The 52,294-nt window shown below is 45.4% G+C and overlaps 4 protein-coding genes across 10 annotated transcripts in view; 2 read left to right on the top strand and 2 right to left on the bottom strand.

The window, feature by feature from the left end:
- Window positions 1-15,770: 15,770 nt before the first annotated feature.
- LOC115189577 (DNA-directed RNA polymerase III subunit RPC4-like) lies at window positions 15,771-27,485 on the top strand. 6 transcript variants are annotated; one of them, XM_029748197.1, is made up of 8 exons: window positions 15,771-16,208; window positions 18,913-18,959; window positions 19,056-19,213; window positions 19,330-19,451; window positions 21,046-21,145; window positions 24,619-25,022; window positions 25,455-25,604; window positions 26,896-27,485. In XM_029748197.1, exons 1-8 carry the CDS (start codon window positions 16,170-16,172, stop codon window positions 27,016-27,018), a joined length of 1,143 nt encoding a protein of 380 aa, XP_029604057.1. In that variant the 5' UTR covers window positions 15,771-16,169; the 3' UTR covers window positions 27,019-27,485. The 6 variants fall into 6 exon arrangements, with proteins under 6 accessions (XP_029604057.1, XP_029604054.1, XP_029604055.1 ...); XM_029748194.1 differs by lacking the exon at window positions 15,771-16,208 and adding an exon at window positions 16,215-16,649; XM_029748195.1 differs by lacking the exon at window positions 15,771-16,208 and adding an exon at window positions 16,215-16,622 and having other exon boundaries at window positions 26,896-27,484.
- Window positions 18,882-38,580, bottom strand: LOC115189583 (transcription factor A, mitochondrial). 2 transcript variants are annotated; one of them, XM_029748205.1, is made up of 8 exons: window positions 38,339-38,580; window positions 33,085-33,212; window positions 32,923-32,993; window positions 32,240-32,389; window positions 31,960-32,055; window positions 31,022-31,078; window positions 28,841-29,095; window positions 18,882-19,189 (listed from the first exon to the last, which is right to left on the bottom strand). In XM_029748205.1, exons 1-7 carry the CDS (start codon window positions 38,416-38,418, stop codon window positions 28,874-28,876), a joined length of 804 nt encoding a protein of 267 aa, XP_029604065.1. In that variant the 5' UTR covers window positions 38,419-38,580; the 3' UTR covers window positions 18,882-19,189; window positions 28,841-28,873. The 2 variants fall into 2 exon arrangements, with proteins under 2 accessions (XP_029604065.1, XP_029604064.1); XM_029748204.1 differs by lacking the exon at window positions 18,882-19,189 and having other exon boundaries at window positions 28,259-29,095.
- A 2,240-nt stretch (window positions 38,581-40,820) lies between these two features.
- Window positions 40,821-45,610, bottom strand: LOC115189592 (ubiquitin-conjugating enzyme E2 D4). Its single transcript, XM_029748216.1, has 7 exons — window positions 45,411-45,610; window positions 44,753-44,816; window positions 44,078-44,109; window positions 43,856-43,933; window positions 43,646-43,751; window positions 42,513-42,606; window positions 40,821-41,511 (listed from the first exon to the last, which is right to left on the bottom strand). Exons 1-7 carry the CDS (start codon window positions 45,432-45,434, stop codon window positions 41,466-41,468), a joined length of 444 nt encoding a protein of 147 aa, XP_029604076.1. The 5' UTR covers window positions 45,435-45,610; the 3' UTR covers window positions 40,821-41,465.
- Window positions 45,611-50,452: 4,842 nt separating this feature from the next.
- LOC115189589 (putative glutathione-specific gamma-glutamylcyclotransferase 2) overlaps window positions 50,453-52,294 on the top strand; it is a 5,523-nt gene continuing 3,681 nt past the window's right edge. The window contains exons 1-2 of the mRNA XM_029748213.1: window positions 50,453-50,988; window positions 51,193-51,228. Coding sequence (XP_029604073.1) covers window positions 50,854-50,988; window positions 51,193-51,228 — 171 coding nt within the window. The 5' untranslated portion in view covers window positions 50,453-50,853. The remainder of the gene's footprint in view (window positions 50,989-51,192; window positions 51,229-52,294) is intronic.

Here is a 52,294-nt window from a genome sequence, read left to right as displayed (position 1 = left end):
AAAGTGCTCTACAGAAACCCAGCCTAAAACCCCAAACAGCAAGCAATGCAGGTGTAGAAGCACGGTGGCTAGGAAAAACTCCCTAGAAAGGCAGGAGCCTAGGAAGAAACGGGATCCTATTCTGGCTGTGCAGGTAGAGATAAGAGAGAACATGGCCATTAAGGCTAGATTGTTCTTCAAGATGATCATAGATGACCAGCAGGGTCAAATCAGTGGTTGTAGAGGGGGCAACAGGTCAGCACCTCAGGAGTAAATGATAATAATCCCAGTGGTTGTAGAGGGAGCAACAGGTCAGCACCTCAGGAGTAAATTATAATAATCCCAGTGGTTGTAGAGGGAGCAACCTACCAACATGAGGTAGGTAGTTGGTTGGGCTATTTAAAGATGGGCTGTGTACAGCTGCAGCGATCGATAAGCTGCTCTGACAGCTGACGCTTAAAGATATGTCTCCAACTTTAGTGATTTTTGCAATTCGTTACAGTCATTGGCAGCAGAGAACTGGAAGGAAAGGCGACCAAAGAAGGTGTTGGCTTTGGGGATGACCAGTGAAATATACCTGCTGGAGCGCGTGCTACGAGTGGGTGTTGCTATGGTGACCAGTGAGCTGAGATAAGGCGGGGCTTTACCTAGCAAAGACTTATAGATGACCTGGAGCCAGTGGGTTTGGCGACGAATATGTAGCGAGGACCAGCCAACGAGAGCATACAGGTCGCAGTGGTGGGTGGTATATGGGGCTTTGGTGACAAAACAGATGGCACTGTGATAGACTGCATCCAATTTGCTGAGTAGAGTGTTGGAGGCTATTTTGTAAATAGCATCGCCGAAGTCGAGGATCGGTAGGATAGTCAGTTTTTCGAGGGTATGTTTGGCAGCATGAGTGAAAGAGGCTTCGTTGCGAAATAGAAAGCCGATTCTAGATTTAACTTTGGATTGGAGATGCTTAATGTGAGTCTGGAAGGAGAGTTTACAGTCTAGCCAGACACCTAGGTATTTATAGTTGTCCACATATACTAAGTCAGAACTGTCCAGAGTAGTGATGCTAGTCGGGCGGGCGGGTGTGGGCAGCGATCGGTTGAAGAGCATGCATTTCGTTTTACTAGCATTTAAGAGCAGTTTGAGGCAATGGAAGGAGTGTTGTATGGCACGGAAGCTTGTTTGAAGGTTTGATAGCACAGTGTCCAAAGAAGGACCAGAGGTATACAGGATGGGGTCGTCTGCGTAGAGGTGGATCAAAGAATCACCCGCAGCAAGAGCGACATCATTGATATATACAGAGAAAAGAGTCAGCCCGAGAATTGAAACCTTTGGCACCCCCATAGAGACTGGCAGAGGTCCGGACAACAGGCCCTCCGATTTGATACACTGAACTCTATCTGCGAAGTAGTTAGTGAACCAGGCGAGGCAGTCATTAGAGAAACCAAGGCCTTTGAGTCTGTCGATAAGAATACGGTGAAGACGGCTGCACAGTACTGTCTTTTATCGATGGCGGTTATGATATCGTTTAGGACCTTGAGCGTGGCTGAGGTGCACCCGCGACCAGCTCGGAAACCAGATTGCACAGCGGAGAAGGTACAGTGGGGATTCGAAATGGCCCTGTCCGGGGGTATCATCGGATGGGGCCACAGTGTCTCCTGACCCCTACTGTCTCAGCATCCAGTATTTATGCTGCAGTAGTTCATGTGTCGGGGGCTATGGTCAGTCTGTTATATCTGGAGTATTTCTCCTGTCTTATCCGGTGTCCTGTGTGAATTTAAGTATGCTCTCTCTAATTCTCTCTTTCTCCCTTTCTTTCTTTCTTTCTCTCTCTCGGAGGACCTGACCCCTAGGACCATGCCTCAGGACTACCTGGCATGATGACTCCTTGTTGTCCCCAGTCCACCTGGCAGTGCTGCTGCTCCAGTTTCAACTGTTCTGCCTGCGGCTATGGAACCCTGACCTGTTCACTGTGATTACTATTATTTGACCATGCTGGTCATTTATGAACATTTGAACATCTTGGCCATGTTCTGTTATAATCTCCACCTGGCATAGCCAGAAGCGGACTGGCCACCCCTCATAGTCTGGTTCCTCTCTAGGTTTCAGCCTTTCTATGGAGTTTTTCCTAGCCACCGTGCTTCTACACCTGCATTGCTTGCTGTTTGGGGTTTTAGGCTGGGTTTCTGTACAGCACTTCGATATATCAGCTGATGTAAGATGGGCTATATAAATACATTTGATTTGAAATGGTCGGTGATCTGTTTGTTCACTTGGCTTTCGAAGACTTTAGAAAGGCAGGGCAGGATGGATATAGGTCTGTAACAGTTTGGGTCTAGTGTGTCTCCCCCTTTGTAGAGGGGGATGACCGCGGCCGCTTTACAATCTTTAGGGATTTCAGACGATACGAAAGAGAGGTTGAACAGGCTAGTAATAGGGGTTGCAACAATGGCGGTGGATAATTTTAGGAAGAGAGGGTCCAGATTGTCTAGCCCAGCTGATTTGTAGGGATCCAGATTTTGCAGCTTTCAGAACATCAGCTGTCTGGATTTGGGTGGGTTGGGGTAGCCAGGTGGAAAGCATGGCCAGCTGTAGAGAAATGCTTATTGAAATTCTCGATTATCGGGGTGACAGTATTTCCTAGTCTCAGTGCAGTGGGCAGTTGGGAGGAGGTACTCTTGTTCTCCATGGACTTTACAGTGTCCCAAAAAAATTCTGTTTGAAAAAGCTAGCCTTTGCTTTCCTAACTATTGGTTCCTGACTTCCCTGAAAAGTTGCATATCGCGGGGACTATTCGATGCTAATGCAGTCCGCCACAGGGTGTTTTTGTGCTGGTCAAGGGCAGTCAAGTCTGGGGTGAACCAAGGGCTATATCTGTTCTTAGTTCAAAAAAAAATAAAGGGGCTTATTTAAGATGGTGAGGAAGGCACTTTTAAAGAACAACCAGGCATCCTCTACTGACGGGATGAGGTCAATATCCTTCCAGGATACCCGGGCCAGGTCGATTAGAAAGGCCTGCTCGCAGAAGTGTTTTAGGGAGCGTTTGACAGTGATGAGGGGTGGTCGTTTGACTGCGGACCCATAACAGACGCAGGCAATGAGGCAAGAATTGGTCGTCTAGTGCGTTGGGAACAGAGAATAATTGCATGGGCGACCGAGAAAAACAAATTGGTACAATTAAATCCTTAAGAGTTTATTGACTCATATGTACTAAGTAACATAATAAAATCCCGATCAAAATGTGTCAGATTTTATTTTACCAGGCAGGTCAGTTTTACATTTTTTTTTACATTTTACATTTTAGTCATTTAGCAGACGCTCTTATCCAGAGCGACTTACAGTAGTGAATGCATACATTTCATACAATTTCATACATATCATACATTTTTTTCTGTGCTGGCCCCCCGTGGGAATCGAACCCACAACCCTGGTGTTGCAAACACCATGCTCTACCAATGACGGCCTAGGAACAGTGGGTTAACTGCCTTGTTGAGGGGCAGAACGACAGATTTTTACCTTGTCAGCTCGGGGATTTGATCTTGCAAACTTTCGGTTACTAGTCCAACGCTCTAACCACTAGGCTACCTGTCGCCCTGGCAGATAATTTTTTGCATTAGATGCATCTCAATCCACCACATCCTCCAGTGCCACACTTCCACATCTGCCGTGGAAGGTGGCAGAGCTAAAGCAGTGTTTGTCAGACCATGAGACATCCCGAAAACTGGTCTTCTCTCAAAAACATCGGTAGTGTCCGAACGGTTTGACCACTCTATGGAAAGATAAGATTCTCCGGGAATAGGGCTGGGCGATATGGCCAAAATCTCATATCCCGATAACGATACATATCACTATATAGCACATTTTCTGTAAATTCAATGAATAAATAGTTTATATATAATGACCATATGTAAAGGCCTATTTCTTATTACATTTTGAATTATACTCAACAAGTAAAAGGTTTAGAACGGTTGTGCAAATTTTCAATTAAGCATGTTACAAAATATCAAATATTAATGTATAAAATCTAAAAAGGTAAACAGAAAACACTTAAATAAATATAGGTCTAAAATATATTTATTTTGGGGGGCTTGCCTGTTTTGCATGTTATTTTGGCATTAATACGTGTCACATATCAATTTGTATTTGGTACCTTGGGTCGAAACCCCCGTTTCTCGACCGTGTACATTGGGGCCATGTCTTTGCAGATGTAAGTTGTAATGGCAGCTGTTATCTCCTTCCTCCATCTTCGTGATTCTTTGCCGTATGTTGTGCCGCGGGCAAAAGCCTCTTGCAACGTCTGAGTCGGGCATTTGTTTTGAGCACTCGACTGTACTTTTTTGGGTCTCATCCATAGACTGTCCGTACTGTTTCACATGATTCTCGGGTAGGTGGTAAAAGAGGTTAGTGGTGTTTGAGCCTGTTGTCGGGACCAGCCTGCGGCATATTTTGCAGAGGACAGTTTTCTGGTCCATGTCAGACTTTTCATACCCAAACCACTTCCATGCGACCGAAGTAGCCCCTCTTTTAGGTACGAGCTCCGTGTCTCCGTGATCTGTGTCACGTTCACTCTCCTACATGTTTGTTTGTACTGCAAATATGTGGAAGAGAGGCAAAGCGTTATCCAATTGACTAAATATATTGCCGTAAAGAGTGTGATTTGTGACACAACGAAATAAACAATAGAGCATAATATGAAACAACGTTTTTCTATCATCACACGATATATATCGTTATATCGCCCAGCCCAACTCCAGAACATGATGGTGGTCAATATTTTGCGCTACGACTTCCACAAGTGTCACAGGACATGTCTGAAGTCGGCAGCGCTGATGTGCCAACTTCTGTTTGTGTCCTAAACGTTTGGGCTACAAACTAATGTGATCCCACTGTGGAAAGGGGATATTCTCACACTATGGTGTTCTCCATTTTGTTCCACAATCCCCCACAAGTGTCACGGGACTCGTCTGAAGGTAACCCATAGAAGCGAATGGAAGTATGAAGGTAGTTATGTCCCAACAAAAATAAGGGGTTAAATATGAGTCAAAAAAACTAAAACATTTCCTGAGCTTTCTTATATATTTTGGGCAATTTGTAAATGTGCTATTCAATGCATTTCTATGGGCTATAGTAGTAAAGGCCAAATTAAATATTTTATCAAATATTACTTTCTAAATTTTGGGTGATGAAAATAAAAATGGACCAGTAAAATCTGATTTAAAAAACATATATTACTACACCTTTAAAACAACTGTGAAGAGACACATACACACCCACTCTACACAGATGTACATTGAAATGTAGTAATATTGTTGTATTGTGGCATTATACAATTTGTATTGTATATACAGTGCATTCGGAAAGTATTCAGACCTCTTGACTTTTTCCACATTTTGTTACGTTACAGCCTTATTCTAAAATGGATTAAGTAAATAAAAATCCTTGTCATACCCTGATCTTTTTCACCTCATTGTGATTGTCTCCACTCCCCCTCCAGGTGTCACCCATCTTCTCCATTATTCCCAGTGTATTTAGTCCTGTTTCTCTGTTGACAGTTCATCTTGTCTTGTCAAGCTTACCAGTGTGTTTTTCTGAGCTCCTGTTTTTTCAGAGTCTGTTTTTCTAGTCCTCCCGGTTCTGACCTCTTACCTGCCCTGACACTAAGCCCGTCTGCCTGACCATTCTGCCTGCCCTGACCTCGAGCCTGCCTGCCGCCCTGTACCATTTTGATACTCTGACCTGGCTTATGAACTTTTGCCTGTCCTCGACCTGCCCCTTGTTGTTCAATAAATATCAGAGACTCGAACCATCTAGCTCCTGTGTCTGCATCTGGGTCTCGCCCTGTCGTTATAGCACGAACTGGCCAGACTCAGACCGGCTCTGTCAAGCTGTCTCCCTGCAGGGAGCCACCATTCAAAAACACGAGGAGCTACTCCAGAACCTTATGGAAGGGCTCCATTCACTGGCGGAACGACACGACCAGGGGTTCTAGATGTTACTGGAGCAATCTCACAGGCAGCATACCACAACGGAGACCTCCCAGTCGCTCAGTAACTCCCCTACCAGTGGTGGGTTGGTACAGCCTACCCTGGCTCCCCGAAAACCCCGCTTACCACCTCCTGAGTGATATTCTGGGGATCCTGGAACCTGCCGGGCGTTTCTTTCTCAGTGCTCCCTCATTTTTGAGCTGCAGCCATCTTTGTTACCTTCAGATGGGTCGAAGATAGCGTATCTGATTACGCTAATGTCTGTAAGGGCGCTCTCCTGGGCGACGGCAGTTTGGGAGCAACAATCTGCTATTTGTCATCTGGAAGATTTCATGGCAGAGGTGAGGAAGGTGTTCGATTCTCCGGTATCCGGGAGAGAGGCAGGCCCGAAAACTACTTGAATTACGTAGTGTGACAGACTACGAAGTAGATTTTCACATGTTGGCCGCCGAGAGTGCCTGGAATCCGGAGTCTCTATTCGATACCTTCCTTCACGGACTGTCGGAGGAGATAAAAGACGAGCTCGCAGCTCATGAGTTGCTTTTGGACCTCGATCACCTCATTGCCCTAACCATTAAGATATATGGGCGTCTACTGGAACGCAGGAGTGAGAGGAGGTCGGGTCTCGATCACACTTGTTCCTCTGCTGCTGCCTGCTCACCTCCGAAGAAGTCCGAAAGTCCCCGACGTCTGCATTATCGAGAGGAGCCGAAGCCACCCGAGTTCCCTCAGGAATCATCGGCGACGGGTGACTCGTTTACTCTGGAGCCGATGCAACTGGGCAGAGCTAGATTATCGCCTAAGGAACGTTCACAAAGGCTGAGCTCCAACTGTTGTCTGTATTGTGGTGCTGCGGGGCATTACATAGCCACCTGCCCAGTCAAAAGACCAGGCTCATCAATAGGAACGAGTACGCTGATGGGCCAGACTGGGAGTTTTCTAACTCCCATGGCTCGTACTCCCTTTTTTGTTATCCTGCTGTGGGGTGACCGGTCTAAGTCTCTCCGGGTCGACTCTGGGGCAGATGGGTTTTATGGACGCTACCCTGGTATCTGAGCTAGATATCCCCACACAACTCATTTCCGTTCCCATGGATGCCAGAGCACTGGACGGCCACTCCATTGGCAGGGTCACGCACAGCCCAGTTCCCATTAACCTGCGGGTATCAGGCAATCACAGTGAGTCAATACAGCTTCTCCTCATCGAATCTCCCCACATCCCGGTTGTTTTGGGATTCTCATGGCTCCAGAAGCACAACCCCGTTATTGGACCGCGGGTTCAATCCTGGGTTGGAGTCGTTTTGCCTTAAGACGGCACAGCCTCCCCCGGGACGTCCTCCTCCAGGTGTAAGTACAGCCTCGGATTTCTCTGCCGCTCCTGTAAAGTACCATGACCTGAAAGTTTTCAGCAGGCCCGTGCTACCTCTCTTCCTCCGCATCGTCCTTACGACTGCGCTATTGACAACCTCCCAGGCACCACACTGCCTCGAGGCCGGCTCTATTCCCGGTCTGGTCCTGAGACCAAGGAGAAGTAGATTGAGGACTTTCTGGCTGCCGCGAGCATTCACTCTTCTGCCTCCCCTGTGGGTGCAGGGTTCTTTTTGTGGATAAGGACAAGGCTCTGCTTCCATGTATCGACTACCGGGGCCTCAATGACGTCACGGTTGAGAATCGTTACCCCCGCCACTCCTCTCCTCTGCTTTCGAACCTATCCAGGGGGCTACCATCTTTTCCAAGCTGGACCTTCAGAATGCTTACCACCTTGGTCGGATGTGCCAGGGAGACGAGTGGAAAACAGTCTTCAACACTGCCAGTGGACATTATGAGTACCTGGTCATGCTGTTTGGGCTCACCAACGCTCCCGCTGTTTTCCAGACCCTAGTCAACGATGTGTTTCTCCGACAACGCTTCTGGTGGCCCACTATTTACATTTACATTTTAGTCATTTAGCAGACGCTCTTATCCAGAGCGACTTACACTATGGTTCCTGACATCTTGGCCTTCATCGCCGCATGCACGGTGTGTGTTCAAAATAAGACAAGCTCCGTCTTGCCTCCTTCAGCCACTCCCTGTTCCTCATCGCCCCTAATCCCATATTTCCCTGGATTTTGTCACTGGGCTCCCTCCGTCAGATGGCAACATTACGGTGGTGGACAGGTTCTATAAAGCCACCCATTTCATCCCTCTCCCCAAGTTACCATCAGACAAGGAGGCGGCCCAGCTCATGGTACAGCACATCTTCCGAATCCATGGACTCCCGGTGACATGGTCTCTGATCGTGGTCCTCAGTTCTCATCCCGATTATGGAAGGCGTTCTGCACTCCACACTTATTGGGTCATCGGCCAGCCTGTCCTCTGGGTTTCATCCCCAGTCCAACGGCCAGTCGGAGGGAGCCAATCATTTCATGGAAACGACACTTCGGTGTCTCGTCTTTACCAACACCACCACCTGGAGCCAGCAACTGGTTTGGGTGGAGTATTCTAGGAACACTCTTCCCTGCTCGGCCGCAGGGCTCTCCTCTTTCGAGTGCTACATGGGGTATCAGCCCCTGCTCTTCCCAGAGCAAGAAGTAGAAGTCAACATACCATCAGCCCAGATGTTCGTCCGCCACTGTCGGCGTACCTGGAAAAGAGCTCGGTCGGCTCTTCTCAAGACCACCTCCAGGTATCGTCGACAAGCGGACCACCACCGGACTCCGGATCCACGCTATAATCTTGGGCAGAGGGTATGGCTGTCTACATGGGATCTACCCCTCCGGGTGGAGTCCCGCAAACTTTCCCCCCATTTTATTGGTCCTTTCCACATCTCTAGAGTCCTTACTCCCACTGCAGTTCGTCTACAGTTACTCCGTACACACACTACTTTTTACGTGTCCAGGATTAAGCCCTTGTCTCACAGCTCTTTGTCTTCTGTTTCCAGGCCCACGCCTCCACCCGCGTCATCGATGGCCACCCAGCATACACTGTGAGACGTCTCCTGAGTGTTCGACCATGGGGCAAGGGTTTCCAGTACATGGTTGACTGGGAGGGTTATGACCCATCTTCCCCATTATTCCCATTATTCCCAGTGTATTTATTCTTGTGTTCTCAGTTTGTCTGTTGCCAGTTCATCTTGTCTTGTCAAGCTTACCAGTGTGTTTTTCCGAGATCCTGTTTTTTCCTAGTCTCTGTTTTTCAAATCCTCCCCTGGTTCTGACCTCTTGCCTGCCCTGACACTATGCCTGCCTGACCATTCAGCCTGCCCTGACCCCGAGCCTGCCTGCCGCCCTGTACCGTTTGGAACTCTGACCTGGTTTATGAACTTTTGAATGTCCTCGACCTGCCCCTTGTTGTTCAATAAATTTCAATGACATCGAACCATCTGCCTCCTGTGTCTGCATCTGGGTCTCGCCCTGTGTCGTTATAATTCTCATCAATCTACACACAATACCCCATAATGACAAAGCAAAAACAGGTACATTTTTGGGGAAAATTTATAAAAAATACAAAACAGAGTATTCAGACCTTTTGCTATGAGACTTGAAATTGAGCTCAGGTGCATTCTGTTTCCATTGGTCATCCTTGAGATTTTTCTACAACTTTATTGGAGTACACATGTTGTAAATTCAATTGATTGGACATGATTTGGTAAGGTACACACCTATCTTTATAAAGGTCCCACAGTTGACAGTGCATGTTAGAGCAAAAACCAAACCATGAGGTCGAAGGAATTGTCTGTAGAGCTCTGAGACAGGATTGTGTCAAGGCACAGATCTGGGGAAGGGTACCAACAAATGTCTGCAGCATTGAAGGTTGCCAAAAACACAGTGGCCTCCATCATTCTTAAATGGAAGAAGTTTGGAACCACCAAGACTCTTCCTAGAGCTGGCCACCCAGGCAAACTGTGCAATCGGGGGAGAAGGGCATTGGTCAGGGAGGTGAGCAAGAACCCGATGGTCACTCTGACAGAGCTCCACAGTTCCTCTGTGGAGATGGGAGAACCTTCCAGAAGGACAACCATCTCTGCAGCACTCTACCAAATTAGGCATTTGTGGTAGAGTGGCCAGACGGAAGCCTCAGTAAAAGGCACAGGAGAGCACGCTTGAAGTTTCCCAAAAGGCACCTAAAGGGCTCTCAGACCATGAGAAACAAGATGCTCTGGTCTGATGAAACCAAGATTGAACTCTTTGGCCTGAATGCCAAGCATCACGTCTGGAGGAAACCTGCCACCATCCCTACAGTGAAGCATAGTGGTTAAAGCATCATGCTGTGGGGATGTTTTTCAGTGGCAGGGACTGGGAGACTAGTCGGGATCAAGGGAAAGATGAACAGAGCAAAGTACAGCGATCCTTGATAAAAACCTGTTCCAGAGTGCTCAGGACCTTAGACTGGGGCGAAGGTTCACCTTCCAACAGGACAACGACCCTAAGCACACAGCCAAGACAATGCAGGAGTGGCTTTGGGACAAGTCTCTGAATGTCCTTGAGTGGCCCAGCCAAAGCCTGGACTTGAGCCCGATCTAACATCTCTGGAGAGACCTGAAAATAGCTGTGCAGCCACGCTCCCCATCCAACCTGACAGAGCTTGAGTGGATCTGCAGAGAAGAATGGGAGAAACTCCCCTAATACAGGTGTGCCACGCTTGTAGCATCATACCCAAGAAGACTCGAGGCTGTAATTGCAGCCAAAGGTGCTTCAACAAAGTACTGAGTAAAGGGTCTGAATAGTGCCCACAGTGACCATACGTACATATCCCAACCAGAAGCCATGGATTACAGGCAACATCCACATCGAGCTAAAGGCTAGACATGGCGCTTTCAAGGAGCAGGACACTAATCCGGACGCTAAAAAGAAATCCTGCTATGCCCTCAGACGAATCATCAAATAATCAAAATGTCAATACAGGATTAATAGTGAATCCCACTACACCGGCTCGGACGCTCGTCGGATGTGGCAGGGCTTGAAAACTATTACGGAATACAAAGGGAAACCCAGATGCTAGCTGCCCAGTGACGTGAGCCTACCAGACGAGCTAAATGCCTTTATGCTCGCTTTGGGGCAAGCAACACTGATGCGTGCACAAGAGCACCAGCTGTTCTGGATGACTGTGTGATAACGCTCTCGCTAGCCAATGTGAGCAAGACTTTTACACAGGTCAACATTCACAAAGCCGGGGGGCCAGATGGATTACCAGGACGTGTACTCAAGGCATGTGCGGACCAGTTGGCAAGTGTCTTCACTGACATTTTCAACCTCTCCCTGACCGAGTCTATAATACCTACATGTTTCAAGCAGACCACTATAGTCCCTGTGCCCAAGGAAGCGAAGGTAACCTGCCTAAATGACTACCGCCCCGTAGCACTCACGTCGGTAGCCATGAAGTGCTTTGACAGGCTGGTAATGGCTCCCATCAACAGCATCCTCCCGGATTCCCTAGACCCACTCCAATTCACATACCGCCCCAACAGATCCACAGATGATGCAATCTCAACCGCACTCCACACTGCCCTTTCCCACCTGGACAAAAGGACCACCTATGTGAGAATGCTGTTCATTGACTACAGCTCAGCGTTCAACACCATGGCGCCCACGAAGCTCATCACTAAGCTAAGGACCCTGGGACTAAACACCTTTCTCTGCAACTGGAGTAAGCATTTCACAGTAACGTCTACACTTGTATTCGGCGCATGTGAGAAATAAAGTTTGATTTGGAATACGTATGTAAATGTGGTATTTCAGTTTTTTTAAAATCAATTTGCAAAAATGTCTAAAAACCTGGTCCTAAATTCTGACTTTTGTCTCAGATCTGGGACAGGTCTGATATAATACCCCAAAAATGATGCAACATTAAAAGGTCATGTTTTTCAGTGGCAGGGACTGGGAGACTAGATTGCATGGAGGTAAAGATGAACGGAGCAAAGTACAGAGAGATCCTTGATAAAAACCTGCTCCACAGCGCACAGGACCTCAGACTAGGGCGAAGGTTCACCTTCCAACAGGACAACAACCCTAAGAACACAGCCAAGACATTGGAGGAGTGGCTTCGGGACAAGTCTCTTGATGTACTTGACAAGTATCTTAATGTCCAGAGCCCGGACTTGGACCCGATCGAACATCTCTGGAGAGACCTTAAAGTAGCTCTGCAGCAACGCTCCCCACCAAACTGACAGAGCTTGAGAGGATCTGCAGAGAAGAATGGGAGAAACTCCCCAAATACAGGTGTGCCAAGCTTGTAGAGTCATACCCAAGAAGACCAAAGGTGGTTCAACAAAGTACTGAGTAAAGAGTCTGAATACTTATGTAAATGTGATATTTCAGTATTTTATTTTTAACCAATTTGCTAAAATGTCTAAACCTGACAACACAACACTACATAAAGAGAGACCGAAGACGATAACATAGCATGGCAACACAAAATGACAACAACATGGTAGCAACACAACATGGCAGGAGCACAAGACATAGTACAAACATTATTGGGCACAGACAACAGCACAAAGGGCAAGAAGGTAGAGACCATGATTGAGTCATTGAACGAAGAGATGGAGATAAAACTGTCCGGTTTGAGTGTTTTTTGCAGCTCGTTCCAGTTGCTAGATGTTGCAAACTGAAAAGAGGAGCGACCCAGGGATGTGTTCGCTTTGGGGACCTTTAACAGAATGTGACTGGCAGAACGGGTGTTGTATGGGGAGGATGAGGGTTGCAGTAGGTGTCTCAGATAAGGGGGAGTGAACGGGTGTTGTATGTGGAGGATGAGGGCTGCAGTAGGTGTCTCAGATAGGGGGGAGTGAACGGGTGTTGTATGTGGAGGATGAGGGCTGCAGTAGATATCTCAGATAGGGGGGAGTGAACGGGTGTTGTATGTGGAGGATGAGGGCTGCAGTAGGTGTCTCAGATAGGGGGGAGTGAACGGGTGTTGTATGTGGAGGATGAGGGCTGCAGTAGATATCTCAGATAAGGGGGAGTGAACGGGTGTTGTATGTGGAGGATGAGGGCTGCAGTAGATATCTCAGATAGGGGGGAGTGAACGTGTGTTGTATGTGGAGGATGAGGGCTGCAGTAGGTGTCTCAGATAAGGGGGCTGAGGCCTAAAATGACTTTGTAAATAAGCATCACATCTGTTGGTGCATTGTTGGTTCCATAGTGCCGCCATCAGGACAAATTGGATCCATTCCAGTTGGATGAGTAAATATGTACTTTATACCGTGCTTGCCAAATATCAGAACTCAACATCAAACAGATCATACAAAATGCCCATTTTGGACCTTTTCTTAATTACTTTAAAATTCTACTTCACCAAAACCGCTGGACCGATCAAAACCCAATTTGGTTTGTAGCAGCTATCCACGGACATATTTAAACACAGTATTTTCCAAGACTACATCAAACAACATGGCGCTACAAGCCAATGAACTTGCGTGACATTTTTTCCTGATAAACAGCACCACCATGTGCCGAACTGAACCATACTTTACAAGTTAGCTGGACTGACACCCCTGCTGAACCATACTTTACAAGTTAGCTGGATTGACACCCCTGCTGAACCATACTTTACAAGTTAGCTGGACTGACATCCCTGCTGAACCATACTTTACAACTTAGCTGGACTGACATCCCTGCTGAACCATACTTTACAACTTAGCTGGACTGACATCCCTGCTGAACCATACTTTACAACTTAGCTGGACTGACATCCCTGCTGAACCATACTTTACAACTTAGCTGGACTGACACCCCTGCTGAACCATACTTTACAACTTAGCTGGACTGACATCCCTGCTGAACCATACTTTACAACTTAGCTGGACTGACATCCCTGCTGAACCATACCTTACAACTTAGTTGGACTGACATCCCTGCTGAACCATACTTTACAACTTAGCTGGACTGACATCCCTGCTGAACCATACTTTACAACTTAGCTGGACTGACATCCCTGCTGAACCATACTTTACAACTTAGCTGGACTGACACCCCTGCTGAACCATACTTTACAACTTAGCTGGACTGACACCCCTGCTGAACCATACCTTACAACTTAGCTGGACTGACACCCCTGCTGAACCATACTTTACAACTTAGCTGGACTGACATCCCTGCTGAACCATACTTTACAACTTAGCTGGACTGACATCCCTGCTGAACCATACTTTACAACTTAGCTGGACTGACATCCCTGCTGAACCATACCTTACAACTTAGCTGGACTGACACCCTTGCTGAACCATACTTTACAACTTAGCTGGACTGACATCCCTGCTGAACCATACTTTACAACTTAGCTGGACTGACATCCCTGCTGAACCATACTTTACAACTTAGCTGGACTGACATCCCTGCTGAACCATACTTTACAACTTAGCTGGACTGACATCCCTGCTGAACCATACCTTACAACTTAGCTGGACTGACATCCCTGCTGAACCATACTTTACAACTTAGCTGGACTGACATCCCTGCTGAACCATACTTTACAACTTAGCTGGACTGACACCCCTGCTGAACCATACTTTACAACTTAGCTGGACTGACACCCCTGCTGAACCATACTTTACAACTTAGCTGGACTGACACCCCTGCTGAACCATACCTTACAACTTAGCTGGACTGACACCCCTGCTGAACCATACTTTACAACTTAGCTGGACTGACATCCCTGCTGAACCATACTTTACAACTTAGCTGGACTGACATCCCTGCTGAACCATACTTTACAACTTAGCTGGACTGACATCCCTGCTGAACCATACTTTACAACTTAGCTGGACTGACATCCCTGCTGAACCATACTTTACAACTTAGCTGGACTGACACCCCTGCTGAACCATACTTTACAACTTAGCTGGACTGACACCCCTGCCTGTTGTAGCTCCACCGTGTGGCCAATCTAAATGTGCTTACATATGTTGAGTTTTGACAGTGAACCAATTTTTGTCACAATACGAATATCCTTGTCTGCTTTGTATGCATTTATGTGTGAGACCACGCCCACATGAATGTTAATTGGGAAATAGCGGCCATGTTTTTGTTACTAGTATGGAAATGATTGTGTTGATTAACCTTGGTCCATACATGCCACATGTCAAGTTTTGTGCAGATCCGTCAATCGGTGCGAGAGGAGTAGAGTTTCAAGTGATTTTCACAAAATTCTAAATGGCGGAAAATCCATCATGGCGGACTTTATGGGTTCTTGAGGGAAATTTGTTCCTTGTGAGGAGAGGGACCTATGGACCAAATTTCATGACTCCAAGTCACACGGGGTGCGGGGGCTGACCTTTCAAAGTTAGCATATTCAATAGATTGTTATAGCGCCACCATGTGGCCAATTGGCATAGTGTTGCATGAGAGGGTGTGGCCTTTACCACGTCGCACAGTCCTGGGCCTTATCATCTCACGGGAATTATTATTCTCACCAAAACGGCAGAAAAGGAAACATACCAATAATGAATTGGAACAAATTCAATAGGGGTTCTCTTCTACAATTGGCAATACTATTTTATCAGGTTACAATAGATATGCACATCTACCATTCCAGTGTTTAATTGCTATATTGTAATTCCTTCGCCACCATGGCTTATTTATTGCCTTAACTTACCTCATTTGCACTCACTGTATATAGACTTTTTCTTTTCTTCTACTGTATTATTGACTGTATGTTTTGTTTATTCCATGTGTAACTCTGTGTTGTTATTTGTGTCGCACTGCTTTGCTTTATCTTGACCAGGTTGCAGTTGTAAATGAGAACTTTTTCTCAACTGGCCTACCTGGTTAAATAAAGGTTAAATAAATAAACAAACAAACAAACAAAAAACAATACAGATATACTTCAGACCGAATAAACACTGCCACCTTGTGTTCAGATAACGGAATCATGTGAAGACATAACAAAGCAGAATAAACGGTGCTGATGTGATTAACTCGGGGAACCGTCTATTGTGAAGTGTCCTATATTAGTAGGAACTGGGCTGCAGAGACCGGATGTAGGTTGTGTTTACTGTGATCAGGTAGTAAGTTACTTTGTATCAAGGATGTAGCCGAATGCTTTTTACCAAGGCCTTGGACGCAACACCTACAATATGCTTTCCAGGACAGACTGTTGGATTTGGATCGTATATAGGCTGCTGTTCAGTCGCTGTTTTTGGTCAGATGTGGCCAGACATTACGGACAAGATGGATGCGGTGGCTTCTGGGGGCTTACAGTACAATAACAGAGGGGTGTGTGAACACCGATATCCATGTTTACGGAGGGGAAACCTGCATTCTCTGACTTCACAGTAAGAAGGCCTATTATTCATCCACTTATCACAGGCCTGTGTATTAGGCTATTGGACAGCGTGATGAAGAAGAAATAGGAATTCGGTTCAAATATTGTTTATTCCAAATCGGAGTTATACTGCCATTTCATTTGTAGGCTACCCCATCGAATAAAGGGTGTAGGTTTAGTATAGCCTTCAACAGTCTACATCCCCTTAATACTGTATTGTCACAAAGCCGTCCGTTCCAGCCAGTGATGCAGAATGACTGATCCAAACAGCAACACGGACTTTATGGCTGGCTACTCCGGTATCACCAGACTAAATGTAGCTGGCAGTGGGTTACCTCGTCGGACTGTGCTGAACTCTCCCCCTCCTCCAGGCAGACTGACGTCCCTGCGGTCCCGGGACCTGACTCTGGGCGGGTTCAAAAAGGTGATACCCAATGGGAACGCTCATACGGTATATCACAGACTACGCACTCAACCCATAGAGATAGATAGAGGACTCATCTTTGTATCTGTGCCGCCAGGGCCCTGCTCCAGGTATAAGCTAAATAAGCAGCCACTTAGGGCCCCAGGCTGCTAAGGGGCCCCAGGCTGCTAAGACGCCCCCCTACTCAATTAGCCACGTCAGAAAAAAAAATGGATTGATAGTCTAGCCAGCCAATTTATCTAAACTAATCGTAGCCACATTTTTTATTTAATTTTATCTTTATTTAACTAGGCAAGTTAGTGAAGAACAAATTCTTATTTTCAATGACAGCCTTGTTCAGGGGCAGAACGACAGATTTTTACCTTGTCAGCTCAGGGATTCAATCTTACAACCTTTCGGTTACTAGTCCAATGCTCTAACCACTAGGCTACCTGCTGCCCCAGGTATACCGACCAGGCAACGCAGGGCACATGCAAAATTGCAGGAAATTAGCTGTAAAACGGCAACAACAAAAAATTGCTCTGCCCCATGGCAAAACGAGTAGAATTGCATGAAATGTTATACAATTGAAAAAATGTCTCTCTGCCCCATGCCAAACTGTGTAGAACTGTAGAAAACTTACTTTAAAACTGCAACATTATCTTCACCCCATGGCAAAAGGTGTAGAATGCCAGGAAATGTACTTTAAAACATAAATATATTATCTCCACCATAAAGTGGGGGGCCACTAAAATGTAAATGTATTTAACCTTTATTTAACTAGGCAAGTCAGTTAAGAACAAATTCTTATTTACAATGACAGCCTACCAAAAGGCCTCCTGCGGGGACGGGGCTGTGATTGAAAATAAAAATAAATAAATATAGGACAAAAAACACACATCGCGACAAGAGAGACAACACAACACTACATAAACAGAGACCTAAGACAACATAGCAAGGCAGCAACACACAACACAGCATGGTAGCAACACAACATGGTAGCTGCACAAAAAAATTGTACAAACATTGGTCACAGACAACAGTACAAAGGGCAAGAAGGTAGATGTTCTTCTTCACGATTGGCTGAACCCTCCTGATGACCCAGTTGGACATGACCCCAATAGGATCAGCCAATGAAGTTGAAGTCCCACCCAGTTGACTCCATTAAAATGGCGAAAGCCCTGTGGTGCTGCCCGTGCTAATCCCATAGATAGAACAATGAGCCATATATTTCACCTGATGTATAAATGTGAAGCATCCGCTTGGCGTTTCCACTTACTACCAAATATGGTAGTGAGAGGAAGCCCAGTGGCCGGCGGTGGGAAAAGATGGAACGAGATGGATGTTGGCTGACATTCTGCTAATTTTCTCATCGATGAAACATTTGATCTCAATACAATTTTCTGTTCGAAAACAAGAATGAATATGTTTACGAACAGAGTGGACTACGTTTTGTAGACTTTACCCTTTTCCAACATATAAAAAAATATACGTTGTTTAGGAGTGCAGACGATTTGAGTTATTGCACGACATATCCCATCGAGCCATGCGAGAAGAGGCTGCATGACGTCAGTTCCCAGACCAGTCAGCGTCCAGCTACGCCAATGACGTCGGTGGATCCGGGTCAAGTAGCAACGATATCATCCTTCTCCACCGTTATCTGACATATAACTCAAACCAGTCGTGACTGTTCAAAAACAATACATCATTTAAGTTTCTTTCCAGCGAATTTCTTAGTTACATAATTATATAAACTAGCAAATGAGTTTTGAAGTTGAAGGTGCAGTATTTATGAAGTTTGACAGTGACGAAAACTAACACGGCTAGTTTAGCCAGGGAAAACAAGCTAGAGACCGGATATAGCTGGGCGGACATGCGCACTAGGCTAATTCAGAACAGATTGTAGTTTTTATACCCTGATATCAGGAGCTGTCGGGAAAAAGTTGGTTTAAACAATTCAGAGACAAAGGAATATCAGATGGGAAATATTTAAGGAGAGCGAATCGATATGCTATGCCAAAATCAGCTGTAAATGTCCATCGTAAAAGCTTAAAACTCTGTCTGCGTGAATCTGAATCCAGAAAATGAATGGTGAAGTCTCTTCCGGTCACGGTAGACTCATCGTCCTCGCCACTCTATTTTAAGTACTACTAAATAACCAGTCTACAGTGTAAACGGAAACACAGTGGGTGATGAACAAAAGGCAAATATACAGCTGTCCAGTGTCCTGTCACAAGCATTAAACAAAACAGTCATGATATTCAAATGTGACAAAAATAGTAGAAATTAATCATTTATATTTTTATTACAGAAAACCTTCGTACCCAATGTCCATTCTCTGAGGAAAAGTAAAGATGAGTGAGTGTGGACTGTATTGCTTGAAGACACATTCCATTAGACTACCAAGGATCCAGTTTAGAAGAATACATGTTAATGTTGATCACCTTCCCCCAGGTTAAAGGAAGAGGCCCATGTTGCACCAACGAAGGACAGAAGAGTGAGGGAGGACAGGCACAGGGAGAGAAGAGCGGAGAGAAGAGAGCGCCCCCCTCAAACCATTCAGTCCCACTCCATCTTTGAACAGGGTCCTGCAGACACAGTAAAGAAACCAGGTGAATTGTACCTTCTCTGCCAGAAGATCTCTTGACTGTGTGTTATAGAAATAGGTTATTATTATGATCATTAGAAACAGTTGATTCCAGTGTGTCCTGTCCTCTGTTCTGTGCAGTGGGGTGGAGAGGGACCGACCTTAGAGACGGCAGCTCCTCTCCTGTAACTAAGTGTTTTAAGAAGGAGAGACGTACTTCAGAGGAAAACAATGATATGTTACACAAGCTTCAACGGGATGATGTGAGTAAAACACAGCCTTAATGACTAGTCAACCTATAGTAACACAGCCTTAATGACCAGTCAACCTATAGTAACACAGCCTTAATGACTAGTCAACCTATAGTAACACACACAGCCTTATTGACCAGTCAACCTATAGTAACACAGCCTTAATGACTAGTTAACCTAAAGTAACACAGCCTTAATGACTAGTCAACCTATAGTAACACAGTCTTAATGACTAGTCAACCTATAGTAACACAGCCTTAATGACTAGTCAACCTATAGTAACACAGCCTTAATGACTAGTCAACCTAAAGTAACACAGCCTTAATGACCAGTCAACCTAAAGTAACACAGCCTTAATGACTAGTCAACCTAAAGTAACACACACAGCCTTAATGACTAGTCAACCTATAGTAACACAGCCTTAATGACTAGTCAACCTATAGTAACACAGCCTTAATGACTAGTCAACCTATAGTAACACAGCCTTAATGACTAGTCAACCTATAGTAACACAGCCTTAATGACTAGTCAACCTATAGTAACACAGCCTTAATGACTAGTCAACCTATAGTAACACAGCCTTAATGACTAGTCAACCTATAGTAACACAGCCTTAATGACTAGTCAACCTATAGTAACACAGCCTTAATGACTAGTCAACCTATAGTAACACAGCCTTAATGACTAGTCAACCTATAGTAACACAGCCTTAATGACTAGTCAACCTATAGTAACACAGCCTTAATGACTAGTCAACCTATAGTAACACAGCCTTAATGACTAGTCAACCTATAGTAACACAGCCTTAATGACTAGTCCCGTTCTGTTCTGACCAGCAAAATAAAAGTTCTGAACTGGTTCGAACCAAAGAAAAGTACCGGTTTATATCGTTCCTTTTTAAACCAACTTCACCAATCCTGCAGTGCAGTAGAGCAGCTTGTTATGGAGCTGGAAAGCTATAGCTCAGTGAGGTGTTTACATGTGTGATAGAAAGACTAGTCGGGCGTGAGATGCAACTGAAATTTGGAATCAGGGCCACAGAATTATACCTACAGAGGAGCGGCTTCTGGAGGAACTTTGAACGTCTTTGATCTTCAGAGTTGGTTTAACATTGGACCAGAGAAGCTAGCTAGTTAACAAGCTTGTGTGTGCAGAGCGGTACCAGAATGCAAATCACATCTTACCTTTCTGTAGTTAATAAACCCAATGTGATAACTACAGTATCCCTAACTAGCATTGAAAAAGTGAATCCATTCTTCTCTAATTAAAAATCTCTCCCCGCATCTTCTGAATCATGCTTGTAACGTCAGTAGGTTACAGCAATGCTTTGGAGGGCGAGGGGCAGGTAGCCTACACGCACACATAATGGCAACGATTTTTAGCTGGCAGGCAGACGCTGGAAGAAGTTTCTGATTGACAGAGGGATAACGTTATTAACTGGTTCCCATGTGTTTAACGTAACAGTTCTGTTCCGGAACAGTATAGATCACTTTCATTCCCGGTTCTGGTTCTGTTCGTAGAAACATTTCATTATTTCCACGAACCAGTTCCAACCCCTGGTTGAAATACATATTTATTTAAACCGCACACTTTTTCCCCCATGTAGTTTTTAGATGATCCTGGTTTGAAAAATGATGCCAAGAACAAGCCGATTCAACTGCCACTGTATCAATCCAGAAACTTCCTGATAGAGGCAACAACTCCATGTAAGTATATACAGTGCCTTCAGAAAGTATTCATACCCCTCGACTTATTCCACATTGTGTTACAGCCTGTATTCATATCATTTTTAGATTTCAAAATGTATCAAATTAAATAGAAATATCAAATTTACATAAGTATTCACACCCTTGAGTCAATACATGTTAGACACTCACCCACTGCCAAAGGTGATTCTAAGAGCTTTGCACACCTGGATTGTACAATATTTTCACATTGTGGAGTAACTACATGTTGTTGATCCATCCTCAGGTCGACTATCAGCCATTAAACTCTAACTGTTTTAAAGTTACCATTGGCCTCATGGTGAAATCCAAGTGGTTTCCTTCATCCCCAGCAACTAAGTTAGAAAGGACGCCTGTATCTGTGTAGTGACTGGGTGTATTGATACACCATCCAAAGTGTAATTAATAACTTCACCATGCTCAGATATTCAATGTCTGTTTTTTTTAACATTTTTACCCATCTACCAATAGGTGCCCTTTGAGGCATTGGAAAACCTCATTGGTCAATGTGGTTGAAATTCTCTGCTCGACTGAGGGACCTTCCAGATTAATTGTATGTGTGGGGTACAGAGATGAGGTAGTCATTCAAAAATCATGTTAAACAATATTCGACTATTACACTGAGTCCAATCAACTTTATTTAAAAAGCCCTATTTGCATCAGCTGATATCTCAAAGTGCTCTACAGAAACCCAGCCTAAAACCCCAAACAGCAAGCAATGCAGGTGTAGAAGCACGGTGGCAAGGAAAAACTCCCTAGAAAGGCAGGAGCCTAGGAAGAAACGGGATCCTATTCTGGCTGTGCAGGTAGAGATAAGAGAGAACATGGCCATTAAGGCTAGATTGTTCTTCAAGATGATCATAGATGACCAGCAGGGTCAAATCAGTGGTTGTAGAGGGTGCAACAGGTCAGCACCTCAGGAGTAAATGATAATAATCCCAGTGGTTGTAGAGGGTGCAACAGGGCAGCACCTCAGGAGTAAATTATAATAATCCCAGTGGTTGTAGAGGGGGCAACAGGTCAGCACCTCAGGAGTAAATGATAATAATCCCAGTGGTTGTAGAGGGAGCAACAGGTCAGCACCTCAGGAGTAAATGATAATAATCCCAGTGGTTGTAGAGGGAGCAACAGGTCAGCACCTCAGGAGTAAATGATAATAATCCGTCACTCCTCAACAGGTCAGGCTTGGTCCTGTTTGTGGATGTGCCAGAAAGAGGGCCAATTATCTATAAATTCTACCTTTTGGGAGGAAACAGGAAACAGTTTAACAAGTGATTGAGTTGTGTGACTGCTGTAGAGCTCATCACTCCCCCTAACTGGGAGGGGGCCAGAGACTCTCTGCTGTAGAGCTCATCACTCCCCCTAACTGGGAGGGGGCCAGAGACTCTGCTGTAGAGCTCATCACTCCCCCTAACTGGGAGGGGGCCAGAGACTCTCTGCTGTAGAGCTCATCACTCCCCCTAACTGGGAGGGGGCCAGAGACTCTCTGCTGTAGAGCTCATCACTCCCCCTAACTGGGAGGGGGCCAGAGACTCTCTGCTGTACAGCTCATCACTCCCCCTAACTGGGAGGGGGCCAGAGACTCTCTGCTGTAGAGCTCATCACTCCCCCTAACTGGGAGGGGACCAGAGACTCTCTGCTGTAGAGCTCATCACTCCCCCTAACTGGGAGGGGGCCAGAGACTCTCTGCTGTAGAGCTCATCACTCCCCCTAACTGGGAGGGGGCCAGAGACTCTCTGCTGTAGAGCTCATCACTCCCCCTAACTGGGAGGGGGCCAGAGACGATTACTCGATGCCGACACATCTTTCTAGCTGATTTACACGCTGAAGCTATGTTGCGCTTGGTGACCTCTGGCTGTTTCATCCTAACATCGTTGGTGCCGACGTGGATAACTATATCTCTATACTCTCTACAGTCGCCAGTTGTAACTTTAGCCAGCACCGTCTTTAGATTAGCCTTAACGTCGGTAGCCCTGCCCCCTGGTAAACAGTGAATGATCGCTGGATAATTCGTTTTAAGTCTAATACTGCGGGTAATGGAGTCGCCAATGGGGTAATGGAGTCGCCAATGGGGTAATGGAGTCACCAATGGGGTAATGGAGTCGCCAACGACTAGGTCAATTTGTCAGAGCTAACGGTGGGGAGACTCCGGCGGCTCAGACCCCGTAACGGTGGAGGAGACACCTGGGAAGGCTCAGACCCCGTAACGGGGGAGGAGACACCTGGGAAGGCTCAGACCCCGTAACGGTGGAGGAGACACCTGGGAAGGCTCAGACCCCGTAACGGTGGAGGAGACACCTGGGAAGGCTCAGACCCCGTAACGGTGGAGGAGACACCTGGGAAGGCTCAGACCCCGTAACGGGGGAGGAGACACCTGGGAAGGCTCAGACCCCGTAACGGGGGAGGAGACACCTGGGAAGGCTCAGACCCCGTAACGGGGGAGGAGACACCTGGGAAGGCTCAGACCCCGTAACGGGGGAGGAGACACCTGGGAAGGCTCAGGCCCCGTAACGGGGGAGGAGACACCTGGGAAGGCTGAGGCCCCGTAACGGGGGAGGAGACACCTGGGAAGGCTCAGGCTCTGACTGACTCGTTGCTTAGTGGGGAAAACTGGTTGAAATGTTTCTAACAGGCTGAATGAGCGACCGGTTGAGCATGTGGACAGCATTTCTTTCCAGAGTCCATGTTGTTGCCTGGCTGTGCAGGGGGATTAACATTAACTACCTGTATTTCCTGGTGGTACAGACACCATCCTCCTTTCCTACCCTTTAATTTCCCTCGGCCTAACTATCGCATCTGAAGCAGGGTTCACAACCCAGCGATGCTCCTGTATATTCCCGAGGACAGCGACTGCAGTGAGAAGGCATCATTTTACTCAGCTTTTCCGTCTGGAAGAGGTCCTGCAGATCCACGCCAGATTAAACGTTTCCAACCCGGACGCTTTTGGAAGAAAGTAGAGGGAGGACAAAACTAGGACGTTGGTAAACTTGATAAAGCCAGAGTTTGATTAAACTGTTGACAGTAAAAGAGAGAAAATAACAACAAACAGCACATCAGCAGAGACAACGGGGAAGTCCTTTGTTCAGCACGTTTTTACTCCTGAATTTATTTAGGCTTGAAAACTTATTCACTCAAGACATTTCAGCTTTTCATTTTTAATTTGTTAATTTCTACAAACATAATTCCATTTTTGACATTATGGGGTATTGAGTGTAGGCTAGTGACACAATCTCAATGTAATCCATTTTAAATTCAGTCTGTAACAACAAAATGAGGAATAAGTGAAAGGGGTGTTTCCTGAAGGCCCTGGATGTAGACAGTTAGACATGCACATACATGGAGGATATATGGAGGTGCACAGACTCAATACATAAACACATGATACATGCGTTTCAGTCTTGTCAATCCAAACGGGTTCCCAGGTAGCTGATGGTCCTGTGTTTGTTGCCCTACAGCATTCAGAGCTCCTGCTACTACTAACCCACACCTGGCCCTTCAGCATGGAGCAGGACATCAGTATAGACCAGGCCAGGGTGTCCTGAGCCCAGACCAGATCCCTCAGTATAGACCAGGCCAGGGGATCTGGAGCCCAGACCAGATCCCTCAGTATAGACCAGGCCAGGGTGTCCTGAGCCCAGACCAGCCCTCTGTAGCAGAGCTGTTCCACCAGCTGACGGTTTCAGAGACAGAAGAGTTTCTGTTCATCCAGCTACCTGATACTATCCCTGGCCAGCCAACCACAGCCTCCGTCCCTGGCCAGCCAACCACAGCCGCCGGCCAGCCAATCACAGCCCCAGAAAAAAATGCTAAAAAAGACTCCAAGTCCGACGGCAAGCGCTCCTCTCACAATAAAGCCCCAGTGAGTAACGACCACATTACATCCTTATTTTCTACCGTCCACTTCATTCTAACAGACAAGCATTTCACGCTAAGGTCTATATTTGTTGTATTCCACAGGACCCTGCTAGAGACAGCGTTCCCATCCAGTCAGAGTTCTCCTAACCCCTGACCCCTGACCCTAAAGGCCATGTTCTTCCTCAGGACCCTGCTAGAGACAGCGTTCCCATCCAGAGTTCTCCTAACCCCTGACCCTACTAACCCCTGACCCTAAAGGCCATGTTCTTCCTCAGGACCCTGCTAGAGACAGCGTTCCCATCCAGTCAGAGTTCTCCTAACCCCTGACCCCTGACCCTAAAGGCCATGTTCTTCCTCAGGACCCTGCTAGAGACAGCGTTCCCATCCAGTCAGAGTTCTCCTGACCCCTGACCCTAAAGGCCATGTTCTTCCTCAGGACCCTGCTGGTCAAGATGCTCCTGTCCTGTCAGAGTTCACAGAGGGGTTTCTGGGTAAACTACAGATCAGGAAGTCTGGCAAGGTGCAGCTGGTGCTGGGAGACATCACCATGGACGTCTCAGAGGGAGCTGCCTTCTCTTTCCTACAGGTCCGTTAATATAATAGACATCACTCTGAACGGCCTTCCCCTTTAGAACAGGTCCGTTAATATAATAGACATATTACAGGGTTAGATGGTGTTGAGACATCACTAGGAACGGCCTTCCCCTTTAGAACAGGTCCGTTAATATAATAGACATATTACAGGGTTAGATGGTGTTGAGACATCACCATGGACGTCCCAGAGGGAACGGCCTTCCCCTTTAGAACAGGTTCCTAACAGTCTAGTTCTCCTGTTTAGTCCTAAAGAACCACATAGTCCTGATTCACTGTGATCCAGGATGTGTTTAGTCCTAAAGAACCATGTAATCCAGGATGTGTTTACCGTAATTTCCGGACTATTAAGCGCACCTGAATATAAGCCGCACCCACTGAATTAAAAATATATATATATTTTGAACATAAATAAGCCACACATAAGCCGAAGGTGTCTACCGGTACATTGAAACAAATGAACTTTACACAGGCTTTAACGAAACACGGCTTGTAACAAAAATAAATAGGCTTTAACGAAACACGGCTTGTAAAAAAAATAAATAGGCTTTAACGAAACACGGCTTGTAACAAAAATAAATAGGCTTTAACGAAACACGGCTTGTAACAAAAAATAAAAAAATTAGCAGTAAGCTTTAGTTGTCTTTTTGCACTGAGTCAATTCCTCACGCTGCTGTTTCCAACGTCTTATCATCGACTCATTAAGACCAAGCTCCCGTGCAGCAGCTCTATTTCCTTTTCCAACAGCCAGATCAAATCGCCTTCAACTTGAAAGCTGCATCATATGCATTTCTCCGTGTCTTTGCCATGATGAGGGTGACAAAATGACTACCGTAATCAGAATGATGGGAAGTTTGAGAGCGCTCAATTTAATCTAAACAGTAAACAAAGTTGTTTGACCTTAACCCGTTCGGCAATTTCATTGGTCTAATGAAAGCTTCATGCCGCCAAAAAACTGAGCACGTCACAGAATGTGTTTTTTTGGATAAAAGAAATTTGAAAGCGGGAAAAATCCATATATTAGCCGCGTGATTGTTTAAGCCTTCGAGGTTCAAAGCCTGGGAAAAAAGTAGCGGCCTATAGTCCGGAATTTACGGTAGTCCTAAAGAACCACGTAGTCCAGATTCACTGTGATCCAGGATGTGTTTAGTCCTAAAGAACCTCATAGTCCTGAATCACTGTGATCCAGGATGTGTTTAGTCCAGATTCACTGTGATCCAGGATGTGCAGACAATGTCTTAGGGTCAGACAATAAGGGGCTAAATCATCTGTTATTTCTCCCACAGCAACTGGTGTCTGTGCGTCTGTCTGAGGGCCCGACTGGAGACATGAGTATCCTGGGGAACGTGAAGCACAAGCTGGTCTGTTCTCCAGACTTCCAGGCCCTAACCCTTAACCCTAACCCTTAACCCCTAAACCCAAACCCTAACCCCTAACCCAAACCCTAAACCCTAACCCAAGCTGGTCTGCTCTCCAGACTTCCTAACCCTAACCCTACCCCCTAACCCCAAACCCTAACCCAAGCTGGTCTGCTCTCCAGACTTCCAGGCCCTAACCCTAACCCTTAACCCTAACCCAAGCTGGTCTGCTCTCCAAACTTCCAGGCTCTGCTACAGGAGCCATCACCGGACCACTCTCCAGACTTCCTAACTCTAACCCCTAACCCTTAACCCCTAACTCCAAACCCAAGCTGGTCTGCTCTCCAGACTTCCAGGCCCTAAAGCTAACCCTTAACGCTAACCCCTAACCCAAGCTGGTCTGCTCTCCAAACTTCCAGGCTCTGCTACAGGAGCCATCACCGGACCACTCTCCAGACTTCCTAACGCTAACCCTAACCCCTAACCCTAACCCAAGCTGGTCTGCTCTCCAGACTTCCTAACTCTAACCCTTAAACCCTAACCCCTAACCCCAACCCCTAACCCTTAAAATCAATTTTTATGCGATTTTTCTCGTAAAAAAGCGATAATATTCCGACCGGGAAACCCTGTTTTTGTTCAAAGACGAAAAAATAAAAACATGGTGTCGCCTCGTGCACGCGCCTCAGTCTCATCGTTCTCAGATCGACCACTATCCAAATGCGCTACTGTTTTTCAGCCTGGGCCTGCAAAGGCATCATTCAGCGTTTTGCCGACTTCTGAGAGCCTATGGGAGCCGTAGGAAGTGTCACGTTACAGCAGAGATTCTCAGTTTTCAATAAAGAGAGTGTAGAAGGCCAAGAAATGGTCAGAGAGGGCACTTCCTGTAAGGAATCTTCTCAGGTTTTGGCCTGCCATATGAGTTCTGTTATACTCACAGACACCATTCAAACAGTTTTAGAAACTTTAGGGTGTTTTCTATCCAAATCAAACAATTATATGCATATTCTAGTTTCTGGGCAGGAGTAATAATCAGATTAAATCAGGTACATTTTTTATCCGGCTGTGAAAATACTGCCCCCTAACCCCAACCCCTAACCCCAACCCTTAACCCCTAACCCTTAACCCCAAACCCTAACCCTTAACCCCTAACCCTTAACCCCTAACCCTTAACCCCTAACCCTTAACCCCTAACCCTTAACCCCTAACCCCAACCCAGGCTCTGCTACGGGAGCCATCACCGGACCACTCAGCACATCTCTGACTTATATACAGTTCACCTTGTTCAGCATTAATGTGTAGATATTGTAGTTTTATTATACGATGGGAGCATTAATGTGTAGATATTGTACATAGTTTACTTTCATCATACAGCGTTTATGTACCTTGTCGATTTCCTCCCAATTTGTTTTCACTGTATAAACATTGTGTATAATATGAAGTGTTCTTTTTTTTTATTTTAAATGTACGTAAATGTTTATTTAATAAAAGATTAGATACAAAACATGAGACAACTTTTTACGCAGGTAAAAACTAATAGTCTACAAACAAAGTAACTGGTATGTCAACACTCAGCCGGCAATTATCTTAACAAAGACTATATCTAGTATAGACTAGCCTGTACAGTACGTAATGTATAGAGACAGTATATACAGAACGTGGCCCTGGGGGCAGGAACTGAACTTCAACATAATTCATCTTTTCCTACTAGAAAAAGCACTGCTTTATGATAGTTCACAGTGAATTCTCATGAGAATGTCTCATGATCTTTCACAGACGGATGAAGGTTCTTTCACAGTTTGAGGCGTTTAGGAGCATTGATATGACTATGGACAACTGATAAACAAAATAAATTTTATTTGTGACGGTAACTTGCCTTTATAACAGCACCCTTCCTCTCCAGAACAACTCAGGCCTTTTTCCCGCTCCTCGCTGTCGTAGCGCCTACAGATTTAGTCTTCACCACTTTCACTTTGGATTTCTGTTTGCCTCCTTTAGTAGCCGTTTTGTCCTTGTGGGTCTCTTTCCGTCTGATCAGGTCCTCCCGTCCGATATCCATCATGTGTTCCTCCCAGGACTTCATCTCATTCTTATAGCGTACCTTATCATCCTCCGCCAGCTGCACGTAGACCTGCAGAGCACAGAGAGTCAGTCAGTCACGTAGACCTGCAGAGCACAGAGAGTCAGTCAGTCACGTAGACCTGCAGAGCACAGAGAGTCAGTCAGTCACGTAGACCTGCAGAGCACAGAGAGTCAGTCAGTCACGTAGACCTGCAGAGCACAGAGAGTCAGTCAGTCACGTAGACCTGCAGAGCACAGAGAGTCAGTCAGTCACGTAGACCTGCAGAGCACAGAGAGTCAGTCAGTCACGTAGACCTGCAGAGCACAGAGAGTCAGTCAGTCACGTAGACCTGCAGAGCACAGAGAGTCAGTTAGTCACGTAGACCTGAAACATCAGAGTCAGTTAGTCACGTAGACCTGAAACATCAGAGTCAGTTAGTCACGTAGACCTGAAACAGAGTCAGTTAGTCACGTAGACCTGAAACATCAGAGTCAGTTAGTCACGTAGACCTGAAACATCAGAGTCAGTTAGTCACGTAGACCTGAAACATCAGAGTCAGTTAGTCACGTAGACCTGAAACATCAGAGTCAGTTAGTCACGTAGACCTGAAACATCAGAGTCAGTTAGTCATGTAGACCTGAAACATCAGGGATTAATTTTTTTTGGTCCTCAATCTACACACAATACTCCATAATGAAATTGAAAACAGGTTTACATTTTTGCTAATTTACTACAAATAAAAAACTGAAATACAATATTTGCATATATGAGACTCTAAATTGAGCTCAGGTGCATCCTGTTTCAGGTGAAATGTTTCTACGACTTGATTGGAGTCCACCTGTGGTCAATTCAATTGATTGGACATGATTTGGAAAGGCACACTGTCTATATAAAGGTCCCACAGTTCAAATCAAATCAAATTTATTTATATAGCCCTTCGTATATCAGCTGAAATCTCAAAGTGCTGTACAGAAACCCAGCCTAAAACCCCAAACAGCAAGCAATGCATGTGAAATAAGCACGGTGGCTAGGAAAAACTCCCTAGGAAAAACTCCCTAGGAAGGCCAAAAACCTAGGAAGAAACCTAGAGAGGAACCAGGCTATGAGGGGTGGCCAGTCCTCTTCTGGCTGTGCCGGGTGGATATTATAACAGAACATGGTCAAGATGTTAAAATGTTCATAAATGACCAGCATGGTCAAATAATAATAATCATAGTAGTTGTCGAGGGTGCAACAAGCACGTCCGGTGAACAGGTCAGGGTTCCGTAGCCGCAGCCAGAACAGTTGAAACTGGAGCAGCAGCATGGCCAGGTGGACTGGGGACAGTTGGTCCCACAGTTGACACTGCATGTCAGAGCAAAAACCAAGCCATGAGGTCGAAAGAATTGTCCGTAGAGCTCAGAGACAGGATTGTGTTGAGGGACAGATCTGGGGAAGGGTACCAAAAAACTTCTGCAGCATTGAAGGTCTCCAAGAACACAGTGGCCTCCATCATTCTTAAATGGAAGACGTTTGGAATGACCAAGACTCTTCCTAGAGATGGCTGCCCGGCCAAACTGAGCAATCGGGGAAGAAGGGACTTGGTCAGACGATGGTCTCTCTGACAGAGCTCCTCTCTGGAGATGGGAGAACCTTCCAGAAGGACAACCATCTCAGCAGCACTCCACCAATCAGGCTTTTATGGTAGAGTGGCCAGACGGAAGCCACTCCTCAGTAAAAGGCACATAAAAGCCCGCTTGGAGTTTGCCAAAAGGCACCTAAAGGACTCTCAGACCATGAGAAACAAGGTTCTCCAGTTTGATGAAACCATGATTGAACTATTTGGCCTAAATGCCAAGCGTCACATCTGGAGGAAACCTGGCACCATCCCTACGGTGAAGCATGGTGGTGGCAGTAGTCAGGATCGAGGCAAAGATGAACGGAGGAAAGTAACAGAGAGATCCTTGATGAAAACGTTACGAAAGCACTATATATCAAACACTTCATTCCACCTACTTGTTGCTGTGAGGTTGACAGTTTGGTCCAGTCCTCCCGCAGCATCTTCATCTTGCCCTGAGGGGAAAAAAGGTGACAGTGTTATAGCAGCATTATAACAGGTAACAGTGTTATAGCAGCATTATAACAGGTAGTGTTATAGCAGCATTATAACAGGTAACAGTGTTACAGCAGCATTATAACAGGTAACAGTGTTATAGCAGCATTATAACAGGTAACAGTGTTATCCAGCACCTTCGGAAAGTATTCCGACCCTTTCACTTTTTAAACATGTTGTCCTCAGTACTAACCTGCGTGGTCGTCCCTCTGGACTCCTCAGTACTAACCTGCGTGGTCGTCCCCCTGGACTCCTCAGTACTAACCTGCGTGGTCGTCCCCCTGGACTCCTCAGTACTAACCTGCGTGGACGTCCCCCTGGACTCCTCAGTACTAACCTGCGTGGACGTCCCCCTGGACTCCTCAGTACTAACCTGCGTGGACGTCCCTCTGGACTCCTCAGCACTAACCTGCGTGGTCGTCCCTTTGGACTCCTCAGTACTAACCTGCGTGGTCGTCCCCCTGGACTCCTCAGTACTAACCCGCGTGGTCGTCCCTCTGGACTCCTCAGTACTAACCCGCGTGGTCGTCCCTCTGGACTCCTCAGTACTAACCCGCGTGGTCGTCCCTTTGGACTCCTCAGTACTAACCCGCGTGGTCGTCCCTTTGGACTCCTCAGTACTAACCCGCGTGGTCGTCCCCCTGGACGACTCAGCACTAACCCGCGTGGTCGTCCCCCTGGACTCCTCAGTACTAACCCGCGTGGTCGTCCCTTTGGACTCCTCAGTACTAACCCGCGTGGTCGTCCCTTTGGACTCCTCAGTACTAACCCGCGTGGTCGTCCCCCTGGACTCCTCAGTACTAAACTGCGTGGTCGTCCCCCTGGACTCCTCAGCACTAACCTGCGTGGTCGTCCCTTTGGACTCCTCAAAGTTTTCTGCCATGAAGATGTTAAAGGACGACCGGGGACGTTTGGGTTTGCCCAGACTGTTCAACTCCTAAAAGTGGAAGATGGTGGTCAAGTCAGATGAGTTACCAGGAACATTTCAGTGGCACAACATCAGAACACACCACTACTAACACAAGGCCTTAGTAGTATGCCATTACATTCACTAGGAGGGGCCTGTCATGCCAAATAGTGTCCACAGCACATCACTATGCAGATCAATGAGCTACACTCACCCTCTTCCTCCTGATGGCTTTCCTCTTGGCCAGCCTCCGTCTCCTCTCCTGTTTCAGAGCAGCAGCCTGTGCAGGTGTGAGCTGGGACTGGTACCTCTGCATGTCCACCTTAAACTGTTCCCTGGCAACCACTGACGCCTGTTGAAAAGGCTGTGGGGGAAAGTCAACGTGTATTTAGCTAATTAACCACACAAGTCTGTCCACAGTACAACAACATTGATATGTCTTTTCAGGTGGGCTATAAGTCAAAACAGCCTATTTTCAGTTATTTAAATACACCGCCAAGTAGATCCATGCTGGTAGGAAGTAGACGCATGACAGTCTGTGTAGTCTTCTCTGATGGAAGGTGCAAACATGGACCACAGAAGGGTCAAATGTATTCTCTGTCACCCAAGGAGACAGAAGATATCTGGGGGCCTTGCCATCCAAGGTGTCAGGGTCTGGGGGGGGCTTGCTGTCCAAGGTGTCAGGGTCTGGGAGGGGGGGGCCTTGCTGTCCAAGGTGTCAGGGTCTGGGGGGGCCTTGCTGTCCAAGGTGTCAGGGTCTGGGGGGGGGGGGCCTTGCTGTCCAAGGTGTCAGGGTCTGGGAGGGGGGGGCCTTGCTGTCCAAGGTGTCAGGGTCTGGGGGGGGGGCCTTGCTGTCCAAGGTGTCAGGGTCTGGGGGGGGGGGCCTTGCTGTCCTACCTGTTTCTGGTCTGCTGTCAGAGTTCCCCACTGGTGTGCAATCTTCCTTATCACATCGACAGCTTTGACGTCTGAAACTCACATCAACATGAACTCAGTGATGTGTGAAGATAAAGGAATGAGTGAAACTGTAGAGATACAATACATTCTAACACCAGTCACCTGGATACTCCCTGACAACGAGAGGTTGCTGCTGTTTCACAAATCTCATGTATCCGTTCAGGGGCCTCTTAGGGGGAGCGCCGGCACTGGTGGTGAAACTCTTTACAGCTGGGGTCACATTGACGAGCCTACAACACAGCACAGTACATTATCCCTACGACACACACCACAATACATTATCCCTAGACACACAACACAATACATTATCCCTACGACACACACCACAATACATTATCCCCACGACACACACCACAATACATTATCCCCACAACAAACCACAATACATTATCCCTACTACACACCACAATACATTATCCCTACAACACACCACAATACATTATCCCTACTACACACCACAATACATTATCCCTACTACACACCACAATACATTAGCCCTACTGCACACCACAATACATTATCCCTACAACACACCACAATACATGATCCCCGCTACACGCCACAATACATTATCCCCGCTGCACGCCACAATACATTATCCCCGCTGCACGCCACAATACATTATCCCCGCTGCACGCCACAATACATTATCCCCGCTGCACGCAACAATACATTATCCCCGCTGCAAGCCACAATACATTATCCCCGCTGCACGCCACAATACATTATCCCTACTACACACCACAATACATTATCCCTACAACACACCACAATGCATTATCCCTACAGCACACCACAATACATTATCCCCGCAACAATACATTATCCCTACAACACACCACAATACATTATCCCCACAACAATACATTATCCCCACAACAAACCACAATACATTATCCCCGCTACACACCACAATACATTATCCCTGCTACACACCACAATACATTATCCCTACTACACACCACAATACATTATCCCTACAACACACCACAATGCATTATCCCTACAGCACACCACAATACATTATCCCCGCAACAATACATTATCCCTACAACACACCACAATACATTATCCCCACAACAATACATTATCCCCACAACAAACCACAATACATTATCCCCGCTACACACCACAATACATTATCCCTGCTACACACCACAATACATTATCCCTACTACACACCACAATACATTATCCCTACTACACACCACAATACATTATCCCCGCTGCACGTCACCATACATTATCCCTACTACACACCGAAATACATTATCCCCGCTGCACGTCACCATACATTATCCCTACTGCACACCGCAATACATTATCCCTACAACACACCACAATACATGATCCCCGCTACACGCCACAATACATTATCCCCGCTGCACGCCACAATACATTATCCCCGCTGCACGCCACAATACATTATCCCCGCTGCACGCCACAATACATTATCCCCGCTGCACGCCACAATACATTATCCCCGCTGCACGCCACAATACATTATCCCCGCTGCAAGCCACAATACATTATCCCCGCTGCACGCCACAATACATTATCCCTACTACACACCACAATACATTATCCCTACAACACACCACAATGCATTATCCCTACAGCACACCACAATACATTATCCCCGCAACAATACATTATCCCTACAACACACCACAATACATTATCCCCACAACAATACATTATCCCCACAACAAACCACAATACATTATCCCCGCTACACACCACAATACATTATCCCTGCTACACACCACAATACATTATCCCTACTACACACCACAATACATTATCCCTACTACACACCACAATACATTATCCCCGCTGCACGTCACCATACATTATCCCTACTACACACCGAAATACATTATCCCCGCTGCACGTCACCATACATTATCCCTACTGCACACCGCAATACATTATCCCTACTACACACCACATTATCCCTTGTCATGGAATCATTTTAAGATTATGTTACAATGCTTTTATTGCATCATGGTTGTGTATTGCAACAGAATAGAGTATTTTAACTATTGTGTGTGTGTTCTACTGAGGAGGGCCTCTGGGAGATAACTCTGACAGGAGATTTACGATGTCTTTGGGTGATAAAACCTAAAGAACATTCCAGAGCATGATTTAATGTTTCTGTTCTATATGGTACCAGGGGGGGATGGTTCTAGTTTGGAGTCAGAGGGCCAGACACTGGTCTGTTCTATACCGTACCAGGGAGAGACGGGTTCAGTTTGGAGTAGGAGGACCAGACACTGGTCTGTTCTATACCGTACCAGGGAGAGACGGGTCCAGTTTGGAGTAGGAGGACCAGACACTGGTCTGTTCTATACCGTACCAGGGAGAGACGGATCCAGTTTGGAGTAGGAGGACCAGACACTGGTCTGTTCTATACCGTACCAGGAAGAGACGGATCCAGTTTGGAGTCAGAGGGCCAGACACTGGTCTCTACAATGAAACCTGTTGACACAGCAGATGCTGTCTGCTATGGATTACAGATATCTGTCATCCAGACCTTCACCTGGTGACCCATTCTATCTGTTGTTCGTCATGTAGGTTGAAAGGGGGGTATCTTAGCTATAAAATACCTTTGTTCTTCTGTCTCGCCACTCTCAATGGATCATTAGAAAATGGTGAATCGTTGACAAGTCATTGCTATTGCAAAGCTCTCATTATTAAAGATTTAGTTTAAGTATAACTGACTTGTGTGATAAGTTTGTCTCTCCTCATTTGATAGTAGAGAAATGAGCTACCACACCACAATACATTATCCCTAGTACACACCACAATACATTATCCCTAGTACACACCACAATACATTATCTCTACAACATCTGGATAAGAGCGTCTGCTAAATGACTTAAATGTAAATGTAAATGTAAATGATACATTATCCCTACTACACACCGCAATACATTATCTCTACAACACACCGCAATACATTATCCCTACTACACACCGCAATACATTATCCCTACTACACACCACAATATCCCTACACCACACCACATTATCCCTACACCACACCAATACATTATCCCTACTACACACCACAATACATTATCCCTACTACACAATACATTATCCCTACTACACAATACATTATCCCTACAACACAATACATTATCCCTACAACCCACCACTATGAATGGGGTAGCCTTAACCCTTCAACACACCACTATGAATGGGGTAACCCTAACCCTTCAACACACCACTATGAATGGGGTAGCTCTAACCGTACACACACCATCATTCATCCACCTCATATCACCAGAAAGCTCGTCCTATGCAATTTGAATATGTTAATATGACCAATATAGGCTATATCTAGATAGATAATCAACCACATCAATACATAGTTAGATTTGAGAGTTTAATAGTCACATGTACAGAGTTGTAGACATAATTACAGGGTAGAGTGAAATTCTTGGGCACCGAAATCCAACGATACAGGACAAAGCAAAACAACAATAAATAATTATACTTATAAAACTGAATAATACTATATAGATACTAACAACTGTGGCATGACGAGTGGTGGCTATTCAACAGCCTGATGGTCTAGGGGTAGAAGCTGTTGACCAGCTGGTAGTTCTTTTATATGACTAATCTCTACAATAATCCAACACTACATTCAGAAGGTCAACATGTTTTATCGTTCCTAGATGGCTAGTTTACCCAAATCTAAGCAATGTGGTCAGTCACACACTGACACCTACTGCAGCCCTCATCCTCCACATACACCCGTTCACTCCCCCCTATCTGAGATATCTACTGCAGCCCTCATCCTCCACATACAACACCCGTTCACTCCCCCCTATCTGAGATATCTACTGCAGCCCTCATCCTCCACATACAACACCCGTTCACTCCCCCCTATCTGAGATATCTACTGCAGCCCTCATCCTCCACATACAACACCCGTTCACTCCCCCCTATCTGAGATATCTACTGCAGCCCTCATCCTCCACATACAACACCCGTTCACTCCCCCCTATCTGAGATATCTACTGCAGCCCTCATCCTCCACATACAACACCCGTTCACTCCCCCCTATCGGAGATATCTACTGCAGCCCTCATCCTCCCCATACCACACCCGTTCACTCCCCCCTATCTGAGATATCTACTGCAGCCCTCATCCTCCCCATACAACACCCGTTCACTCCCCCCTATCTGAGATATCTACTGCAGCCCTCATCCTCCACATACAACACCCGTTCTGCCAGTCACAATCTGTTAAAGGTCCCCAAAGCACACACATCCCTGGGTCGCTCCTCTTTTCAGTTCGCTGCAGCCAGCGACTGGAACGAGCTGCAACAAACACTCAAACTGGACAGTTTTATCTACATCTCTTCATTCAAACACTCAAACTGGACAGTTTTATCTCCATCTCTTCATTCAAAGACTCAATCATGGACACTCTTACTGACAGTTGTGGCTGCTTTGTGTGATGTGTTGTTGTCTCTACCTTCTTGCCCTTTGTGCTGTTGTCTGAGCCCAGTAATGTTTGTACCATGTTTTGTGCTGCTGCCATGTTGTTCTCTTAGGTCTCTCTTTATGTAGTGTTGTGTTGTTGTCTTTGGTCTCTCTTTATGTAGTGTTGTGTTGTTGTCTTAGGTCTCTCTTTATGTAGTGTTGTGTTGTTGTCTTAGGTCTCTCTTTATGTAGTGTTGTGTTGTTGTCTTAGGTCTCTCTTTATGTAGTGTTGTGTTGTTGTCTTAGGTCTCTCTTTATGTAGTGTTGTGTTGTTGTCTTAGGTCTCTCTTTATGTAGTGTTGTGTTGTCTTAGGTCTCTCTTTATGTAGTGTTGTGTTGTTGTCTTAGGTCTCTCTTTATGTAGTGTTGTGTTGTTGTCTTAGGTCTCTCTTTATGTAGTGTTGTGTTGTTGTCTTAGGTCTCTCTTTATGTAGTGTTGTGGTATCTCTTGTTATGTTGTGTTTTGTCCTAGATTTTTTATTGTAAATCCCAGCCCCCGTCCAAACAGGATGCCTTTTGCCGTCATTGTAAATAATAAACATTTGTTCTTCACTGACTTATCTATTTTTAATAATGGTTAAAAACATTTTACTAAATAAAACATGTCCTTGGCCACCAGTCAGTGGCAGTCAAGCTAACGTTAGCTAACCCTAGCTAGCTAGCTAGCTCGGCTCTAATTAGACTAATACTGCCGTGATAGCTGGAAATACAGCAATTCCTTTGCAGAATTGGCTTTATGGATGTCCAAACAGCTAAAATACCAATGAGAAATTGTACAGGGTGGCTTACTAAACTACCTACCTAACATAGCTAAAACTATCTATCTAGACAACGGGAAGTTTTGCTCCTTATGTTACCTTGTCAGACTGGAAGCGTCGGAGAAAAGACTGAATGACTTTTTCAAAAAGCCAGAAAACAACAGACCGAAAGGCGCCATTTCTGGTTGAAAACACTAGACGGTCAGAGCTGACAGAGACAACAACGGGATTGACTGACTGACTGGCTCACAACCTCCTCGGTGTTTGTCAGCTACCGAATTCAGTCCTGTCCGTTTGCCCCCGCCATGCACGGATAACGCGCCTTCACCATCCCGCTGCATTGTGGGATAAGGTCATGGCGGTGTTGACGTAGTTTAACATTCACCGCAGCACATTCACCACAAATTGGAGCATCAACCAATTGAACCAAAAACATGTGACCAATAAATAATCAAGTGACTTTAGAATTACTCCAATAAATTGCCGTGTTCTTGACCCATGGGTTTCATTTATATAAATTATTTTTTTTGCGTTCTTGACCCATGGTTTACATTTATAAAAATGATAATTGCTGCGTTCTTGACCCATGGGTTTCATTGCATTAGTTGTACAAACAATTTTTTTATTTTATTTTCTTTAACCAGGTAGGCCAGTTGAGAACAAGTTCTCATTTACAACTGCGACCTGGCCAAGATAAAGCAAAGCAGTGCGACAAAAACAACAACACAGAGTTACACATAAACAAACTCACAGTCAATAACACAATGGACAAATCTGTATACAGTGTGTGCAAATGAAGTAAGGAGGTAAGGCAATAAATATGTCAATAGTGGCGAAGTAATTACAATTTAGCAATTTACACTGGAGCGATATATGTGCAGATGAGGATGTGCAAGTAGAAATACTGGTGTGCAAAAGAGCAGAAAAACAAAAACAAATATTGGGATGAGGTAGTTGGGTGGGCTATTTACAGATAGACTATGTACAGCTGTAGCGATCGGTAAGCTGCTCTGACAGCTGATGCTTAAAGTCAGTGAGGGAGATATGTCTCCAACTTCAGTGATTTTTGCAATTCATTCCAGTCATTGACAGCAGAGAACTGGAAGGAAAGGCGGCCAAAGAAGGTGTTGGCTTTGGGGATGACCAGTGAGATATACCTGCTGGAGCGCGTGCTATGGGTGGGTGTTGCTATGGTGACCCGTGAGCTGAGATAAGGCGGAGCTTTACCTAGCAAAGACTTATAGATGACCTGGAGCCAGTGGGTTTGGAGACGAATATGTAGCGAGGGCCAGCCGACTAGAGCATACAGGTCACAGTGGTGGGTAGTATATGGGGCTTTGGTGACAAAACAGATGGCACTGTGATAGACTACATCCAGTTTGCTGAGTAGAGTGTTGGTGGCTATTTTGTAAATGACATTGCCGAAGTCAAGGATCGGTAGGATAGTCAGTTTTACGAGGGTATGTTTGGCAGCATGAGTAAAGGAGGCTTTGTTGAGAAATAGGAAGCCGATTCTAGATTTAACTTTGTATTGGATGCTTAATGTGAGTCTGGAAGGAGAGTTTACAGTCTAGCCAGACACCTAGGTATTTATAGTTGTCCACATATACTAAGTCAGGACTGTCCAGAGTAGTGATGCTGGATGGGCGGGCGGGTGCGGGCAGTGATCGGTTGAAGAGCATGCATTTCGTTTTACTTGCATTTAAGAGCAGTTGGAGGCCACGGAAGGAGTGTTGTATGGCGTTGAAGCTCGTTTGGAGGTTTGTTAACAGTGTCCAAAGAAGGGCCAGATGTATACAGACTGGTGTCATCTGGGTAGAGGTGGATCAAACAATCACCCGCAGCAGGAGCGACATCATTGATATATACAGAGAAAAGATTCGGCCCGAGAATTGAACCATGTGGCACCCCCATAGAGACTGCCAGAGGTCTGGACAACAGGCCCTCCGATTTGACACACTGAACTCTGAGAAGTAGTTAGTGAACCAGGCGAGGCAGTCATTAGAGAAACCAAGGCTGTTGAGTCTGCCGATAAGAATACGGTGATTGACAGAGTCAAAAGCCTTGGCCAGGTCGATGAAGACGGCTGCACAGTACTGTCTTTAATCAATGGAGGTGTAAACAATCAGCTACTGGTGTAAGACAGCCTGATGCCCCTTGGCCATACCAAATAACAGGGGCAGGCATGCCCCCATCACACTTTCTGTAAGACAGCCTGATGCCCCTTGGCGGCTATACCAAATAACAGGGGCAGGCATGCCCCCATCACACTTTCTGTAAGACAGCCTGATGCCCCTTGGCCATACCAAATAACAGGGGCAGGCATGCCCCCCATCACACTTTGTTGGATCAGAAGAGTAACCATCTGAATCTCCATCCAGTGGCCTGCACTCGTTTCCCTGGGAGTCTTTCAGAAGTCAGCATTCACAACTCAACTCACTGTGAGCATCATTCACTCCACTGAACATGTTGAGCCTTTAAACCAGTGGAATATTTAACCCATAATAAAACTAACTCATGCTTACCTCAGGACAATTTTCCATGCTTTCAACAGCAGTGAATTAGAACACATGAACATTAATAAAAAGTGTACCATTCTTTAATTATACAAAAGTGCTAAACAGCATAAGCCATAGCCATAATTGAAGACCCTAAATCACTGAAATACATACTCTGCAAATAACAATGTTTTAATGATACAAGTTCTGACTTAATGCTAAAACAACTAAAGTAGTTCCAGAATAGTTTGATACAAAAAAAAAACAGTAAAATTGGTTTGATTCCTCAATTTCCCTCTTTATGGGTGACAGTCAACAGAGCCATGAGTATGTTGTACTGTAGCAGCAGGCTACAGTATTCTGATGACTGGAACAGCAGGCTACAGTATTCTGATGACTGGAGCAGCAGGCTACAGTATTCTGAATGTAACCAAGGTATTCTAAACGACTTCCTCTTCCATTCATGAGACGAGAAACAAAATGTTCCCAAAACCAGGAAGTAGGGATAACAACAATGTACAGTTGTTGTTCCCCATGTGTCACCCTATATCACCCTTAATGTACATATGTGCAGTGTATACCCCCTGTAAACACAAAATCATCTATAGTTCATGAGTTCACATGATAAATGTTGACAGTACAATGTGTTCAATATCACCTAAGTTTACTTTCTATTACCAGAATGTACAGTGTTTTATGACTTTAAAAAAAAATCTTCAGGAGGGCCTTTACATTGCATACTTCTGGGTCCAATCTCTTGCTAGTCTGTTGTATCTGGAAACAAAATAAATATGGTTATCGCACAATAACAAAAGACAGAAATAACATGAAACAAAGTTTAAGTGTCATCTCTGTTGATTTGCTATAGAATGTTCAAATATACTGCAACCATCTAAATAAGTCCTCTTTGTGGGCTATACTCAGCCTTGTCTCAGGATGGTAAGTTGGTGGTTGAAGATATCTCTCTAGTGGTGTGGGGGCTATGCTTTGGCAAAGTGGGTGGGGTTATATCCTGCCTGTTTGGCCCTGTCCGGGGGTATCATCGGATGGGGCCACAGTGTCTCCTGACCCCTCCTGTCTCAGCCTCCAGTATTTATGCTGCAGTAGTTTATGTGTCGGGGGACTAGGGTCAGTCTGTTTAATCTGGAGTATTTCTCCTGTCTTAACCGGTGTCCTGTGTGAATTTAAGTATGCTCTCTCTAATTCTCTCTTTCCCTCTCTTGGAGGACCTGAGCCCTAGGACCATGCCTCAGGACTACCTGGCATGATGACTCCTTGCTGTCCACCTGGCCATGCTGCTGCTCCAGTTTCAACTGTTCTGCCTGCGGCTATGGAACCCTGACCTGTTCATCGGACGTGCTACCTGTCCCAGACCTGCTACCTGTCCCAGACCTGCTGTTTTCAACTCTAGAGACAGCAGGAGCGGTAGAGATACTCTCAAAGATCGGCTATGAAAAAGCCAACTGACATTTACTCTTGCGTTACTGACTTGTTGCACCCAGAAGAGGACTGGCCACCCCTCATAGCCTGGTTCCTCTCTAGGTTTCTTCCTAGGTTTTGGCCTTTCTAGGGAGTTTTTCCTAGCCACCGTGCTTCTACACCTGCATTACTTGCTGTTTGGGGTTTTAGGCTGGGTTTCTGTACAGCACTTTGAGATATCAGCTGATGTAAGAAGGGCTATATAAATAAATTTGATTTTGATTTGATATTCAAAGCATTTGGTTCCAATAGCTCATTGGAGAAATAGGCCCTTTACACAGTAACAATATACTCACTTCTCTTTGTCTAGTTTGTAGATCTGTGCTATGTCTGGAACTAGGGGGTCGTCTGGGTTCGGGTCACAAAGCAACGAACATATGGACAACAGAACTGGAAAACAGATGAAGCAACAGATGAAGTTAATCTTAAATGGTCATCGACATTTCACATTCTATTCACAATCAGTGAGCTTGTTCATTCGGATTTAACGATCAGGTTAAAGTTATAGGAGGGTTGCAATAGAACAATGTTTTAACATGGACGGGACCAGGGCTGAGCTACATCCTTCCCTGTGGCTCAGTTGGTAGAGCATGGTGTTTACAACACCAGGGTTGTGGGTTCGATTCCCACGGGGGGGCCAGCACAGAAAAACAAAAAAAATTGTGTGAAATGTATGCATTCGCTCTGTATAAGAGTGTCTGCTAAATGACTAAAAATATAAATGTAATGGATCCAGGTGTGTCATTTCTACCAGTTAGCCAGCTACATTGTGGCAGCATGTGTAGTAAAGTACCAAACCCAGTTAGCCAGCTACATTGTGGCAGCATGTGTAGTAAAGTACCAAACCCAGTTAGCCAGCTACACTGTGGCAGCATGTGTAGTAAAGTACCAAACCCAGTTAGCCAGCTACATTGCGGCAGCATGTGTAGTAAAGTACCAAACCCAGTTAGCCAGCTACATTGTGGCAGCAAGTGTAGTAAAGTACCAACCCAGTTAGCCAGCTACATTGTGGCAGCAAGTGTAGTAAAGTACCAACCCAGTTAGCCAGCTACACTGCGGCAGCATGTGTAGTAAAGTACCAAACCCAGTTAGCCAGCTACATTGTGGCAGCATGTGTAGTAAAGTACCAACCCAGTTAGCCAGCTACATTGTGGCAGCATGTGTAGTAAAGTACCAAACCCAGTTAGCCAGCTACATTGTGGCAGCATGTGTAGTAAAGTACCAACCCAGTTAGCCAGCTACATTGTGGCAGCATGTGTAGTAAAGTACCAAACCCAGTTAGCCAGCTACATTGCGGCAGCATGTGTAGTAAAGTACCAAGCCCAGTTAGCCAGCTACATTGTGGCAGCATGTGTAGTAAAGTACCAACCCAGTTAGCCAGCTACATTGTGGCAGCATGTGTAGTAAAGTACCAACCCAGTTCTCTCACCTTTTGATACAGTCAATGCTGGAGACCACTGGGATCGCAAGATGTCCAAGCAAATGCTGCCGTTACTGTTGATGTTCGGATGATAAATCTTCGTTGTGAACGCTACCTGTAGAAAGATGGACATGTGTTTATGTTCAGTTTATCCACGAAGGACCGTTCCTTAGCAACAGTTTAACGATGTAATGACTTCCATAACAAATCAATTCTTACCTTTGGTGGCTTGAAGGGATAGTCGGTGGGGAAGTGGATTGTGAGAAAGAAGACCCCACTTTGGTATGGACTATCACCCTAGGAATAACAGGAACAGATATACATTGTTATAAATGATAAAAATGTACAACAAAATGATTTCAATACCCATTCATACTTATTGTTCAGATGACCCATGTTGCAATCATTAAACCACACTCATCCTTTTGAAGTCATACTCACTGGCCCCATTATTGTTGCCTGCCAATGGAACACTGGAATATAGAAAGAGAACATGTATTAGGCCTATAGAGCATCACTTCACCAGGTAGGGCCTATACAACCAGCCCTAGTCCCTCTAGGTAGGGCCTATACAACCAGCCCTAGTCCCTCTAGGTAGGGCCTATACAACCAGCCCTAGTTCCTCCAGGTAGGGCCTATACAACCAGCCCTACTCCCTCCAGGTAGGGCCTATACAACCAGCCCTAGTCCCTCTAGGTAGGGCCTATACAACCAGCCCTAGTCCCTCTAGGTAGGGCCTATACAACCAGCCCTAGTCCCTCTAGGTAGGGCCTATACAACCAGCCCTAGTCCCTCCAGGTAGGGCCTATACAACCAGCCCTAGTTCCTCTAGGTAGGGCCTATACAACCAGCCCTGGTCCCTCCAGGTAGGGCCTATACAACCAGCCCTGGTCCCTCCAGGTAGGGCCTATACAACCAGCCCTGGTCCCTCCAGGTAGGGCCTATACAACCAGCCCTGGTCCCTCCAGGTAGGGCCTATACAACCAGCCCTGGTCCCTCCAGGTAGGGCCTATACAACCAGCCCTGGTCCCTCTAGGTAGGGCCTATACAACCAGCCCTAGTCCCTCTCCCCTTTAGCAGATATAGACTACATTACCCTCAGAGTCCTAAACTTACAGTCCTCTCCCACAGGTCCAGCAGAGCACTGTGCTGGCGGGTCCCTCTGCAGGTCATGAAGCTCCTAGGGGACAAAACAAGTCAGACAAGTAGTGCTAAGGGTTACACATGAAACTGAAAGTTGTCTTTGAGGACTAGGTCAGATACATTTTACATCCACGAAAAAGCTGGGTTTCTTAACGTGTCCCTGGTCATAGCTTTATTCGTAGATATATTTGACTGTAATAATGATGGGCCTACTTCATAATGCCCTGCCTTAGATACAACCTCAAGTCAAATTAGACTAGCTAGTTATCATTATGAACAGGTGCTGCACCTAAATAAGTGTATTTAGCATGAATAGCTGTGTCCTGGAGAGGGGTTGAATGGCTGACAAAGAAAATGACAATCTAGTTCAGACGTGGTGCCCATACCACGATATCATGTCATGCTAAACATTAAGATGGTGGGCCGTGTTAATTAATTGTTAACTAGTCTCCTCGTATGTGTGCAGTCTAGCTCGATAGCTAACTACGTGGTTAGGATTAGTTTTGAAATGAACCAATTATCTAGTTAGCGTAACATTAACAAACAATAACTTCCGATAGATGACTGATGCTAACGTTAGTTAGCTAGCTAGCCTGGCACCGCTAGCCAAAATGCTAGCTAACCATCTTACCTTCTGTATTCTTTTCAGCGCCATGGTGACCAACTTAGTCAAATGCCCCTAAGTACTCGTTGACTTGGTATTTTCTTAGATGTCTACTTTAATAGTATTGTTTAAAAGGTAAAGGTATTTTACTTCCCTGAGTAGATCGCCAAGACAAGGGTGTGTGTTTGTGGTTCTCTATTGTTTCCGCTTTCTGTTTTCGGTCGGCTTTAAACAAGGGGGTTTGGGGATTGTAGTTCCTCTTAGGAAAATATATTTTTTTCCCCAGCTCCCAATAGCATTATGCATCATGCATTTATACCTTTCAACAATGATTGATTATTGAAATAACATATTTATTTCCCACTATCAATTCATTGATTATTGTATTTTTTAAATAGTTTGCTCAACTGAGTGCGTGTGTGTTTATTACTTTTAAATAAGAAAAAACCTACTTGACAAAACACATTTCATAATTTTCTACTCTATATCCTATTGTGTTGAGAGCTTCAAGTTCATTGGTGTCCACATCACCAACTAACATGGTCCAAGCACACCAAGACAGTTGTGAAGAGGGCACGACAAAACCAATTCCCCCTCAGGAAACTAAAAAGATTTGGCATGGGTCTTCAGATCCTCAAAAGGTTCTACAGCTGCACCATCGAGAGCATCCTGACTGGTTGCATCACTGCCTGGTACAGAGGGTAGTGTGTACGGCCCAGTACATCACTGGGGCCAAGCTTCCTGCCATCCAGGACCTCTATAACTGGTGTGGTCAGAGGAAGGCCCTAAAAATGTCAAAGACTCCAGCCACCCTAGTCATGAACTGTTCTCCCTGTTACCGCACGGCTAGCGGTACCGGAGCGCCAAGTTTAGGTCCAAGAGGCTTCTTAACAGCTTCTACCCCCAAGCCATAAGACTCCTGAACATCTAATCAAATGGCATCCCAGACTATTTTCATTGCCCCCCCCCTCTTTTACACCGCTGCTACTCTCTGTTATTATCTATGCATAGTCACTTTAATAACTCTACCTACATGTACATACAGTTGAAGTTGGAAGTTTACATACACTTAGGTTGGAGTCATTAAAACTCGTTTTTCAACCACTTCACAAATTTCTTGTTAACAAAGTATAGTTTTGGCAAGTCGGTTAGGACATCTACTTTGTGCATGACACAAGTCATTTTTCCAACAATCGTTTACAGACAGATTATTTCACTTATAATTCACTGTATCACAATTCCAGTGGGTCAGAAGTTTACATACACTAATTTGACTGTGCCTTTAAATAGCTTGGAAAATTCCAGAAAATGATGTCATGGCTTTAGAAGCTTCTGATAGGCTAATTGACATAATTTGAGTCAATTAGAGGTGTACCTGTGGATGTATTGGGAAAATCAAAAGAAATCAGCCAAGACCTCAGAAAAACAATTGTAGGCCTTCACAAGTCTGGTTCATCATTGGAAGCAATTTCCAAAAGCCTGAAGGTACCACGTTCATCTGTACAAACAATAGTACGCAAGTATAAACACCATGGGACCACGCAGCCGTCATACCGCTCAGGAAGGAGACACGTTCTGTCTCCTAGAGATCAATGTACTTTGGTTTGAAAACCGCAAATCAATCTCAGAACAACAGCAAAGGACATTGTGAAGATGCTGGAGGAAACAGGTACAAAAGTATCTATATTCACAGTACAACGAGTCCTATATCGACATAACCTGAAAGGCCGCTCAGCAAGGAAGAAGCCACTGCTCCAAAACCGCTATAAAAAAAGCCAGACTACGGTTTGCAACTGCACATGGGGACAAAGATTGTACTTTTTGGAGAAATGTCCTCTGGTCTGATGAAACAAAAATAGAACTGTTTGGCCATAATGTCCATCGTTGTGTTTGGAGGAAAAAGGGGGAGGCTTGCAAGCCAAAGAACACTATCCCAACCGTGAAGCACGGGGGTGGCAGCATCATGTTGTGGGGGTGCTTTGCTGCAGGAGGGACTGGTGCACTTCACAAAATAGATGGCATCATGAGGAGGAAAATTATGTGGATATATTGAAGCAACATCTCAAGACATCAGTCAGGAAGTTAAAGCTTGGTTGCAAATGGGTCTTCCAAATGGACAGTGACCCCAAGCATACTTCCAAAGTTGTGGCAAACTGGCTTAAGGACAACAAAGTCAAGTTATTGGAGTGGCCTTCACAAAGCCCTGACCTCAATCCTTTGTGGGCAGAACTGGAAAAGCGTGTGTGAGCAAGGAGGCCTACAAACCTGACTCAGTTACACCAGCTCTGTCAGGAGGAATGGGCCTCAATTCAACCAACTTATTGTGGGAAGCTTGTGGAAGGCTACCCGAAACGTTTCACCCAAGTTAAACAATTTAAAGGCAATGCTACCAAATACTAATTGAGTGTATGTAAACTGAGTTTAAATGTATTTGGGTAAGGTGTATGTAAACTTCCGACTTCAACTGAATTACCTCGACTAACCGGTGCCCCCGCACACTGACTCTGTATCGGTACCCCCTGTATATAGCCTCCACACTGACTCTGTACCGGTACCCCCTGTATATAGCCTCCACATTGACTCTGTACCGGTACCCCCTTTATATAGCCTCCACATTGACTCTGTACCGGTACCCCCCTGTATATAGCCTCCACATTGACTCTGTACCGGTACCCCCTGTATATAGCCTCCACACTGACTCTGTACCGCTACCCCCTGTATATAGCCTCCACATTGACTCTGTACCGGTACCCCCTGTATATAGCCTCCACATTGACTCTGTACCGGTACCCCCCTGTATATAGCCTCCACATTGACTCTGTACCGGTACCCCCTGTATATAGCCTCCACATTGACTCTGTACCGGTACCCCCTGTATATAGCCTCCACACTGACTCTGTACCGGTACCCCTTGTATATAGCCTCCACATTGACTCTGTCCTGTTACCCCCTGTATATAGCCTCCACATTGACTCTGTACCGGTACCCCCCTGTATATAGCCTCCACATTGACTCTGTACCGTAATACCCTGTATATAGCCTCCACATTGACTCTGTACCGGTACCCCCTGTATATAGCCTGCACACTGACTGTCCCGTTACCCCCTGTATATAGCCTCCACATTGACTCTGTACCGGTACCCCCTGTATATAGCCTCCACATTGACTCTGTACCGTAATACCCTGTATATAGCCTCCACATTGACTCTGTACCGTAACACCCTGTATATAGCCTCCACATTGACTCTGTACCAGTACCCCCCCTGTATATAGCCTCCTGTATATAGCCTCCTGTATATAGCCTCGCTATTGTTAAGTTACTGCTGCTATTTAAATCTTTGTTACTTTCATTTTTAAGGTATTTTTCTTAACTGCATTGTTGGTTAAGGGCTTGTAAGTAAGCATTTCACTGTAAGGTGAAATGTTGTATTCAGCATTTCACTGTGAGGTCTACTACACCTGTTGTATTCAGCATTTCACTGTAAGGTCTACTACACCTGTTGTATTCAGCATTTCCCTGTAAGGTCTACTACACCTGTTGTATTCAGCATTTCACTGTGAGGTCTACTACACCTGTTGTATTCAGCATTTCACTGTAAGGTCTACTACACCTGTTGTATTCAGCATTTCACTGTAAGGTCTACTACACCTGTTGTATTCAGCATTTCACTGTAAGGTCTACTACACCTGTTGTATTCAGCATTTCACTGTAAGGTCTACTACACCTGTTGTATTCAGCATTTCACTGTAAGGTCTACCCTTGTTGTATTCAGCATTACACTGTAAGGTCTACCCCTGTTGTATTCGGCGCATGTGACAAATAACATTTGATTTGTATATATTCTACCACAACCAGTTTTATTACTATGTAGGCTATACAACTTTGTAATACTTGTCATATTTTGTATTATTGATATTTGTACTGGGGACTGCACTGTTGAGGAGAGCTTGCAAGTAAGCCTTTCACTGCCCCATTTCCACCCTGGGTGTTTTCATTACGGAAATCGTTTACCAAACCGAAGCAAACAGAGAAAATGAAACCAAAACTGCAAAGGACCATAGAGAATGATAGAGGCCTCTAGTGGGGAAAGGGCAATACTAGCATGGGCGTGGCCATTGAGGGCTTTCACCATTTTAATGTAGTTAACTGGTGGGACTTCCGGCTTCATTGGCTGAACCCTTCTGGTGACCCTTCTGGAGTCATGTCCAACCAGGTCATCAGGAGGGATCAGCCTGTCATGAAGAAGAACATGGACTACTTCAAAATGAAGATAGCCTCAATGAGTTTGTTTACATGCACAGGAATAATTTAATATTAAACTGATTATGGCTGTAGGCAGATTATGCAATAGTCATGTAAACACCTTACTCTGTTTATCTTAATCGGCATAAGGACAAAATCGAAGTATACACTGGTTAAAACACCTTGTTTTCTGAGCAATCTTTCAAATTATTAGGACATGTAAACACCTTAATTGGCGTTCCATCAGTGTATTTAAGGTGTTTACATGTCCTAATAATTTGAAAGATTGCTCAGAAAAACAGGTGATTGAGATAAGCAGAGTAAGGTGTTTACATGTCCTAATAATTTGAAAGATTGCTCAGAAAACCAGGTGATTGAGATAAACAGAGTAAGGTGCTCTAGCGCGAGTGAAGTGAGTTCAGAACAACTGAAAGTTTGCGTCTTAGAAATAGTTATCATAAACAAACGTTACATGTCCGAACTGAGAATCAAATATACTTCCCAGAAATAACGTTGTCGCTGTGGTAGAAAATGTATTTTGATTGGCGATTTTCTGCATTTATCAGAGTACCATTATGTAGCCTGATTTCAGATGTGTCCATGTAAACATGATTATTAGGCAAATCGTTCTTGCAAAGTATGTAAACGTTTTAATCAACTATTATATTAATCCGACTATCCACAATCATCTCATTATTATATGCATGTAACCTTTCTCATTGGCGCTGCCCATGTCACAGATACAGAAACGTGTTGCTACAGAATCGGCATCATGATTACACCCCTGCTGTATCCTGTAAATTTAACGATTAAACTTTGACTTGATTTTGAGTGCAGATTGAATTTGATGATGATTGATTACTAATGCCTGGCAAGCAAAGTCTGGGCGAGCAAGTTGTGTCTGACTATCACGTGTCGAGTTGCTGGTTGCTTGAGACAGAAGTAGCAGGTCACGACATTGATCTCCGTTGTGAATGCAGTACAGTAGTATCTGTCACGACATTGATCTCCGTTGTGAATGCAGTACAGTAGTATCTGTCACGACATTGAGCTCCGTTGTGAATGCAGTACAGAAGTAGCAGGTCACGACATTGAGCTCCGTTGTGAACGCAGTACTGTAACAGCTGTGACAAACAGCGAAGATGGTGGTGTATAGTGCTATAAAGTAAACGTTTGACAGTACACGCTACGTGAGGTGTGCCAGTTAGCCAGACAGGTACAGTAGCTATGTGGGTGTTCGGTTATGGCTCTCTGATCTGGAAGGTGGATTTTCCCTACGAGGAGAAGCGGATGGGCTACATTATAGGCTTCAGCCGGCGCTTCTGGCAAGGCAGCACGGACCACAGGGGAGTGCCAGGCAAGGTGACGTATCAGTCTCTATTGGTGACTAGTGAAGGTAGTGTGAGTTTATTATTCACTAATAGTCTATGTTGACTAGTGGTGATATCCAGCTAGCTACATAACTGCTCTACAGCATCAGAACTGTAATATGGTGACCGGAGGCTCAGTGTTGTTGATCTTTTTAAAGGTTGTATTTATTAAAGCTCAATCTGCTTCTCTTTTCAGCCTGGCCGAGTCGTGACTCTGGTGGAGGACCCAGAGGTGAGCTGCCACCTAGTTACTTACACCTGTGTGTGTGTGTGTGGTAATGTACCAGGTGTGAAATGGAAACTAGTCCAACGCTCTAACCACTAGGCTACCTGCCGCCCCATGTGCCGAATACAACCTTACAGTGAAATGCTTACTTACAAGCCTTTATTAACCAACAATGCAGTTCAATAAATAAAGTTATGAAAATATTTACTAAATAAAGTCAAGTACAAAAATAAAATCGAAAAGTAACATGAGAAAATAACATAACAATAACGAGGCTATATACAGGGGGTACCAGTACCCAGTCAATGTGCGGGGGTACAGGTTAGTCGAGGTAATTTGTAAAGTGACTATGCATAGATAATAAACAGCGAGTACCAGCAGTGTAAAAACAAAGGGAAGGGGGGGACAATGTAAATAGTCCAGGTAGCCATTTGATTAATTGTGTAGCAGTATTATGGCTTGGGGGTAGAAGCTGTTAAGGAGCCATTTGGACCTAGACTTGGTGCTCTGGTACCGCTTGCAGTGCGGTAGCAGAGAGAACAGTCTATGACTTGGGTGGCTGGAGTCTTTGACCATTTTTAGGGCCTCCCTCTGACACCTAGTATATAGGTCCCGGATGTCAGGAAGCTTGGCCCCAAGTGATGTACTGGGCTGTGAGGTTCTGGGGACCCATGCCAGATCTTTTCAGTCCCCTCTGAGGGGAAAAGGTGTTGTCAAAATGAGTTACAAACAATGCGAAAAAATAAACAAAATGGCACAGTTGGTTAGGAGCCCGTAAAACGGCAGCCATCCCCTCCGGCAGCATTATGAAGTAGTTGTTTCACTTGCTCTGCAAGGACCGCGTCTTTTGTGGAGTGGTAGGTAAGAGGGATAGAAGCAACGCTGTTACAGTCTAGGCCCAAGGATCTAAACAGATTCTACCCCCAAGCCATACGACTCCTGAACATCTAATCAAATGGCTACCCAGACTATTTGCATCGCCCATTCCCCCCCCACCCCCTCTTACGCCGCTGCTACTCTCTGTTATTATCAATGTATAGTCACTTTAATAACCTACATCTACAGTTGAAGT

Source organism: Salmo trutta, unplaced genomic scaffold, assembly GCF_901001165.1.
Source record: "Salmo trutta unplaced genomic scaffold, fSalTru1.1, whole genome shotgun sequence".
Taxonomy (NCBI): domain Eukaryota; kingdom Metazoa; phylum Chordata; class Actinopteri; order Salmoniformes; family Salmonidae; genus Salmo; species Salmo trutta.
This window is presented reverse-complemented; position numbering and strand designations above follow the sequence as displayed.

Bases quoted from the DNA above. Each gene is read 5' to 3' on its own strand.
- LOC115189583 (XM_029748205.1), bottom strand. From the start codon at position 38,418: ATGGCGCCTTTCGGTCTGTTGTTTTCTGGCTTTTTGAAAAAGTCATTC. The intron at 32,994-33,084 runs GTGACTGGTGTT...TGTGAGTTTCAG, and splicing joins CGTTGTCAGGGAGTATCCAG to ACGTCAAAGCTGTCGATGTG. The intron at 31,079-31,959 runs GTTAGTGCTGAG...TTTTCCCCTCAG, and splicing joins CCAAAGGGACGACCACGCAG to GGCAAGATGAAGATGCTGCG.
- LOC115189592 (XM_029748216.1), bottom strand. From the start codon at position 45,434: ATGGCGCTGAAAAGAATACAGAAG. The intron at 44,817-45,410 runs GTAAGATGGTTA...TTTGTCCCCTAG, and splicing joins CGCTGAAAAGAATACAGAAG to GAGCTTCATGACCTGCAGAG. The intron at 42,607-43,645 runs GTGAGAGAACTG...TCTGTTTTCCAG, and splicing joins AGCATTGACTGTATCAAAAG to TTCTGTTGTCCATATGTTCG.
- LOC115189577 (XM_029748194.1), top strand. From the start codon at position 16,452: ATGACTGATCCAAACAGCAACACGGACTTTATGGCTGGCTACTCCGGT. The intron at 16,650-18,912 runs GTATATCACAGA...TTTTTATTACAG, and splicing joins CCAATGGGAACGCTCATACG to AAAACCTTCGTACCCAATGT. The intron at 19,214-19,329 runs GTGAATTGTACC...TGTTCTGTGCAG, and splicing joins AGACACAGTAAAGAAACCAG to TGGGGTGGAGAGGGACCGAC.